This window comes from Benincasa hispida, chromosome 11 (assembly GCF_027475165.1).
Source record: "Benincasa hispida cultivar pf3 chromosome 11, pf3_genome.v1.1, whole genome shotgun sequence".
Lineage (NCBI taxonomy): Eukaryota > Viridiplantae > Streptophyta > Magnoliopsida > Cucurbitales > Cucurbitaceae > Benincasa > Benincasa hispida.
This window is the reverse complement of record NC_143488.1, coordinates 59908109-59980197: the sequence shown is the minus strand read 5'-3', so window position 1 is coordinate 59980197 and position 72089 is coordinate 59908109. Positions and strand designations below refer to the sequence as shown.

At 35.4% G+C, this 72089-nt stretch overlaps 1 protein-coding gene across 1 annotated transcript; it reads right to left on the bottom strand.

Moving 5' to 3' along the window:
- Positions 1 to 43893: 43893 nt before the first annotated feature.
- Positions 43894 to 47749, bottom strand: CPK13 (calcium-dependent protein kinase 13). Its single transcript, XM_039050058.2, has 7 exons — positions 46831 to 47749; positions 45849 to 45992; positions 45549 to 45701; positions 45205 to 45320; positions 44955 to 45122; positions 44426 to 44656; positions 43894 to 44334 (listed from the first exon to the last, which is right to left on the bottom strand). The coding sequence occupies exons 1-7, from the start codon at positions 47450 to 47452 to the stop codon at positions 44185 to 44187; spliced, it is 1584 nt and encodes a 527-aa protein (XP_038905986.1). The 5' UTR covers positions 47453 to 47749; the 3' UTR covers positions 43894 to 44184.
- Between the last annotated feature and the right edge of the window lie 24340 nt (positions 47750 to 72089).

Here is a 72089-nt window from a genome sequence, read left to right as displayed (position 1 = left end):
ACGCATCTTTGTCACATTGAACCCGTCAATCAACAATGAAGAGACCATTACCGCAATGACGGCACAATGCGATAGACGATCCAGAGCTGTGTGCAACCACATGCGGTAATAAAAACAACAACGCATGCAAATCCATGATCGAAAGATGCAGCTGAGCAATGCAAAAGCGGAGGATTGAGCTTGTACAACTAACGGTTGTGCAGAATTGACGGTCTGATTGCATAACAGAAGGAATAATATCCCTCCATCTTCGGAATTACCATAACCATCAGTGGGGACCACAAGGCCGGAGTCAAAGACCTGCACCTATAAATACCCCATAGATTTTAGAGAAAACTCATGCTACGGGATATAGGGTAAGTGCTGCAAAACTGTTGAGAGAAAGGCTGAGTTGAGTGCTTAAGTGAAGAAATCCGGGAAGAAGACAAGATAAGGCCGAGAGGTGAATCTCATATCTAATCTGCTAAACACCCGATTGAAAGCTCTATGCAAAGATCCCTGATACCGGTGGAGCAAGCCTGAGAGGGAAGCTCTTCCTACCATCAAATCCATCCTATCCGGCAAGCAGATCTCCATCGAATCAATGCCAAGGCATTGGCACTTGTTTGATCTGTTCTATTTCTTTCATCGTCGTATTTCACTTTCTCATTCTCTTTTCATTCACACATCATGTAACAAATGCTTAATATACATATTAATTATTTTGATAACTTTCATATATCATTCTCTGTCTATTTTCGTTCCTCCATTAATCATTTTCTCCATAATGTCTTCCTAATTCCTTGGTAAGCAATATGAATTAACCAAGTACTTAATCTGTGTTAAAGATGTAAAATGCGTTTAGCTAAGGCATGCTAGATGGCATCTTCACCTGTGAGAGCAGAAGTGAAGATGCCATTACGACCTATTGAGAGAAGGTCAGAAGAATGTGTTAACTAAAGCGAGCAGTACTTCCAGACATGGAAGAAACCTTGTGTTCATTACGTTAGTCTCTATTTCACCACAAACATGTGGGAGCACAGCCGATCACTGAAAGGTGTACGCCAAGAGAAGAGCGGAACAGCATCTGTAGCTGCAATGCAATTGAGAACTTGCGTTGTTATATTCTTTGTCTTTCTCTTTCTATTCTGTTCATAAGACTTACCGCCGCATTCTACATCTTTCTCTTTGCACAACTTTCACAGCCAGCCTTGACCCCAGCATCTTGTAACTTGAAGCCTGTATCTTGTATCATGATATGTGAATGAAAGATTAAAGAAGATGAACACAGTAGATGAAAGAAAGAATAGAAACAAATACCGAAAGAGTGTCAATGTCTTGACACGGATCCAGATCGAAGACGTTGTACTTGTCGGCGTGTGAATGAGATGGAGTGGAAATCTTCCCTCTTAGGCTTTCTGTCCCAGTAGAAATGACCTCTTGCATAGAGCTTCAGCTTTAGGAATAGGAAGAATTTCTTGCTCAGAGACTCCCCTTTCAGCCTTGTCTCGTCATTCTCCCGGATTTTCTGTGTCAAGTCTCTTCAAACCAGCTGCTCTGCAATGAATTCAAGGAAGCTATTTATAGACAAAACCTTGGCTCTTTGTATTGGTGGTCCCACTGTGTAAATTTTGATAATTCCTACGATGGTGTAGTGGAAATGTCCACTTTGCTCCACGATTAATCTGTCAGAATCGTACAATAGAAAGCTGTACACTTGTCATAATCGCCCGCGAATACGTTGCTCTTCACATCTTCGATTGATCGCCACATGCGGTGTAGTTGTTTTGATTACCGCATTCGGTGGATATACGTTGATCGCTAGAATCCATGATCGATCGTCGCATGCACCACCATTGCATTGATCTTTCTTCGTTCTTGTTCAATTGGCCCATGTTTTGTGGATGCGTTGTTCATTTTGTCCCTGAGCAATTAACGCATGTGGTGACCTATTTCCTGTAAAACAAAGATTTGCACATTCTATTTCACCATCGCAATGGGGTTAGTGCGTGTGTTCACGACACTTTTCCTTCTTTTTGCCACATAATCTAAATAAAACAGCATAAATAACTTATATTTCTACAAGTTATCACATACTGACTGCAGATTCCCTGGGCATTCTTCAATCGGATGTGTTTCTCCACAGATGACACAACTCGTGGTCGTTTGAGCAATTGCGTTGACATGCCCTTTTTGCGTTCCCATGCTATTGATTGCGATGCCTTGTATTAAACTCATTATCACGTTCATTTGGGTTTGTTGCGATGCGATGGCCCCATTATTTGCGTCACTATCTTTAATTCTTAATCTTTGATCACTTTCTCGCCAGTCCTTGTGATTTTTGAAATGTGATCAAGTATATTTTTCGCCACGTCATACGTTTTATCGAGCAGACCCTAGCTGCTACTGCGTTGGCAGCCGTCTACGATGCAGGGTTTAATCCGTGGTAGAAAATTTCCATCTGTAAGCAGTCTGGTAAGCCATTATGCGGGCAATCTCTTACCAGCTTCTTAAACCTCGCCCAGGCATCACTAAGCAATTCGTCAATGTCCTGTTCAAAATTAGTGATCAGCTTCCTCCTACTGGCATTCTCCATCGGAGGGAAGTACTTCTTCATGAACTTCTCGACTACTTGTTCCCATGATATAATCTCCCTTGGTTCGAGAGAATAAGCCCATTTTCGTGCATGATCACACAACGAAAATGGAAACAATGTTAATCGAACCTCCTCAGTGGAGATGTTTGGGAACACGAACGTGCTACAGATCTCAATGAAACTCCAGAGGTGGGTGTGCGGATCCTCGCCACGCCTCTCGCCAAACTGTCCTACAATTTGAATCATCTGCAACATAACCGGTTTCATTTCGAACCTCGATCCATCCAGAGCTGGCCTCATGATTCCTAGGGAGAAATCATATAGGTTGGGTGACCCATAGTCTCAAATGGGTCTATTGCGGTCATTCGCCAGGAGGATAGGGTTGGCCATTATATTGTTTGCATTTGCGGCCCTCTCTTCCGATTGTTCCGTCATTCTTGGAGTTCTGTCTTGTTATTGTTGGTGGTTCTTTCTCAATCTTCGTCGGAATGTTCTTTCAATCTCTGGGTCATAATTCGCTAGAGATTGAAAGCTGCAAAGAAAATCAAAAAATTACCGTTAGCACAATGTATTGTCGTAGTCCCCGGCAACGGCGCCAAAAACTTGATGCGTTATTTTTATGCGATGAAATAATGGTGTAGAATGCATTGGTGGAATATGCATTGTGCATGCATGTTTTCTCAGTAAGACCCAAGTATAAATCCTACTGAGTTGCCTGGTAATCCCAAGGGCGAACACAGGGACTAAGTGAAACAATATGCGATGGCAATTTTTGACTACTTTGCGGTAACAAATAAAGCAATGTGTTGGTTGGTAAGTTGTTTGAAGTATAAAAGCTATGCGGCGGATTTGAGAAAAGAGTTAATAATACAAAAGATGTGATGAGTATGTGGGGGAACGGGTTGAGAAGGAATTAAGCTAAGATTTCCTAGGATTGCGTTCATGTTATGCGATCATGCTACATACATACAACAGCAAATCATCTCTCAATGAAAATGCTATGGCTTCTAGTTTTAGAACGCATGCAATGTATGCAATGGTGTCTATAGGACCTACGTTTAAGCCTCTATTCTTGTCTATGCGATGACAAACGACACACACATACACAAGGCAACCTCATACTACCATAACCTATCTTTAGGGTACATGCGATGCATGTTGGCAAACAGAGCTTATCTCTAAGTCTTTATCTCTTGCTTATGCAGATCTAATCTTGATCTCTCGAGTCTAGATTCTAACCTAGCTCTCTCAAGTCTTAGGTTCTTTCTTTAGACTCTCTCTCAAGTAGCTCTAAAGGGGTGATGGATGCAACATAAAATAAGATCCTAGATCATGTTAGCTAAGTACTTCTCAATCCATTCGACAGTTTTAACTACTCATGCGTATTTTAAATAGAGTGAATAAATGTAGAAATGCAAGTTCCATTCTATATATATATATATATATATAATCGAAGTACAAAATGACAATGTGAAATAAGGATAAAGAGCCTGGTAGCAATTTCTTGCTTCCCAAGGCTTTTACACTATTCTTCTCTACTCTACTTAAAAGATATCCTTGCTCTCGCAAGAGTCGACCCTCTCTCTGTTTCCTACGCTCCCTGGCACTCTCTCGAGCTGACCAGGACGATCTTTCAGCTTCTTTTCGCCTTGCATCACAGCATACTACTTGTAGGTTTGCATTGGCACGCATAGTGTGTTGTGTTGTGTTGTCACAAGTTACCTTGCGTTAAAACCAAGTATAATTTCACTGCAAGTTTCTCGATGTGATCCGAGGTCGAACACAGGGGCTGTTTGAGGTTATTGCGTTATGCTTGTGATACATGCGACTAGGGGTTTTCAATTAATAAAAGTTGTTATGTAAAAGAATATAAACATGCGATAAAGTAAAGTAAAGCGGTAAAGATGCGATAATAAAATAAATTGCATTAAAGTAAATCTAAGCGAAGATGATACAAAATATAGGTTTCATGATACAAGATACTGAGGTCAAGGCTGACTGTGAAGATTATGCAAAGATCGTGTGTTGCGGGGACAAGTCTTATGTACAAAGCAGTAACAGAAAAGATAATTAATTCGCAAGTTTTCTAATTGAGCTAAAGGTCTAAGTACGGTTCCGCTTTTCCCTTGACGTACACCTCTCGGTGATCGGCCGTGCTCCCACATCTCTGTGGTGAAATAAGGACAAACATAATGAACGCAAGGTATCTTTCATCTCTGTATGTACTTCTTGCTTTAGTTAACGCATTCTTCTAACCTTCTCTCGACAGATCAGAATAGCATCTTCACTTCTACTCTCACAGGTGAAGATGCCATCTAGTATGCTTTAGCTAAACGTACTTATTTCTTTAGCACAAAGTAAGTTACTTTTTTAATTCATATTAATTACCAAGGGATTAAGAAGACTTTATGAAGAAAGCGATAATCGGAGGAATGGAAATAGACAGAGAAGGGGATATGAAATCGATCGAGACATTCAATATTTCTATTCAGCGTCTGATACATGATTTGTGAATGAAAAGATTAAGAAGGTGAAATATACTTGATGAAAATAGAGTTAGAAATAAATACAAATGAGCGCCAACGTCTTAATGTCGATCTGGATGGAGATTTGCTTGCCAATGTGGATGGATCGTGCGGACGGATGAGCTTCCCTCTCAAGCTTGCTCAACTAGTAGCAAAGATTTGAGTATAGAGCTTCGCGGCGGGGATCTGGCAAAATAGCACTGAGACTCACCTCTCAGCCTTGTCTCGTTTCTTCCCGGATTTCTTCCAATCAGTACTCAGTTCAGCCTCTCTCTCAGTAATTTAGCAGCAATTAGCCCTCGTATCAATTATACCCGTATCAAGTATATCTTCTGTGAATTCTATGGGGGTATTTATAGGTGAAAAGCTTTGACTCTTGGCTATGGACCCCACTTCTTGTTATGGAAATTTCGAAGATGGAGGAATAAATATTCCTTCTGTTATGCAATCAGACCGTCAAATCTGCACAACGGTTAGTTGTACACGTGTCGCAATCCTCCACCTTTCTGTTGCTCATTTGCATCTTTCGATCGGTTGCTCGCATGCGGTGTTGTTTTTATTACCCATGCGGTTGAAATTTAGCTCGGGATCGATTGTCGCATTGCGCCGTCATTGCGTTAATCGTCTCTTCATTGTTGATTGATGGGCGCAATATAACAGAGATGCGTTGTTCAGTTTCTCGTTAAGCATTGATCGTAAGCGGTGACTTGGTTTCCTGCAAAACAGAGTAAAAATATCCTCTTCTACCATCTTGACGATGTTAGTGGGTGTAATTGCTTTAATTCATAATTATTGTATTTCTGAGCTAATTTTCATACAATCAACGCATATTCCTTCTCTTTTGGCTGCAATATCTGCATAAGGCAGCATAAATATCTTGTATTTCTACAAGTTATCACACCCCCACATTTAGATATATGCTTGTCCTCAAGCATATCTTCTACTAAGACATTAAAGCTAAATTCCTCTCCTATATTTTTGCGTCGATTGGCTACTCCGAATGTTACACTTAGGCACGTTTCTGAACAACGCAATTTCCTTCTATCCCTGCTAATTCTTGATCTTATCTGCTCAGACCTTCTCCACCCGCAAATTTAAAGATAAGCAAGGTCCTCATTACGTTGTTTGGATAGACTAGACAAACACTTAGAATAAAAATTTCAAAAAGAAGGTTTGAGCAGAACTTTGAAAGATAAAAGGTAAAGTACTGCTAAACTAAGAATTAACTAAGTGTTGGTCAAAATTTACAAAATATGGGAAATGTTTCTATGTATAAACATATATTACATCATGGCAACGTAATGAATAACGCCAAAATAAAAGATCATAACATCGTAAATATTGACAAAGGATGACAAAGAAAAAGGCACAAGCAGAAAGGAGTGAATATGTACTCAATTGTATTGAATATTAATAAAGTATAAAAAGAATTAAAAATTAACGCAATACAAAAATTTCTAACTATACAAAGAATCAAAGAATTCCGTTAACTTAGAAAGAAAAATAATGAATTGAATAAAAATATAGAATTGCCGCAAAAATGTAAAACTTATTGTTGAGGAGCCGGAGGATCTAGAGGAGGATTCTGAGGTGGTGCTACAGGAGCATCTTCAAAATTCAGTTGCTGTCGGAGATGCGGAGGCATCATGGGACCATGAAGATAAGCTGTGAGAAAATTAAAGTATTCATGGTTGCACTCTGCAATCTGTCTTTGGTGGCGATGGATTTTAAAAATATTGCGCTGAGTATTGATCAACGCCTCCCTTGATGTGGCAGCACTACGCTGGATATCATCAATTTGCTCCATTACCACCTCAAATCTTTGGTTGAAAAAGTTTTGTTACTGAGCAAAAAGTTGCTGCTATTGGGAAAAGAGAGACCGCATTTCAGCTAACTCCGCATCCATGGAAGGGATGGAAGGTTATGCCTGCGATGTCTCGCCAGCATCGTTTTGGGGTTGGGCAGAGGTGCCTTCACCCAAATCATGTGGGTCATCAATATGAGGCGGTGGAATGGAAGGTTGTAGTGATGAAGCTGCAGGTGAGTAGACTGGTGGGTATGCGGTAGGAGAATTTGGAATGAGGAGAAGGTTGGTGAGATGCTCATGGAGTGGAGAAGAAGGTTGTATGGGTGAGCTCAAAGGGCTTGGAGGGCAGATAACTAAGGGTAAGGGGTCCCCTGGATCTTGCATTGTTTCTTCTTGGACTTTCCCTTTTCCCTTATCATCTCTGCGTTGTCTCTTTGGCCTGGGTTCTTGCGGTGCATTGAGGTCGATTATGGGCCTCTTTAAAGGTAACTTTGGGCAATGCGGGTAGTCTTTGAGGAGCAGCCTCAGGATTTGATATTGATGAGGCCACGGACTTCTTCCATGGGTTCCTCCTCAATGCCTACGCCCACTGACAGGCACAAACTTGAGATAATCCATGGAAAGAAATATTGTCCTCTAATGTGCCCCACAAAGCCTCGAATTTGGCTTGCGATCAACCGACCCACATTGATTGGAATGTCACGCGCAATGTAGTATGCAGCCATAACCCGATCCCTTGAAATGGTCTTGTCATGGGAAGTTGGGATCAATCGCTTCTTAACCAGATATACCCAAAGCCTTGCCTCCGGAAGTAGAGTTTTGGACGCAATGGTCTTGATGCCTTTTAAAGAAACCGACCACTTCGTGCCCGGTTGCGTTAATACTCGCAGCGCATCTTCCAACTATTGTTCTGTGGGATCATCAATGATTTTGTTACCCGGTGCATCCGGGTTATCCTTCATTTGCTATAGCTCATTGATGTCCTTTGCGCTGAAAGGCACCACTTGCCCTTTTATGGTCACCGCATCCCTTGTGCCATGTAGCCGTCCATGGTAAAAGTCACGCACTACCTTTGGAACAACAATGGCTGAGCACTGACAAAATGTATCCTAGCCATGCTCCACGACCACGCTCGTGATGAGGTCAGGTAGTGGCGTTGGCGTAGGGTAAAAGCCCATCTCCATAACCAATTCGTCATTTTCTTTCTTTCTGGATGGACGTGCCTTTCCCAATGTGAGCTTGTTACTTTCTGTGACTGCTTTGCCCTTTTCTTTGGCCAACGCAAGGTGGGATTGTTGCCTTTTTTTTCTTTCCATTCCTTGAGTTGTTCCTTCTTCTCTCGCTCGGCAAGTTCCTTGCCTTTCTTCTTCTGTAAGTGCCTTCTATTAGCTTCGCGCTTCTTCTCCTTCTCTTCTTCCAATCTCTTATTCTCTTCTTCCCTCTTCTTTTTCTCTTCCTCTTCTTCTTCTCTTTCTTCTCTCTCAAACTCCTCCACAAACTGCTCAGAGGCCAACAAAAGGCGTTGTTCCTCTTCAATCTGCCTTATTTCTTCAAGCCTTGAGAGCTCATTATTGCGGCGAACTTCCTCATCATGCAATTTTCTTCTTCTATCACCTTCTGCGGTGATGAGTTTCACCCGCTCCATTTTCTCCTACTTCTTCTCCTCTTCTTTTCTTCTTCTTTCTTTTTCTTCTAATGCGATTATTAATCTTTGAGGATCAATAGAAGACCCTTGTGGTGCATACTCCCTGCGACGCCGTATCAGGGGGGTATCTTCTCCTTCTTCGCCTTCTTCCGCCGCAATCATTTGCGTTGTTTCAGGTTGCACCGGTTCCATCAATTGCGTTGTTTCCCCCCTATCATCCCTCACGGAGGTTGATTCTCCATCCTTTTCAGGGCTTGCAGCCCTCTGCTTCTTTTCTTCTTCCTTTTTTAGGCACCTCTCTTCATGCTGGTGCATTTTTCTTTCTTCCTTCTCCTTCTTCTTCCTTTCCTTCTTCTCTTCCTCATCTTCATCATCATTCTTCTTCTCTTTCTTCTTTTTCTACTTGCGATGATGAGATGACTCAGCTTCTCCAGCTTTTCTCCCTTTTCCTTTCCTCTTCTTCTTTTCCTCTTCAGCTTCTTCTGGTTGCGTCTCCATTGCAACTTCAGGAGTCTCTACCATAACTTCAGCCTCCTTAGTCTCCTCCACCGCAATTCTGGAGGGTCTGTCATAGGTTTCTGCGTTGGCAGTTACCTCAAAAGTTTCTAAGGTTAGAGTGTCTCTTCCTGCCTCTTCTTCAATCACCACTACCTCTGCCACCACCATTTCTTCAGCCACCGCCACTTTTTCAGCCACCACTGTCGCCACCTCCTCTGTGGACAGTGGTTGGTTTACAACCCCTTCCACGGGTAGTCCTCCTCCTTGCTCCACATGACTCAGAATGTTTCCAAACACTTCCTTGTCATCACGCCTCTTCTTCTCGCTCTCAGTTGAGACGGCAGGAGTTGGAACTGGGGTATTTTCAATGTTGTGCCCCCTCTTGAACTGAGGAGACTGGACGGACAATGGGTTTCTCCTGGTTCTACCGGCGATTCTCGGGACGGTATGGGGTTGGGCAGCCAGCCGGGGACTGGCAGCAAGGAATGTTGCCTCTCGCATGGTGATCTGGTCAAAGGAAGGGGTTGAGGGTGAAGCAGAAGATTGAGAAGCTTGGTCAACCATAGGAGCTTGGTTGAAAGAGTTGGAACATCATTAGGGTTTTTGGGAAGAAAAAGGTTTTGTATTCTGGCGCTAGGGTTTTTCAAAGTGCAAATGAGATAAAAAAAACTCACAGACGGGGAAGGGTTCCTATTTATAGATTGGGCCGCAGTCGGCCCAATGCGATTTTTGCGGCGACGGGCCTCAAGAAGCTTAAAAGGCCCATCATTCGAACTTCCCTCATTTATGAATATTCAGAAAAGCGTCCTTTCGTCTGCAAAATCATCATTGCTTTGGGATACAAAACGATTGGACTTCTCAAATGCAAAAATAATTTTCTTTAATATTTTATTCGAATGAACGCAATGTAAAGATTAACGCAATGTGATCATCAACGCAAATGCATCTTCTCCAAGGACGGGCAACAACGTATACACCCCCGCAACACACCCCTTAACTAACACATTTCTGAAGGATACCTCAACAAAGTGTATTTAGCTAAGGACGGGCAAAGGACATATACAAGCGCAACACACCTCTCAGTTTCAACACATTTGAGTTGAATGAACATAAAGCGTGTCTTGCTTGGTTCAAGAGGCGTCCATTATCGCCTTGCATATTTGTTGTTAATTATATGATTTTATTATTATTATGATTATTATTATTATTATTATTATTATTTCATCAACGCAAGTTGCTATGACTTGCGGCAATAAATTTCCTTTTATTTCTCAATCATTCACTAATTAAGAACCAACACATTAATTACAGAAAAGTTCAAAGAATTAAAGACGGTATAACAAGAAATACAGAGGAAATAAATGAAGAGTTAAATTCATAAAGTCAAAATACGAATTAAATGAAGAAGTAAAGACACAATTCAAGAATTCAATAAGACAGAAATTAAAGAAAGCATTAAACATAGTTGTGAGATATGCACCGGAAGATGTGTTTCTTTGAATTAGCACAATCCACATCCTTGCAGGCGGTCTGGCTTGCCTGCCCAATGTCTTAGGGACATTGTTCCTTTCCATTGGATCCCGAGGCTTCTGAGTTGCTGAGCAACATTCCTGGTGCTCTATTTCTCAGCTCAGATGCCAACTGGCCCACTTGGATCTCCAAGTTTCGAATCGAAGACGCTTGCACTTGCATCACTGCATCATTTTTGTCCATATATTGTTTGAGCAGGGTCTACAACGAGCTTCCAGAGGTGTTCAAAGATGAGGGTTATTGGTTATGGGATTGCCTTGGTTGTCCCTAGTTCGAGTTATGGTGAAAAGGAGGATTTCCTCAACTGCCACTCTGATGGTTGATTGGCCCCCCTTGGTTTGGATTGCCACCTCAATCGAAGTTAGGAAGGCTCCTCCAGCCAGAATTGTAGGTGTTGCTGAAGGGGTTGTTCTGGATGGCGCATACTTGCTGGAGATCCGATGGGCACATTTTTGCTACATTAGCCCTTCCACAATTAACGCAACTTATTGCAGACACTTGAGCCAGTGCAGCGGGTTGTGCTGATTTTTGGGAGATGGCTCCTTGATTTATTGCCATCGATTGAAGAATCGAGGTCACATGGCCATCTGAGCAGTCAACATGGTCATTGTCTCCGCAGGGACAATGGCAGTTTCATTCTTTCTTCTTTCAGCGCCTCGGCCTCCATAGCCATCATCAATCCAGTAATTCATGTTCCGCGATATGCAGTCAAGGATGACTTTAGCCTCAGTATATGTTTTGTCCATAAAACCTCCTGCTGTGAAGGCATCAGCAATAGCCTACGTTGATCTGTTTAGGCCGTTATAAAAGGTCTCCATTAAAACGCAATCGGGTATCCCGATATGCAGGTAATTTTTCACCAATCATCGAAATCGCACCCAGGAGGTGCTCAGGGTCTCATTTTCCATCTGTTGGAAGTTTAAAACGTCCTTTCGTCACCTTGCATTGACGGCCGGTGGGAAGAACTTCTTCATGAATCACTCCACCAATTGATCCCATGATGTGATCTCGTTTGGCTCTAGTGAGTAAGCCCACCTCTTGGCTTCGTCCCTCAAGGTGTAAGGGAACAAATACAGTCTAATACTCTCCGGGTTACGCCAGGTAATGAGAAGTTTCTGCACATTTTGACAAAGCTGGTCAAGTGGGCATGCGGGTCTTCACCTTGCAAACCCCCAAATTGCCTTGCATTTTGGATCATTTGTAGCATGACTGGCTTTATTTCGAACCTTGCGTTCTTCTCAACAATAGGCCTTGAAATCCCAGGCGAAAAATCATATAGGTTGGGTGCCGCATAATTCCTCATGGGGATGTTGCGGTCAGCAGCCAGGAAAACAGGATCCTGTGCTAGCCTAACAGCCTCTTAATTTACTACGGGAACCACATTCTCGTTATTATCTGCCATACTCACTATTTTCTTTCTCCTTATCCGATTCTAACGTGCCCGTGCGCAAAAGGTACGCTCGATCTCAGGGTCAGCTTCGAATTCTGGTTCAGCACCAGTACTCATAAACTGTCAAGCTGCTCTCCGCGTTGAACAGTTAGTACAATGAGATCTATCCTGCAAATACCACAAACATACTCAAACAATAAATCGTTAACCAGTTCCTGAAAACGACACCATAAACTTGTAACACGTAATTTAGATTCCTTGTTATACATGCACTGTGATGAAATGATGATGATGCACGCAAGGTTCATGCCCATGTGATACTACTTCTAGATATACGTTAATTAACAATGTTCTTGTAGTATGAAACCAAGTATAATTTCACTGCAAGTTTCTCGATGTGATCCGAGGTCGAACATAGGGACTGTTTCAAGTTATTACGTTATGCTTATGATACATACGACCAAGGGTTTTCAATTAATAAAACTTGTTGTGTACAAGAAGATAAACATGCCATAAAGTAAAGTAAAGAGGTAAAGATGTGATAACAAAATAAATTGCATTAAAGGAAATCTAAGCTAAGATGATACAAAATACAAATTTCATGATACAAGATACTGAGGTCAAGGCTGGCTGTGAAGACTGTGCAAAGATCGTGTATTGTGGGGACAAGTCTTATGTACGAAGCAAAAACAGAAAAGAAAATTAATACAAACATCGCAAGTTTCCTAATTGCGCTAAAGGTATAAGTATGGTTCAACTTTTCCCTTGACGTACACCACTCGGTGATCGGTCGCGCTCCAACATCTCTGTGGTGAAATAGGGACAAACGTAATGAATGCAAGGTTGCTTTCATCTCTGGAAGTACTTCTTGCTTTAGTTAACGCATTCTTCTAACCTTCTCTCGACATATCAGAATGGCATCTTCATTTTTGCTCTCACAGGTGAAAATGTCGTCTAGCATGCTTTAGCTAAACGTTCTTATTTTTTTAGCACAGAGAAAGTTACTTGTTTAATTCATATTAATTACCAAGGGATTAAGAATACTTTATGAAGAAAGTGATAATTGGAGGAATGGAAATAGACAGAGAAGGGGATATGAAATCGATCGAGACATTCAATATTTCTATTCAGCGTCTGATACATGATGTGTGAATGAAGAGATTAAGAAGGTGAAATACACTTGAAGAAAATAGATTTAGAAATAAATACAAATGAGCGCCAACGTCTTAACATAGATCTGGATGGAGATTTGCTTGCCAATGTGGATGAATCATGCGGATGGATGAGCTTCCCTCTCAGGCTTGCTCAATTGGTAGCAGGGATCTGAATATAGAGCTTTGCGGCGGGGGTCTGGCAGAATAGCACTGAGACTCAACTCTCGGCCTTGTCTCGTTTCTTCCTGAATTTCTTTCGATCAGTACTCAGCTCAGCCTCTCTCTCAGTAATTTTGGGCATAATTAACATGCTATCGAGTCTGTAATTCAATGTGTTTGAGTTAGTCGAGTCATTCGTGATGAAGTTTCGAAGCATGGAGATGTAGTTTTCAGCGAAGAAGGAGATCAAAAGTTGGTCGTGTCGTGTAACCTCAAGTAAATGATCGTTTGGATTTAACTAAACGATAGCGTAGATTTTTCTATACGATCATGTAATATTTACTAAATGATTGTTTAGCTAATGCTAAACAAGGGGGTAAATTGTTTACTATATCGAGTAGCATTGGTTGCCCGATCACGTAAATGCTGGAGGTAAACGACCGTAGTGGGAGCATATGATGCCATCGTTTAAAAGAAGGCGCGCGCTAAACGATCGTGTAGTTAGCTATTGACCGCTAGAATTGATGCTAAAAAGATATGCTATGCTATGCTCGAAATGATGCGATACTACTTCTAGATATGCGTTAATTATGAATGTTTTTGTAGTCTGCCATGCGTTGTCACAAGTTTCCTTACGTTGGAACCAAATGTAATTTCACCACAAGTTTCTAGGTGTGATCCGAGGTCGAACACAGGGACTGTTTGAGGTTATTGTGGTATGTTTGTGATATATGCGATAAGATTTTTCAGTCTATAAAGAGTGTTTTGTACAAGTATATAAAAGTGCGGTAAAGTAAAGGAAAGTAGTAAAAAAAATGCAATAATAAAATAAGTACAGTAAACCTAAGCTAGATGATACAGGATACAAGCTTCATGATACAAGATGCTGGGGTCCAAGCTAGCTGTGAAGGTTATGCAAAGAACATAGAATGCAGCGGCAAGTCTTATGTACAACACAGAAAGAGAAAGATAACTAATATAAACAGCGCAAGTTTCTTAATTGCGTTGAAGCTATAAGTACGGTTCCGCTTTTCTCTTGGCGTACACCTTTCAGTGATCGGCCGCGCTCCCATATGTCTGTGGTGAACAGAGACGTATGTAATGAACGCAAGGTTGCTTCCATTCTGGAAGTACTACTCGCTGGTTAACGCATTCTTCTAACCTTATCTCGATCGATCAGAATGGCATCTTCATTTCTGCTCTCACAAGTGAAGATGTCGTTTAGCATGCCTTAGCTAAACGCATTTACCTCTTTAACACAAGTTAAGTACTCGTTTAATTCATATTAACTACCAGGGGATTAGAAAGACATCGTGGAGAAAGTGATTAATGGAGGAACGGAAGTAAACAGAAAATGGGATATGAAAGTAATCAAAACATTAAATATATCTATTAAGCGTTTGATACATGGTGTGAATGAAGAGATAAAGAAGGTGAAATACAATGATGAAAAGAGATAGAATAGATACAAACGAGCGCCAACAACTTGGCACCGATTTGGGTGGAGATCTGCTTGCCGGATTGGATGGATCAGATGGATGGATGAGCTTCCCTCTCAGGCTTGCTGAACCGGTAACAGGGTTCTCAACACATAGCTTCTCGGCGGGTATTTGGCATAATAGAACTGAGACTCACCTCTCGGCCTTGTCTCATCTTCTTCCCGGATTTCTTCAATTAAGCACTCAGTTCAACCTTTCCTATCAACACTTTAGCAGCAATTAGCCCCGTATCCAGTAGCATGTTTTTTTTTTCTGAAATCTATGGGGTATTTATAGCTGAGGATCTTTGACTCCGGCCTTGTGGTCCCCACTTGTTGTTATGGAAATTCCGAAGATGGAGGGATATTATTCCTTCTATTATGCAATCAGACCGTCAATTCTGCACAACCGTTAGTTGTACACGTGTCTCAATCCTTCGCTTTTGCGTTGCTCAGCTACATCTTTCGATTGTGAGTTCGCATGCGGTGTTGGCTTTATTACTGCATGCGGTTGAAAGTCAACTCTAGATCGACCGTCACATTGCGTCGTCATTGCGTTAATCGTCTCTTCATTGTTGATTGACGAGCGCATTGTGACAGAGATGCGTTGATCAGTTCTTCTTGAGCCTTGAGCGCAAGCGGTGACTCAGTTTCCTGCAAAACAGAGTAAAATCTCCTTTTCTTCCATCTTAAAGATGTTAGTGGGTGTAATTGTGAAATTTATAACTATTGTAATTCTGAGCTAATTTTTATACAATCGGCGCATATTCACTCTTTTGGCCGCAATATCTAGATAAGGTAGCATAAATAACTTGTATTTCTACAAGTTGTCACACCCCTAAATTTAGATATATGCTTGTCCTCAAGCATATCTTCTACTAAGGCAATCATGCTCAATTCCTATCCTATATTTTTGCGACGATTGGTTGCTCCGAATGTTATACTTAGGCCCATTACTTGACATCGCAATTTCTTTCTATCCTTGCTAATTCTTAACAAAGCCCTACTTTATTCTTCTATATAACAAAATTCTGCTCAAAGATGCTTTTCTAGTTTCCAAAATAGAATGTTTATATCTTCTTTATTAAAATCACTTGATGTATCTATATGCGGTGAGCAAAACTTTGCATCATTTATTTAGAGATTGCTGATCATGGTTACACTCTTCGTTTTGGCTTGTCCCCACGGGTGTCATGCGAACATCCAACTACGGTTGTGTGCCAATTTCAACTTTAACTCATAATATTCAGAGGAGTTGTCTCTTGCTTTCTTTTATATTTTGTTTTTTTTAAAAAAAAATGTTTTCTTTTCATACTACGTTGTTCTTGGAAACCTACCTTCATTTTTTCTTTCTCCTACAGGTGTCATACGAACATCCAACTACGAGCAAGCTCCTTTCACAACTAAACTCTTATCAGGTTGGGAATTTTTTATGTTTTCCCTTGTGCTGACATTAGAGTTTGGCATAAAGAAAGAAAAAATATTATTATTATTATTATTTTTAATAGAAAATGGATTTTTCTTATAGAAAATGGACGCATTTTCTTAAATACTGCATATTTTTTATCTCATCTGCTCAGACCTTCCCCACCCCCAAATTTAAAGATGAGCAAGGTCCTCATTGCATTGTTTGGATAGACTAGACAAACATTTAGAAAAAAATTTCAAAAAGAAGGTGTGAGCAGAACTTTGAAAGATAAAAAGTAAAGTACTGCTAAACTAAGAATTAACTAAGTGTTAGTCCAAATTTACTAAGAATTGGAAATGTTTCTAAGTACAAACATATGATACATCATAGCAACACAATGAAGAACACAAAAATAAAAGATTGAGAATATCACAATTATTGACAAAGGATGATAAAGAAAAAGGCATAGGCAAAAAGTAGAGTGAATATGTACTCAATTGTATTGAATATTAACAAAGTATATAATAATTATAAATGAACGCAATACAAAAAAAAAATTGTACAAGTCAAAGAATTTGATTAACTTATAAAGAATAAATGAATTAAATACACAATATAGAATGGCCACATAAAAAAAATATTGGAAGAAAATGTAACTATCAAGGTTGAGGAGCAGGGGGATCTAGCGTAAGATGTTGAGGTGGTGCAGCAGAAGCGTCATCAAATAATAAGTGTTGCCTAAGATGCGGAAGCACCATTGGACCATGCAAATATGCAGTGCAGAAATTGAAATATTCTTGGTTACGTTCCACAATCTGTCTTTGGTGTAGAAAGATTCTATACATGTTGCGCTGCATATTGATGAGTGCCTCCCTTGATGTCACAGCACTGCGCTAAATATCATCAATATGCTCCATTACTACCTCAAATCGCTGGTTGAAGAAGTGTTGTTGTTGAGAGAAAAGTTCTCATTTCTGCTAACTCAGCAGCCATGGAGGTGAAGGATGATAGTGCCTGCGATGTCTTGCCAGTATCGTTTTGGGGTCAGGCAGAGGTGCCTTCACCCAAATCGTGTGGGTCATCAACATGTGGCGGTGGAATGGTGGGTTGTGGTGATGAAGCTGAAGGTGAAGTAGGGGCTGCTGGGTGAACAATTGGAGAGTTGGGGACAAGAAGGAGGTTGGTAAAATGTTCGTGAAGAGGGGAAAAGGGTTGCGTTGGTGGGCTCGGAGGGCTTAGATGTCGAATAACTAAGGGAAGAGGGTCCGTAGGTACTGAATCTTGCATTGGTGACTCCTGGACCTTCTCTTTTCCCTTGTCTTCTCTTTGCTGTCTCTTAGGCCTTAGTTCTTGTGGCGCATTCAAATCGATCGCAAGCCTCTTTGCTGGCAGTTCGGGGTAATGCGGGGAGTCTTTGAGAAGCATCCTCAAGATTTTGATGTTAATGAGGCCGTGGACTTCTAGCATGGGCTCCTCATCAACGCCTACACCCATAGAAGGCATAGACTTGAAACGATCCACGGGAAGAAGTACTGCCCCCGGATATGCACCACCAATGCTCTGATTTGCCTTGCGATCAACTGCCCTACGTCGATAGGAATGCCACAAGCAATGCAGTATGCGGCCATGACCCAATCCCTTGATACAGTTCTATCGTGCGTTGTTGGGATCAACCGCTTCTTGAACAAGTAAACCCAGAGCCTTCCCTCCGGTAGCAAGGACTTAGACTCCAGAGTGCGGATGCCTTTAAGCGAGACCGACCATTTCATGTCTGGTTGCGTTAATACCCTCAATGCATCATCCATCTGTTCTTCTGTGGGATCATCAATAATCTTGTTCCCTGGTGCATCAGGGTTGTCCTTCATCTGATAAATTTCGTTGATGTCCCTTGTGCTGAAGGATACTGTTTCTCCTTTAAAGGTCACTGCATCCCTGTTTCTATGAAGATGCCCGTGGTAGAAGCTTCGCACTACCTGAGGCACGATGATGGATGGGCACTGGTAGAACTTGTCTCACACATGTTCCACAATTACGCTCGTGATAAGGTCAGGTAGTGGATTCGGTGCAGGAAAAAAGCCCATCTCGATCAACATATCATCATTCTCCTTTTTCCTTGATGAACGCTTCCTGGCCGGTGCAGGTTCGCTGCTTTCTGCGATCACCTTGTCTTTTGCCAACGCAAGGTGGCCTGCTTGTCTTTCTTTCTTTTCCCGCTCCTTGCGTTGTTCTTCTTTCTCGTGCTCTGCAAGTTCTTTTCCCTTCTTCTTGTATAAGCGTCGCTTATTGGCTTCGCGCTTTTTCCTTTTCTCTTCCTCCAATAATCTGTCCTCTTCTTCTTTATTCCTCCTCTCTTCTTCTTCTTCTTCTCTTTTTTCTCTCACAAATTCTTCTTCAAATTGCTCAGAGGCCAGTAACAGACGTTCCTCGCGCTTCCGTATCCCTTCCTCTTCTTTTCTTTTTCTCTCTTTCTATTCCAATGCCAAAATTAATCTCTGAGGGTCAATAGTGGACCCTTGCGGTGCATTCTCCCTACGATGCCGCATTAGGGGGGTTCCCTCTGCTTCTTCTCCTTCATTGGTCGCAACCAATTACGTTGTTTTGGGTTGTGCCGATTCCATCAACTGTGTCGTTTCCCCCTATCCTCCCTTACAGAGGTTGATTCTCCATCTATCTCCGGGCTCGCAACCCTCTACCTCGCTTCCTCTTCTTTTCTCAGGCGCCTCTCTTCACGCCGGCGCATTTTCTTTTCTTCTTTCTCCTTCTTCTTTCTTTCCTTCCTGGCCTCCTCATCTTACTCATTATCCTTTTTCTCTTTATTCTTCTTTTCTTTGCAATGATAGGAAGATTCAGCCTCCCCAGCCTTCTTTCCCTTGTTCTTCTTCTTCTTCTTTTTCTCTTCAGCCACCTCTGGTTGCGCCTCTATTACAACTCCCTCCAACGTATCTACAGGGGCCTTCAACACAACTTTAGCCTCCTTGGCCTCCTCCATCGCAATCTCTTCTTCTACTCTTCTTGGAGGTCCATCATAGGCTTCTACGTTGGCAATCGCCTCAGGAATCTCAGGGGCCAGAACACCTTTTCTTGTTTCTTCTTCAGTCGCAACTGCCTCCGCCACCACTATTCCATCTGCCACCACCACTGTCTCATCCACTATTCCATTTGCCACCACCACCATCATCATCATCATCAACAACGCATTAATTACATAAAAACTCAAAGAATTAAAGACGAGACAGAATTAAATGCAAAGAAGTAAATGAGGACATAAATTCATAAAGTCAAGAATGAATTAAATGCAGAATCAAAGACAAAATTCAAAATTCAAATAGACAGAAATTTAATAAAGCATTAAACATAGTATTGAGATATGGACCGAAAATTTGCATTGTCATGAGTGATTGCAATCCATATCTCTGCGGGCGATCAGACTTGCCTGCCCAATGTCCTTGACATTGCTCCTTTCCTGTAGATCCCAGGGCTTCTGAATTGCTGGGCAACGTTCCCGGTGCTCGACTTCTCAACTCAGAGGCCAGCTGGCCCACTTAGATCTCTAGATCCTTATTGAAGACGCCTGCGCTTGCATCACTACGTCATTTTTATCCATGTACAGCTTCAGTAGTGTCTCCAATGAGCTTCCCGAGGTGTTTGACGATGATGCCTGCTGGTGGTGCGGCTACCTTGGTTGCCCTTGATTGTGGTGAAAAGAAGGATTCCCTCTATTGCCCCCTTGATGGTTAACTGCCCCCCCCCCTGGTTGGGATTGCCTCCCCAACCGAAGTTAGGATGGCTCCTCCAGCCCGGATTATAGGTGTTGCTGAAGGGGTTGTTGTGGATGGCGCATACTTACTGAAGAGTCAATGAGCACATTTCAGCTCCATGAGCCCCTCCACAATTAACGTAACTAATTGCGGCCACTTGGGCCGATGCAGCAGGTTGCGCTAATTGTTGAGCAATGGCTCCTTGGTTAATTGCCATTGACTGTAGGATCGAAGTCACCGTGGCCATCTGAGCGACCAACATGATCATTGTCTCTACAAGGACAATGGTTGTTTCATTTATCCTTCTCTCGGCGCTTTGGCCTCCATATCCATCGTCGATACAGTCATCCATATTCCGCAAGATGCAGTCAAGGATGACTTTAGCCTCGGTGTATGTTTTGTCCATAAAACCTCCTGCTGCGGAGGCATCAACAACAGCCTGCGTTGCTCGGCTCAGGCCATTATAAAAAGTTTCCATCAAGACGCAATCAGGGATCCCGATATGTGGGCAGTTTTTCACCAGTCTTCTAAATCGCACCCAGGCAGTGCTTAGGGTCTCATTCTCCATCTGCTCGAAGTTCAGCACATCCTTTCTCGCCTTGCGTTAACGGCAGGTGGGAAGAACTTCTTCATGAATCGCTCAACCAGTTGATCCCATGAAGTGATCTCATTTGGCTCCAGTGAGTGAGCTCACCTCTTGGCCTCGTCCCTCAAGGTGTAAGGGAATAAATACAATCTTATACTCTCTGGGGTTACGCCAGGTAAGGAAAAATTGCCGCACATTTCGACAAAGCTGGTCAAATGGGCGTGTGGGTCTTCACCTTGCAGACCCCCGAACTGCCCGACATTTTGAATCATTTGCAGCATGACCAACTTAATCTCGAACCACGCGTTCTCCTCCATAGTAGGCCTCGAGATTCCAAGCGAAAAATTATACAAATTGGGTGCCGCATAATTCCTCATCGAGATGTTGCTATCAGTAGCCAGGAAGACAGGATCCTGTGATGGTCGAACAGCCCTTTGATTCTCAACTTGTACTGCATTATCATTGTTGTCCGCCATGCTTGCTGCCTTCTTTCACCTAATTCGGTTTTGACATGGCCTTGCGCGAAAAGTATGCTCGATCTCAGGGTCAGCTTCGAATTCTGGTTCAGCACCAGGACTCATAAACCGTCAAGCTACTCTCTGTGTTGAACAGCCAGTATAATGAGATTTGTCCTACGAAATACCAAAAACATACTCAAAAAATAAACCGTTATCCAGATCCCTGGCAATGGCGCCATAAACTTATTGGTGAACGCTAGTTAGGATTGATGCTAAAAAGATATGCTATGCTATGCTCGAAATGATGCGATACTACTTCTAGATATGCGTTAATTATGAATGTTCTTGTAGTCTGCCATGCGTTGTCACAAGTTTCCTTACGTTGGAACCAAGTGTAATTCCATTGCAAGTTTCTCAGTGTTATCCGAGGTCGAACACAGGGACTGTTTGAGGTTATTGTGGTATGCTTGTGATATATGCAACCAGGTTTTTCAATCTTTAAAGAGTGTTTTGTACAAGTATATAAAATTGTGGTAAAGTAAAGAAAAGCAATAAAAAAAAATGTGATAATAAAATAAGTATAGTAAACCTAAGCTAGATGATACAAGATACAGGCTTCATGAAACAGGATGTTAAGGTCCAAGCTGGCTGTGAAGGTTATGCGAAGAATAGAGAATGCAGAGGCAAGTCTTATGTACAACACAGAAAGAGAAAGATAACTAATATAAACAACGCAAGTTTCTTAATTGCATTGAAGCTATAAGTATGGTTCCATTTTTCTCTTGGCGTACACCTTTCAGTGATCGGTCGCGCTCCCACATGTTTGTGGTGAACTAGAGACGAACGTAATGAAAGAAGGGATGCTTCCATGTCTGGAAGTACTACTCGCTATAGTTAACGCATTCTTCTAACCTTCTCTCGATAGATCAGAATGGCATCTTCACTTCTGCTCTCACAGGTGAAGATGTTGTCTAGCATGCCTTAGCTAAACGCATTTATCTCTTTAACACAAGTTAAGTGCTCGTTTAATTCATATTAACTACCAGGGAATTAGGAAGACATCATGGAGAAAGTGATTAACGGAGGAATGGAAGTAGACAGAAAATGGGATATGAAAGTAATCAAAAAATTTAATATATCTATTAAGCGTTTGATACATGGTGTGAATGAAGAGATAAAGAATGTGAAATACAATGATGAAAAGAGATAGAACAAATACAAACAAGCGCCAACGTCTTGGCACCGATTCGAGTGGAGATCTGCTTGCCGAATTGGATGGATCAAATGGATGGATGGGCTTCCCTCTCAGGCTTGCTCAACCGGTAGAAGGGTTCTCAACACATAGCTTCTCAGTGGGTGTTTGGAAAAATAGAACTGAGACTCACCACTTGGCCTTGTCTCATCTTCTTCCCGGATTTCTCCAGTTAAGCACTCAGCTCCACCTTTCCTCTTATCAATTTAGCAGTAATTAGCCCCGTATCCAGTAGCATATTTTTTCTCTGGAATCTATAGGGTATTTATAGGTGAAGATCTTTGACTCCGGCCTTGTGGTCCCCACTTGTTGTTATGGAAATTTCGAAGATGGAGGGATATTATTCCTTCTATTATGCAATCAGACCGTCAATTCTGCACAACCGTTAGTTGTACACGTGTCTCAATCCTTCGCTTTTGCATTGCTCAGCTGCATCTTTCGATCGTGAGTTCGCATGCGGTATTTTTTTATTACCGCATGTGGTTGAAAGTCAGCTCTGGATCGTCTGTCGCATTGCACCGTCATTGCATTAATCATCTCTTCATTGTTGATTGACAGGCGCATTGTGATAGAGATGCGTTGATCAGTTCTTCTTGAGCCTTGAGCGCAAGCGGTGACTCGGTTTCCTGCAAAACAGAGTAAAATCTCTTTTTCTTCCATCTTAAAGATGTTAATAGGTGTAATTGCGATAATTTATAATTATTGTATTTCGAAGCTAATTTTCATACAATTGGCGCATATTCATTCTCTTTTGGCCGCAATATCTAGATAGGGCAGTATAAATAACTTATATTTCTACAAGTTATCAGCGCCTAGTACCTTCGTCAGAAAGTGAACTAAAGCGAAGAGACGACAAAGAGGTAATTTGGAGCATTTTGAGTAATATGGAAAGAGGGGGGGCTACCGGAAGCTGGAGTTGTAAACCAGCCCCTGCCTTCAAAGGAGGAAATGGCAGAAGCTTCGCGGAGAATGGCCCTAGCCACTGCAGATCCTAAGGAGACTGTTCCAACAGACTCCAATGAGGAACCCATCAAGGCCATTTTGGAGGTTGTAGGAGTAAAGAAGCAGCCGGGGACGGCCGAAGGGAAGAAGAAGAGAAAAAGTAAAGAAAACGAATGGAAGGAGATAAAGCTGCCCGGCCGAAGAAGGAGAAGAAAGAAAAGAAGAAGGGTGAAAAGACACAGCGCAGGCGAGAAGAGAAGCGCCTGAAGGAAGAGAAAAGGAAGAGGGCGAAAAGCCCAAATTTTGATGGAGAATCAACCACCGCAAGGGTGGAAGAGGGGATGTCAATGCAAGACAAAGCATCAACGCAACTTCAAGTTTCATCACCGCATATCAGAATGGTTGCATCTCAAGATAGAGAAGATCCTGACATCACCTCTTTTATGCGGCGTCGCAAGGAGAATGTGCCGCAAGGGTCCACAAGTGACCCATTATTCTTTCGACGCATAGTAGAAGAAGATGAGAAAAGAAAAGATGTCACGCGTGCCAAATCATCGTATCAGGCGATTTAGCTAGGAAACTGTACGATGAGGACGTGCGTCATGACAACGCAAGCGCGGCAAAAGAAGAAAGAAGAAGGCTCGAGGATGAGCAATGCATTTTGCTTGCCTCAGAGTAGTTTGAGAGAGAAATGAGAGAAGAAGAAGAAAAAGATGGAGGAGAAGGAAAAATGACACAAAGCAAATGTGCAGTGCGTCAGAGAGAGGAAGAGAAAAGAAGTGGAAGATTGGAAAAGGGAACAAGAAGACCAACGCAAGGTAAGGGAATGCAAACAAAAACAAAAATCCCGCCTTGCATCTGCTCAAGACAAGGGCAAAGCTAAAGTTGAGAGCAGCAAGCTTGCGTCGACCAGGGGGTGCCCATCAACAAAGAAAGAAAATGATGATATGATGATGGAAATGGTTTTCTTCCCTGCGTCGATGCCACTACCGGATCTGATCACAAGTGTGGTGTTGGAACATGGGTGGGAAACTTTCTGCCAATGTCCCTCCATTGTTATTCCTGCAGTAGTGAGGGCCTTTTATCACGGCCAGCTCCATGACACCAAAGATGTGGTGATCATTAAAGGGTGGGCAATGCCATTCAGCACAAAGGACATCAATGAGCTCTACAAGTTGAAGAACTTCTCGGAAGCACCGGGTAACAAGTTAATTGATGATCCTGAAGAAGTACACATGGAGGATGCGCTGAAAGTATTGACGTAACCGGGCACCCAGTGGTCGGTATCATTAACAGGCATTAAGGCCCTTGCCTCCAACAAGCTGCTCCCAAAGGCGCGACTTTGGGTTTATTTGGTGAAACGGAGACTCATCCCAACAACGCATGACAAAACAATTTCAAGGGATCGAGTCATGGTCGCATACTGTATCGTGCGAGGCATTCCAATTGATGTAGGCCAGTTGATTGCGAAGTAGATTCGAGGTTTTGTTGGCCGTGTGAGAGGCCAATACTTCTTTCGGTGGATGATTTCGAGCATGTGCCTCTCTATGGGTGTAGGCATTAACAAAGATCCCATGCCTGAAGTCCTCGGCCTCATCCACATGAAGATCCTGAGAATGCTTCTCAAGGACTCCCCACATTGCCCCGAGCTTCTAGCCAAAAGGCCTCTCATAGATCTGAATGCGCCACAACAACCCAAACCAAAGAAGCAGTGCCGCAATGATAAAGGAAAGGAAAAAGTCCAAGCACAATCACTGCAAGAGAAAACCCAACTACCCTTGGACCCTTTGCCTTTAATCATTTGCCCACCGAGCCCTCCAATAGAGCCCATTTCCCCTCTTTCAGAACACTTCACAAACCTCCTCCTTGCTCAAGATTCTAACACCACATCACCAGTAGCATCCCCCCACCATCCATCTCCACTTCACTTTTCACCACCATCGCCGCATGTTGATGACCCACACGGTTTGGGAGCAAACCCTTCCGCTCAACCTCAAACTGATGTTGATGAAACATCGACGACGCAACCCACCATCGCATCCCTTGCTGCTGACTTAGCAGAAATGCGGTCCCTCTTCTCTCAACAATCTAACTTCTTCCGCCAAGCAATATCGGAGTTGCAAGAGAGCAATGCAGAGTTGCAACGCAATAATACAATGGTGCGACAGGCGATGGTTAATATTCAATGCAATATCTTTACCATCCGCTTGAACCAAAGAAAGATGGCAGAGCGCAACCATGAGTACTTCAACTTTTTAACAACATATCTACATAGTCCCATGGTGCCTCCCCATCTACAAAACCTCTGCAGTTTCAAGATGCGCCTCAACGAGCTCTTCCGCAACATCCTCCTCAAGATCCCCCGCCTCAACTCTAAATTTGGGGGTGTGCCACCTTCTCCGCAATTTTGCTATTTTTTTCTTTGCGACCATTCATTCAATTCTTTTATATAGAAGCTATACCTTGTATTCTTTTGTACATGCTACAATTTTGTGTTGCGGTGTTTATAATTCTTTGTATACTTAGTCAAATTTTATACAACTGAGTAACTATTCTTTCCATATGCGTTAGCCTCTTTACTGTTATCATCCTTTGTCAATTATTGCGGTAATTCTTGGCATTGTCTAATTGCACTTCCATGATGAGTAGTATGCATACCCTTAGCAAAATTTATTTATACTCATTTTCTGACTAACACTTAGACAATTCATCGCAATAGCTCTACTTTACCTTCTCTATTTCAAGACTCTGCTCAAACCTTCTTTTCAAAAGTGTTTTTTCTTTTCTGTCCAAAACAACACAATGAGGACCTTGTGCATCTCTAAATTTGGGGGTGGGGAAAGTCTGATCAGATGCGATCAAGTGGATGCGGTCATATCAGGCAAATGCGTTCATTATCATAAAAAAAAAAAAACATAAAAACTCTGCTATCAGCGGAAGGGAAAATCCCAACCTGATAAGAGTTAAGTCGTGAAAGGAACCTTCTCGTAGTTGGATGTTCGTATGACACCCATGGGAGCAAGCCAAAAAGAAGGTAGGTTTCCAGGATCGATGCAATAGAAAAAAGAGAGAGAAAATAAGGATAAAAGAGACAACTCCTCTTATCAACAAAAGTAAAACTTGGCTGAGGATCAAGAGTTGAAGTTGAGATTGGTACATAACCGAAGTTAGATGCTCGCATGACACCCGTGGGAACAAGCCAAAACGAAGGGTGTAACCATGATCAACATTCTCTATACGATGACGCAAACCAGGCCACCGCATAAAGACGTACTTCGTTGTTTTTGCAAGAAGAGGTAAAACATTCTTCTCAAAACTAGAAGGGAACTTTGGGTAGAGGTTTGTTTTAGATAATAATAAAGTAGAGCATGTTGATGAATTGTTAAAGGATAGAAGGAACTTGTGGTGTTGAGTAATTTTGTAGAGGTGGAGCATTCGAAGTAGCCGATCAACGCAAAGTTAGGATGGGAGTTGAGCGGAATTGCCTTAGTTGAAGATATGCTTGAGGACAAGCACCCTCCTTAGGTTGTGCAATTATTCATGCATCATGTATTATAAGAGTTATAATATAGCATGATGAAATTACTTGAAAGCATGCACATGCATCATGAAATATAAAAGTTATATTTTGGCATACAGTGAGCATTATCATGCATCATCTTTATATTACAAGCGTTATAGTATAAGGGTGAATGGAAGCAAGTTTTGCTTGATTCGTGGCTTGCTTGTATAAGAGTAATATAAAATGGTAGCAATGAATGGACAATGCATTAAGCATGACACTTAGGCTGTTTATAAGGTTATGAATGTCTTGTATGTGTTTAGCTTTGCATTTTGGTTGGTTTTAGTTGTTTTTGTCGTAAGTATTATAATAGAAATTAGAACTAAAATCGATAAGAAAGAGTTGCATGCAGACTTAGGGTGAACTCATTATTTTAAAAAGGTTTTAAAATTGGATTGAGATAGACCTAAGTTCAAAGGTTCTAATGGGATTAGAAACCTACTTTAATCTTTTAAATCGGTTTAATAGGATTAAATTGATTGGCATAAAAGATTAAAATTGTATTAAATCTATCTATAAGGGACCTTTTGTCTAAGGCAGGTTCTGTCTAGGCTGGGGTACTTAAGCTGGCGGAAACAAAACTCCCCTACCTAGGAACCTACCTGGAAAGGTGAATTAGATAGATTTTCTGCAAGCATGTGACAGTTGGTCAAAGACTCCGTTAAAGAGTTTAATGGATGATGATAAAATGTTGTTTCAACTATCCAAGGTAAAAGTTACTCTTGGGCAAACCTAAAAAGTGACTTAGTTAAAATTCTTAGTCGTGTTTTTTCTAAGTAAACTAAACCCTAGGTTATAAAATATTCAGTGGGAGGTAGAGATGTGTCTGATATGTCAATGATTCCACTCACGTTTCTCCCTGAATGTTCATATCGTGAGATTCATGTTTGGCCTCGTGGTGTCCTAGGAGCATCCCCTTCGAATGGTGTTTGCATGAGTCAATATCAACGTGGATGGAGAGAGTGTTTATAGTAAGTGGGTGTAGGGTGTGTGTCAACACGTCCTACGGTCTCTATCATTGGTTCACACCGTGAGATCATTCTGTACTCCCTCGTGGCACGTGGAAGCATCCCCCTTCGGATGGATTTTGTGCAGTTGGTCAAGATCAACTTGAACTCCAGAAATGGATAGGGTCGCTTTAGGTTTTGCCCCAATCGGATTTTTTCCCTTCGAATTGGCTGCTTGGGGCGAATCTCTAGGGCCTAAAATGGCAGGTCACACTTAAGGAGATTGTTAAGTAAGTTAATGATCTCTTGACCAAATCAATGATGGCTAGTCGTTATAGGAGCAAGAGTTGTTCTAGTATTAATGATTGGTTGAGAATTTCTCAATTCAGAGGAGGGATAATTGACCTCCCTTCGGCGGCTTTTATCCTAAACCTTTGAAGCATCATTGTGAAACTATATGTCACACGGGTTTCATGTTTGTTTTGCTAAACCTTATTGGATGTCGTATGTTTTTTCAACGGGTATTTGCTTAAAACCTAACGTAGGTCAATGTGTTTTTGTTTTCAGCAATGCATTAGTATTTTCGTTTAATGCCTCAAATTTGACCGATTGTATACAGTGAAAAGAGTCTTGTAAAACGTATTTCGTGGTAAACGACCTCAAATTTGTCATGGTTGAGGAATGTCCTCAAGTCCCGACCCTTGATGCACCGCAAAGTGTTCCAATGCATATGAGGTGTGGATGAAGGCTAATTCATTGGGCCGACTTCACATTTTGGCTAGCATACTTGATGTTTTGGCCAAAAAGGTTGAAAACGTGAACATTGCACGCAAGATCATGGACTCGTTGCAAGAATTGTTTGATCATTAGTTCTTACTTTTCGAGCACAAAGGGATGGATGACAAAACCAGTAGTGTCAATTCCAAAGTTAAACTCCAGGAAGAGGAAGCAATTGTTGCTAGCTCTATTGGGGTTCATAGAAAAGAAGTGTTCTCTAACATGGAACTTGAAGCTTATTTAGGTTCTGATACAGATCTCACTACTCTCCAAAAGAGAAGGGTGTCTAAAGACAGTAAATCTAATTTATTGGTCTTGAAGACGTGTTTGATAGAGAATGATGATTCTGCCTGGATCCTTGATTCGGGTGCTACTAACCACGTCGGTTCCTTTTACCAAGGATTTAGTTCCTGGCAAACGTTGCCATAGGGAGAGATGACTCTTAGAGTCGGTACTGGTGAGGTTGTTTCAATTGTTGTTGTAGGCAGGCTGAAGTTATTTTTGGACAAGAAACGTTATCTGTTACGGGATAATGTTTTTGTAGTTTCTCATATTAAGAGGAACTTAATCTCAGTTTCTTGTCTTATTGAACAAGGGTATACCGTCTCTTTCTCTGAGAATAAAGTGTTTATTTTCAAGAATGGAATGGAGATTGGTTTTGGTTCAATGGAAAGTAACTTGTATGTACAAAGGTCATTAGTCATAAAAACCTTGTTTAACACTGAAATGTTCAGTACAACGACAACAGCTAAAAGACCAAAGGTTTCTCCTAAGGAAAATGTCCATCTCTGGCATCAAAGGTTAGGTCACATCAACCTCAATAGGATTGAGTAGTTGGTGAAAAGTGGACTTCTAAAGAGTTTAGAAGAAAACTCCTTGCCATTGTGTGAATCATGCCTCGAAGGCAAGATGACCAAACGACCTTTTACTGGAAAAGGTTACAGAGCCAAGCAAGCCTTGGAGTTTGTACATTCAAAACTTTGTGGTCCAATGAGTGTCAGGGCTCAAGGTGGGCATGAATATTTCATCTCTTTCATAGATGATTATTCAAGGTACGGGTATCTCTACCTAATGCAACGTAAGTCTGAAGCCCTTGACAAGTTCACGGAGTATAAGGCTGAAGTTGAAAACCTGTTAGGTAAGAAGATAAAAACACTACGATCTGATCGTGGTGGAGAGTATATGGACCTCTAATTCCAAAACTATATGATAGAACATGGGATTGCGTCCCAACTCTCAACCCCTAGTATACCTCAACAGAATGGTATATCAGAAAGGAGAAACAAAACCTTATTGGATATGGTTCGGTTATGATGAGTTATGCTCATCTTCCATACTTGTTTTGGGGTTTTGCAGTGGAGACTGCATGCTATATTCTGAACAACGTTTCCTCGAAAAGTGTTTCTGAAACACCTTTTGAGTTGTGGAGAATCTGTAAAGGTAGTTTACGCCACTTCCGGATTTAAGGGTGTCCGGCACATGTGCTTGTGGCTAACCTGAAGAAGTTGGAATCGCGTTCAAAAGTTTGCCTCTTTGTAGGCTACCTCAGGGAAACGAGGGGTGGATACTTCTATGATCCGAGTGAGAACAAAGTGTTTATTTTCATGCTATCTTCTTGGAAGAAGACTACATGAGGGATCATAAGCCACGAAGTAAGCTTGTTACGTGAGACTGAGACTACTGAGTGTTCAACAAGAGTTGTTGAACAAGGGTTGTTAAGGTCAGTGCATCTAGTCAACCAGCTCAAGAGTTGAGACTGCCTCGACGTAGTGGGAGGGTTATAAACCCACCAGATCGCTACATGGTTTTGACTGAAGCCCTAAACGACATTTCTAATGATGGGGTCGAGGGTCCGTTGTCGTTTAAGAAAGTAATGGAGGATGTTGACAAGGATGAATGGATTAAAGCCATGAACCAGGAGATGGAGTCTATGTACTTCAATAACATCTGGGAGCTTATGGATCCACCTGATGGAGTAAGACCTATTGGGTGTAGGTGGATCTATAAGTGAAAGAGAGGTGTAGATGGAAAGGTGCAAGCCTTTAAGGCTAGACTCGTGGCAAAGGGTTATACCCAGGTCGAAGGAGTTGACTATGAGGAAACTTTCTCACCTATTGTCATGCTCAAGTCTATCAAGTTACTTCTGTCCATAGCCACATTTTATGATTATAAGATATGGCAAATGGACGTCAAGACTACCTTTCTTAATGGTAATCTTGAGAAGGCCATCTACATGGCTCAACCAGAAGGGTTCGTAGTTCCAGATCAAGAGCAAAGAGTTTGCAAGCTTAATAGGTCCATTTATGGGCTGAAACAAGCATCTACATTATGGAACATTAGATTTGACATTGTGGTCAAGTTGGTTGGCTTTGATCAGAACGTTGATGAGCCTTGTGTTTACAAGAAAATCATCAACAGCTTAGTAGCTTTCCTGGTACTGTATGTGGATGATATCCTACTAATTGGGAATGATGTAAGGTATCTGACTGACATTAAAAAGTGGCTAGCTGCCTAGTTCCAAATGAAATATTTGGGTGAGGTACAGTATGTTCTAGGGATCCAAATCATTCGGGATCGTAAGAACAAGAGGTTAGCCTTGTCTCAAGCATTGTACATCGATCAAATGTTGATCTGGTACAAGATGCAGGATTCCAAGAGAGGTTTGTTACCCTTCAGGTATGGAATCGTTTTGTCTAAGAATCAATTTCCTAAGATACCTCAAAAGGTTGAGGAGATGATACTTCTAGAAAGCTTAATGTATGCAATGTTATGTACCAGACCCGACATTTGCTACACAGTAGAGATTGTCAATTGGTATCAGTCCAATCAAGGATTTGATCACTGGACGGTAGTCAAGACGATCCTCAAGTATCTTTGGAGAACGAGGGTTTACATGCTCGTGTATGGAGATAAGGATTTGATCCTTACAGGATACACAGACTCTGACTTTCAGACCGACAGATATTCTCGCAAATCGACATCGGGGTCAGCATTCACTCTGAATGGAGGGGCTTTAGTGTGGCGAAGCATCAAGCAAGGATGCATCGCCGATTCCACTATGGAAGCCAAATACGTAGCCGCTTGTGAAGCAGCTAAGGAGGTTGTTTGGCTGAGAAAATTCCTTACAGATTTGAAAGTTGTTCCAAATATGGATTTGCTGATCACTCTCTATTGTGATAACAGTGAGGCTGTGAAAAATTCAAAGGAACCTCAAGCATATAGAGTGGAAATACCAGTTGATCAGGGAGATCGTGCATCGCGATCATGTGATAGTCATGAAGATCGCGTTGGAGCACAACGTTGTTGATCCTTTTACAAAGACTCTCACGAATAAAGTGTTCGAGGGTCACCTGGAGGGTTTAGGTCTGCAGGACATGCGGCATCTTATCTAGGGCAAGTGGGAGATTATATTGGGGTATGCCCTAGTTTATTGTATATTGTACATGTATTTATCTTGTATTGTACATTAGTCTCCCGAGGCATTAGGACAAGTGGGAGATTATTTGGATTGGTGTCCTAATTCTCCAGAGTCTCATAGTTTTTAATATATACACATTGTTATGAATAAAATAAGAGTTATTTTATTCTGGCATTTACTCATATCCAATAAACAAAACTCCATGGTTATTGTGTGTAAACTTAAACATGTATATGAGATATACAAGTGGATCATGCCTTAAGTGATAACCTAAATAGGTCTGTAGTATAAGGATTAAGGAGGGATTCCTGATCCTTGTGACACTACGGATACGGCCCACTTTGTAGAGGTTTGCAAGTGTTGTGAACTACTACAGATGGTAGATCCTAACTATTCATGTGGAGACATGCGAGCGGGGGTGTCCTATACAAAGAGTATGTATAAGACTGGACCACAAGATGATTCGTCTCTGTATATAATGTCATTGATATTGGAGACTTACATCTCACCTAAGCGACCACAGGTGACATGACCTTAATCCTGAGTATTTTAGAAACTCGTGCCTTTGAGGACGGTCCTTTGATTGGTATGGGTGAGAGTGGCCAGATTGCCAACTCAACATGCCTAACTTTTTTGGGACTTGTCTGATTTGGGAGCTGGGAACTCAGTTACACAAGATGGAATTCACTCCTTCCCTGAAGCAGGGGTAAGTAGATAGATTGTTCCCTTAAGGGCTAATTTCAGGGCTTGAACATAATGGCCACAGCTTCTCTTTGGAAGAGAGGACTCGATCATAGTAAGACTATGACTTATGTTCATTAGAAAGACCAGTGGTACTTAAGGAGTTAGATGTAAATAGAGGGGCATAACGGTTATTGGTCGAGCTGTACTTACGTTCGATTTGTGATAGGTTATCGCACTATTGATTGGTTAAGATGGACACATAATATATCTATAGTAAGAAGAGTTCAATTTTCGGTCTTTAGTGGAATGCCTGGCAATTAACGGATGGTGGATCCCGTGACTAAAGAGTTTAGTCAGTTATTCATCTGCCGTTGGAGCTTCGAGCTATAGGTCCATAAGGTCCCCTTGGTAGCTCAATAGATTCAAGTTGAGGATCAGTTCTTGGTGTTGATTTGAAATGTTCAAATTGAAAAGAGGTAATACGATTATATATGATATGATCGGTGTGATGTATGAGATACATCAAGTTGAGGATTAATGTAAATGAGATTTACATTAAGTGCCATGAAATAGAAAAAGAGTTATGGTTTATATGTTTCATGAGATGAAATATTAAAACTATAGGTTATAAATATAGTATGGAGAATTAGTTATTATATATATTTATAATAATATTAATTATTGGATAATTATCTCTTTTTCTCTAATAACCAATTGAGTGGGAGGTTATTTGGAGTTTCATGGTAACCGTGAGATAAAAGAAAAAAAAAATCCTAAATTTAGTAAGATTTGAAAATTTTGTTGTTTTGAGATTTCCACTCTCGGAAATTACTCACGGTGGCTGTCAAGTGAATTAAACTTGCTAAACGACAACTTAGAGAGACTAGATGATCGTGGAGTGTTTTTATACGATAGACACTCAGCTGGCCAATTAGCTAAATGATTGTGCAGCTTTAGCTAAACGATCGCATAGCGTTTGTTAAACGATTGGGCATCGTCTATACGATAAGACATTATCATCTCCCACTTGCTCAATCGTTTATAGGATTATTCTTCCTCCGGTCTCTTCCTTTAACCAAGTCCACACAGAACCCACACTTCTGAATTCTCACACCAAGAATACCAAGGTAGCCATTGTGGTGGTATCATACTCAATTCGACATAGTCGAGGTTATTTGGAGGTCGTTCGTGGTGTTCATGTGGAATCCGTTGTGTTCGTGATCTGGGTGATCGTGGTGTTCGAGTTCTTTCTTGATCGTGCTGTGTTGCGATCGTGGTGGATGAGCATTCGTGTGTTTCAGTCTTGGAGTCTGTTCGAGCATTCGTGATCAAGGGTGTTGAAGATGAGTCTTCAAAGGTATGTTTGTTCTTCCCTTGATCTTAGTAAGGCATGCTGTAATTTCGTTATATGCATAGCCTATTGTTTCCGTTTCTTGATTGTAATTGTGAATGTTCATATACGAATGAAATTTGGAACGATCCTTCCGCTGCTCATGAAAATCCTCATGTCTGATTTCCTTCAGTTAGGATATTGGAGGTTCTCCTTCGAGCTTTTGTTTCTACCAATTTGAGGTTTGTGTTCTCTTTTTTCACTGTTGTTCTTTATTAGTTTTAAGGATGTATATATCTAAGGAACTCATAGCATGCTAGTAATGTTTAATGATTTTGATTGCATTGGAGAAATCTTAATGTTTACATGGTTCCTGAAAGCTAATTTTCTGCCATATCTCATCATTCTTGGGGTTATAAGGCTTTTGCATTACCCTGCTTTCTGGGCTCCATTAAAAGTGATTTTTTTTTGTTGTGACTTTTGGGCTCATGTGAACTGGGGGAATAGGATTTATGTTTTATGTTTTCTAAAAACAACCTTAATTAATTTGACGAAGTGTACTTAAACTTGAAGGTAATGTTTCTTTATCAAGCACTCTTATATTGTTAAGTTGTCATAACATATATTTCAATTCTGCACTTGATGTTCTAGATATTAGTTGTTATAGATAGCCATTTTGATACTATACCATTATGATTGATTTTTCAATCAAGCAAACTTATATTGTTAAGTTGGTTTTGGATATGTTATTTTCTTCTAGGTTATTCCTAATGCCGACGTGTAGTGGAATCCAATTGACCCTTGCAAGATCCAAGATCAATTTGAGAGTTGTTATTTTGTTAATTAACTTCTATATTCACTTGGTGTAGCTTACAAATTTTGTTATTTTGAACCATCATGTTGGGTTGTTCGTTTTTTGTTGTATGGAAGAATTTTAGCTTAATTGTTGATATGTGTACATTTCAGGAGTTTTATGAAGTTCTGTTTCAAGAACTGAACAACAGTACGGGGAGATTGAAAGTTTGAATGTTTGTAACAATCTAGCTGTTTATTTGGTAATACTCTCCTATTTGCCCATTATTTGAAGGAAACTAATTTTAGAATCAGCATTTCAGCTTTAACATATGCTAATTTATTGTAGAATTAGCTAATGAGTTTTGTGTATCTGCTATTTCATTGTTGCTATGTTAATGCCTTCTAGTTTTGTTGATAAGTTATTCATGGCTTTGATGGAAACTAATTTAGTTCCTAATGTTAATATTTTTGTTAATGAGTTTTGTTATGGTTTGTCGTCATATTTTTAATGGGTAGCGTGCTAGAAGAATGTAATTATATCGTCCCTACCATTCTTTATTTTCACGTGTTTACTTTCTTTTTTTGTTGGCCAGATTTTATCTCAATGGTCTCCAGTGGAAGATTTCGTAGAGTTTAGATGGAAATGCAAAGATTTGAGTTGGTATTTTCTCTTTTAGATGGAAATGTAAATTTGTGATGATGATGATACTAATATTGTTCATCTCTTACTTGCATTTAAGAATTGTAACTTAGGTTGATATTACTTGAGAGATCGAACTAGGTTGATATAATTTTTTATGGAAACCTATGACATATTGTATAATTTTTTTTTTCCTTTTGTTTCGGTGATAATGATATGCTTGAAACATATATCTTTACTTTGATTTTCGTTTAAATGCAAAGTTACTAGTTGATTATTAATTTGTTCGAAAGGCGATTATATTTTGAAATTTATAACAAGTTTATATATTAAATTGAATATTATTTTTTAACTCATAAATAATTTTAGCAACAGCTTTCTTATTTTTAAAAAAAAAAATTAGCTTAAAATTGATAGTGGCAAAAAATATAAGTTTTATTGGTGCTTATCCATGTTGCAAAAATGCTTGTAATGGCCAAAATCTATGTATAGAAACAAGGTTACATGTTGCTAAAAATACACTTTTAGAGACAAACCTACAACATCATTGTATCTAACAAAAAGTAACATGCAATGTGTTATTAAAAATAAACTTTTAATAATGTATGAGTGTCATTAAAATGTTACATTTTAGCGGCACGCATCTAAAATGTCACTAAAACTTACGACTATGCGGCTACCGCGACATTCACAACGACATGCCTCTATGCATTGTTAACACTTTTAGTGCCTTTTTTTTGCTTTTAGCAATGCGCTTTACTCGTCACTAAAAGCTATTTTATTGTAGTGCCAATAGATTAGTTTTCCAAGTTATACATTTATAGTAGTATACATACTTTGTTGTTGTTGTTTAGCGTTACATTCTTAATGGGTTTCATTTTTTTTCTCAGTTATGTCTGTTGCCTGTAATCTATCACTCAACTTGTTCTTTTAGTTGAAGTTGCCTTCTTCATATCCTACAATGTAGATTTGTCGAAGTTACATTGTTGTGGTTAAAAAAAAAGTAAAAAAAATGTAATCAATGGAGGAATAAACGACTATTCTGAGATCTTTTTTGTTTCAAATTATTCTGTCAAACAGAACCATATATATACAATTAATTTCGAGATAGATGTATGCTAATGAATTAGGATTTCGATAGAACAGATGTTGGGAGTTTTGTCTATGAAAATCCCTACCTTTGGCAACGGTTTGTGTCAAAGATTCGGGCCACAAAGGAGGTGCGAAGGATCAAATGAGTTGTTCTAGTGACAAGGTAGAGAAATATGTATTGTCGATTGCAATGTGGGATTTTTCGAAAGTTTGAATGTTGGTATTCCGACAACAAGGAATGTTGGTCCTCCGGCAACAAGGGATGAAATGGAGGTTTGTTGAAGGATTCAATGTTATGGGGGATGTAATGGAGATTTTCTAAAGGATTCGAGGGTTTTTGAAGATGGAATTATTGTTTACTTCAGTGTTGCATGGGGAAGATGAAATGAGGTATGTAAGAGAAGGCATTCTTTCTCCTTGGTATATGTAAAGGTACATGGGAAGACATATTGCAGGTATTAAATGCCGATTTGATTTTGATTATCAATTTTGATTTGATTTTTGTTTTGTGATATATCTTGTAGTTATAGCATGATTTTCAATAATACTAACAATGACTATAAAAATGAAGATATATTTTAATGCTTTCGGTTATTAGTGTAGACGTGGATATTAGAGATTTTTTTATTCAAAAGATTATGTTTTTAAACACACCAGAAATATAGGAATTTGATAGGAGGGTATACTTATCACTTTTTTAAATACGAAATTGCAATGTTGGAATATTCTGGCAATTTTTAAAAGTACAAAGTTGTTTGGCTATTTTTAAAAAAGATAATTGCTTTTTGGTCATACGTCCAAAGAACCCTATTTAGAGGCCCAACATGAATGATATATCTCCATATCCTATCTCACCTTCAGAATTTGTTTCGTATCTCACCGTTATTTTATTTTCCTTCAGTGTCTAAGTGCTTGAACATACTTGGTCTGATCAGAACTCCCAAACATCTGAACTCTCCAGACATCAGAACTTCCCACATCCTATATCATCTTAGCGTCACAAACGGCCCCTAAAAGATATAAGCTTTATCAATGATTAAGCCATTTGAAGCCCAAACTATCTTCCAAGTTACCATTCTGCCCATTACAGTATTTTGTGATTAAAATTCAAAAATTGGAAAAAATAAAAGTAAATGAGTTATATTTTCTATAGTTGTTGACTTTGTTCTCTAATGCTTTTCATCTTCCCATATATCTATCGATATAGAAAGAAAAAATTCCTAGGTTTTCTTATAATAATCAAACGACGACAATTACAAGAATTTAGGGACCCCATCGATTGCAAGATCCACGGGTAATTCTCCAACCGACTGCCGACTGCGACAACAACAAACAACAATTGTATCTCCGATTGACACCAACTGTGGTTGTGTCTCCAAGCAATATTGATGGCGACTATGTTTTTTCTCTCCAACATAATTCCTAGGACGACACTGGATTTCTTTTCATTTTCAAACCATGGTTATATTCTCTAGTGTAATCTAACAAGAATGATGACTGCAAGAACGATTATCTTCTTTGATGACTATCATGTTCATCTTTTCAAGCGACTTAGGGGAGACAATGCCAAGAGTTGAGTGTGAGGGTGAGAGAGAGAATAATGACATTAGGGTTTTGATTTCAAATTTATTTTCCCTTTTTCTTTTAGTTGTTTTCATTTTTACCCTTAATTTTACCGAAATAGGTTACATTTGTATGTTTTAGTATATTTCTTCTATACCATTTTTATATTTCATAAATTTAGGGTATATAAATTAATATAAGGTAGATATTATTGTTACATTTCATATAAAAATGTGAGGTTATACTTAATAGTATGAGCTATATAATTCAAATTGAAAAAAAAATGGTAAATATGTTTGATTAATATATATAAAAATATTATAAAAAAAATAGCAACTCAGAGAAACAATATACATAATTATACCAGATGAAAAACAACCATATATAGAAGAATTGCACAACATGGAGATGATTAAGGGAAAAACGCTCATCCATGATTTATAGTCGATACTAAAATAATATACATTCAACGAATATTAAAAAAAAAAATCAAATTTATTTATATCTTTAAAATATAAAAATTAGAAACTTAAGGGTAAACTTGGAATAAAAGATCTGAAGGATTTGAGCCATGCTAAAAACTAAAATTTTTCGTCAAATTTGACATTTGTGAGATATAATTGGGCTGACAAGAGAAACGGTAAGTTTTAAAGTTTTATTTGGAAAAATGGCAAAAAAGTTTAAAATTTGTAAAAATAGCTAAATAAATTTAAATAATAGAAAATACTAATTAGTAAAAGACCAAACTACCCTTAAGGCTAACAAAATGAGTACAAATAGACAATGCTTCAAAAAAGACTTGAAAACTACGGATACACTCTATCTAAACATTCTAGGAGCAAGAAAAAAAGACAATCTCAACCAAAAGGCCAAAATCTTAGAAAATGTTCCAAAATCCAAAAACCAGTCCTCACCTACAACCAATTGGCAGCTACTTCTTCAATGAACGACTACGATGGTGTACTTGCAATACAATGATCACAAGTGGCAGCATGTGGCTGCTTAGAACCCGTTAAAGAAGACTTTACAGTCATGTAAGCCGAAATGTAGCAAAGATAGTTATGGTGAAAGAAGAAAGAATGAAAGGTTCTAAAGGAGGAGATCCAAGATGCGACTGTGGCGAGAAGCGCGTGCTGTGTGTGCGCGCGTGCTGTGTGCGCACGTGCTGTGTGTGCGCGTGCTGTGCGTGTGCGTGTGCGTGTGTGTGTGTGCATGCGTGCGTGTGTGTTAGGTTTTTTTTTTAAATGAAACAATGGAGAATAAATCTTATTAAAATAATAAATAGGTATATAAATATGTTTTATATACCAATGATATATTGTCATATCACTAGAATACATTTTAAAAAGTATAAACTATATAAATAGTAATAATATAAAAAATATATATGAATATGCTAACAAAACGTATAAACAAATTAAAAAAAAAGAATAAAATGAAATGAAATCTGATAACAAAAGATATATTCAAATGGATATTGTTGGAAAAAAAACCAGGAAGAATCTCTAGATTAAATCAGGAAACACGAAAAATGATGACTAAGATCACATAACTTCATATTACAATTATACTGTATGTGTAAATGTAGATTACTTAATCTCATAATTTCATGTTACAATTACTTACAATTACACTATATGTGAAAATGTATATTAGTTAATTTCTAGAGCCCATTGACGACAAACTAGAAATACTTTTAACTTCATTACATTTTGAATCTGATAATAACATGTTTAAACTAAAAAGTTAAATCAATTTAAAAAGAGTTAGATAAACAAAATTTGATAATAAGGTTGTAGAGAAAGATATGTTCTGAATCATTATTCAAATATAGTGTATTTGAAAGATTCACAAACACATTAAAGAGTAATCAACCACCACATAAAAATCATAATTCCGATTCTCTAGCGTCCAACGTAACTGTGGAAGTTTCGATTTATTGTAGTGTCTAATTTTAATTTTTTCTAATGAACAAGATTTCATCTTTTTTTGGCCGAAAAACGAAGAAAATCGATTACAATAATGAAGTAAAAGAAGATTGAATCGTCATACAAGAATAGATGTAGAGAAAAATAGGAAAGTCAGATGGATCAATGAATAGAATCGTTTGGTAAAAATCAAAAGATGAGAATAAAAAAAATGGAGATTAAGAGAAAAAAATTGTAAATTCAAAAAAATATATATGATTTTTAGATAATGAAATGTAAAATAACCAAAAATGTATTTCAAAATATTAACTATGGTAATATAATAATATAATATGATATAAACTGAGATAAAAATAGTGACTAAATATAAAATATGTACGGTTGAATCTAATAACATATGAAAAAAAATTTAAACCATTAAAAATATGGAAAAACATCCAGTTAATTTATTAAGAATATGTATAAAATAATGGAAAAAATTCAAACATTTAAAAAAATGTGATTTTATAAAATGAAATTTGATAATATATGGATATTTGAAATATAAATTTATTAGAAAATTCAGGATATTTAAAATATAAATTTGTTAGAAAAATCTGAATATTTAGTTTAAGTGAAATTAATTTCTAAGGAGTCAATAATTAACTTGTGTATATAGTTTTCTTCCAATCCATTTGTTTATACGTTATCAAATAAGAATATTCGCCAACATCAATTTCATTTCTTTTCTTTTCTTGTTCTTTTCTCTTTTTTTTCTTTTTTCTTTTTTTCTTTTTTTTGTTTGTTTGTTTGACGAGGTGGTTAGAAATATAAATATGAATTGGAGTGAAAACAGACCATGAGGTATTTCATGTAAGGAATGTACTTGTTTAATCTCTAACGTTATTTAATTTAGAGAGTAAATATGAATAATTTAAGCAACCTCAAGTTGTGTAAATTATATTTGGAGTACATAGTTGTTAATTAGCTTAGATTTTGAAGTATGTATTTGAAGGTTGAAGAGAATGTTCTTTTCTGTTCGATTATTAGTCAAATATATGGTGTATTTGCAAAATTCACATATACATTAGAAAATAGTCAACCACCATATAAAAATCATAACTCCAATTTTCCGACATTCCCTGCAACCACAAAATTTTCGATTTATTGTAATGTCTAACTCTAATTCTCTTCGATGAACAAGATTTCATTTTCTTTGGCTGAAAATCAAATAAAGTTGATTATAATAATAAAACAAAAGAAGATTGAATCGTCATACAAGAACAAATGAAGAGAAAAAAAGAAAATAATAGATCGATGGAAAGAAGAAAAGAGGAAAAGAAAAGTCTAATTTGTTGTAAAGCCATAACAAAAATAATAGTTTGTGGAAAAAAAATCACGACCACAACAAAACCAACAAAACCTAAATTGATAACAAGAATGATGCTATTTTTTTACAATAGTGATGAATATTTTTTTTTCCAAATCGTTAAAATAATATAAAAATCTAATAATATAAAACAATTTAAACCTTCAAGGATATGAGAAATATCCATCTAATTTATTAAGAATATGTATAAAATTATGAAAAACAATTCAGAGATTTGAATAAATTTGAATATGTATAAAGTAATTAGAAACAATTCAAAAATTAAAATAAATTTGAAATTTGATTAGATAAAATAAAATTTCATAATATATGGAAATTTAGAATATATATTTGATAGAAAAATTTGGATATTTAATTAGAGTGAAATTAATTCGAAAAGTGGTTAAATAGAATCTAAATTAATAGTAAAATATGCCTATTATGTTAACTACATTAGGAAAATCAGGAGGATGGTTGTTATCGAGAAAAATTATCAATTGCCTTGTATACAAAATTCGACCTTGTTTATGATTCTACTTTATATAGTTTCATCAATAACAACAACTACGAATCTGACAAGGGTAAATCGGGTATTTGGAAATTTGTGGCCATATGCATGTCACGTGAGTTGCCATAAATCTTATTATGGATCGGTTTTGTCATTTTTCAGAACGAATTCCTAAATTTTGTCATACGCTCCAATTCCCCTTTGTATTTTAACAAAAGAAAAAGAAAGAAGGAAAAAGATCATCCCAGTCTAACTATGCAATGAAGCGTGGGCTGAAACAAATATATATGGCCCATATGGCGTATTTTCATCTAGGGGTGAGCACAGTTCGGTTCGATCCAATTTTGGGCCGAACCATGAACCGAACCAAACTCCACGGTTCTCAAGTAAACAGAACCGTGGAAACCGATTTCCATTGGTTTTGGTCCCTGAATTGGTTCAGGTCGATTCGGCTCGATTTATAATCGATGGTTTTTTTTAATTAGACAAAAAGATTGGGCATATGGGCTTATGGGCTTAGCTATGGACTGGGCTTATGGACTGATCAGTATTACTTAATATTATATTTAATATAATATTTAATAAATATTATTTATATTAATATATATGGTCGGGTCGGGTCATTTTTTCGATTTTTCAGGACAAAAAATCGTTGACCGAACCGAACCAATCGATTTGGCTACTTAATGAATCAATAGTTGCTTCTTTTCAAAAAAATCGAACCAAATCAGTCGGTTCGGTCTGGTTCTCTAGTTTTGGTTGGTTCCTGTATACCCCTACTTTCATATCTAAGGCAGCTACAAGAATCTAAAATGACTTCCCCCAGCCCTGTCCACCTGTCTAAAATAGTTGTAATAAGTTTAAATGAAAATTAAAACCTTCAGTTCAATTAAAGCTATTATTTTCTTTTTAAAAAAATAAAAATAAATCAATAACTTCATCTATTTAGTTTTCTCAAATGAAAAATACGTAGGTGTATCTTAGGTAGCACCTATTTTTGTGCATCCTGTTAAATTCTTATTTCTTTTTAAAATATTTTAATTCCTTTTTATGTGAATGATAAGAAATGATATATAAAGATGAATGCATCTAGTATTATCCTTCTTAAATTGTCGTTGCACCACTCACTCCTCCATACCTATCTTTCCCTCTAAAGCGTTTGGCTACCTCTCACTACATTGGCAAACTAATCTCTTCCACTCTCTACTTTAGGAATAACTCACAACTACATGAGCCTATCCTAGCAAATTGGGAAGATTCTTTTTTGTCCCACATTGAAAATTTAAGAGTCGTGAAGTGGGTATAATATAAAGCAACAAAATCCTAAAAAGAGTACTAGTTGAGTCTCCCTCTCCACGTGTGTAACTCTTCCTTTTACTCGAGGTACTGCACTGCTTTCCTCCAACAACTCTCCATCTAGCCAGCACTCTTAACAGTTATCCTTCTTAATAGGCCCAAATAAATGGAGGAACTGAATTAAATTGAATAAATACAAAAATAAACACCTCCTTTCCCGAAGAACTGGAAAGGACTTTTTGTTTGTGACTAAGAATTTTTTAATCATTATATTCAAGAAATTTGAAAATTAATTTTCAAAAATCAAAAACAAAGAATTTTTTAATCATTATATTCAAGAAATTTGAAAATTAATTTTCAAAAATCAAAAACAAAAAACGAAATAGTTATCAAATGGAGTTTAAATAATCAAGGGAAGTTAGAATTTAGTCTTCATGGTTAAATAAAACCTCATAATTAAATTCTAACTTTATCTAAACTATAAAAACTAAATTTACAATTTAATCCAAATAAAACCGATAAGTTTTTCACTAAATTGCCCATTGGTTTGGTGCAGCTTTATTTACAAACCAATGTCCACTGATTCAGTTTGTGGATTCATGCCGTTCTTTTAGTTTAACGCGGATGTCATTTTATAGGCCCCCATTAAATGAAGAGCACCAATGAAGGCAAGTGGCGCAACAAACTCGATGCTATATCGGCCTAATTAGCCCCTAGACCAAAACATTAATTTCTTCGACTTTAAATGGGTGAAAAGAATGGGCCCACCAAAGCCCAATAATTGTTATTTCTTTCATTTCAGCTCTGACTGAAATCTGCAGAATTAAAAGCAAGTAAAGCATTAGAAAAGTAAGTTGTAATATCATAGAATAGAAGCTGTACTGTTGTGGTTAACTACGAGGCATCACATTTTACATAAAAACATTTTAGGTGGGGCCAATTAGACACATACTGGGCCTCCAATGACTCTGGTGGGCCATCACATACTAATCGAAGGGCCCAGGCCCAACCCAACAAATAATCACACAAGAAAAGCAACTTCAGATGTTAAAGCCCAATGTTGCACTGCCTTCTCGTATGTGAATGAAGAAACCAAATGCAAATCCTCTCCTCCAACTGATTGTTTGTTGTATTATTCACTCCCCAAGTTTAGTGATCCATCTTTCATCAGCTTGATGCTCAGACTGTTAAATCTCCCTCTTGAGTAGTGCCGAGAAGCCTTCCTCCAATCCGTTCCCGTTTTCATCATAGCCACGAATTCTTCGTAACTTATAAGCCCATCCTGTATTTTTTCAGAAACGATGTCAGTTGGATAGATACTTCAAGATTTACACAATAGTCAACACAAAAAGAGGAACCAGGTCAGTTTTCACCTTGTTTGTATCTACTTCCTGAAAGATGTCATTCGCGACATCTGTACAATCATCCACTCCATCTTCTACTAAAGCATCTCGAAGTTCGTCCGGCTCGATGTAACCATTTCCATCCTTGTCAAAGTAGGAAAATGCCTTTCTAAGGTGCTCATCATTTGCCATTCTTTGTAAATGAAGAGACACCGCAACAAATTCGCCATAGTCCAAGGTGCCTTTCCCATTAGTATCAACCTGTTGCCAAGAGAGCATTTAACCACAAACTGTGGTATTAAATAATCTATAAAGGATGTATTCTGTGACCAAGAGAATGTTCATCTATCTAATGCAATGACATATAACATGCCCATTGGGTAATCTAAGTTGTCAATCTTCAGAACCAACAATAATAATTGTATTTGAACGGTATCTTAAAATGATTTCAAAATACCTATTTTTTATGATAAATGGAGGAACTTTAGATGAGCCTAAGGGGCTTATTAAACTAGGCAACAAAAAACGGACTTCTTGCTTGATAAATAAGATTACTCACAGCTTCAATCAACATCTGAATTTCAGGCTCGGCAAGTTGAGAGCTGAAGTTGTGAACGCCAGCTTTTAGATCTTCAATATTAACAATACCATCATTATCAGTGTCAATCTTCTTGAACATTTCTTTGATATCTTCAACTTCTTCGGTGGATAAGAAATCAGCAATAACCTGTTACAGGGTCCCATTGAATTACTTCTTAAGATGTGCATTAATCAAACAACAAAACAATCTTTAGGGGCATTTAACCAACCCGTAAGGCCTTTCTTTTAAATCTGTTCATCATGGAAAACTGTTTGAGCCTTGATTTGACGACGTCTCCAAGTGGAACATTTGGAGCTTTTTTAATATTTTGAAGCCAAGGATGATCTGTACACAAAATAACCCAAAGTCTTGATTGAATTTCCAACACAAAGCACCTAACTAAATATTACACATAAAGAGTAATTATCTTAAATACTTAAACAGACATAAAAGAGAAGTTTGAGTTTACTGTTTTCTTTTAAGCATGCAAGTTTTTAACACTACAGTCCTCCAACAAGAACATTCCTATTGCCAGGCAATGCAATCAGTCAGAAGCCAGAAAATGTAAATTACCAAGAACTTGCTTTGCAGTCAAGCGAAGCTTTGGATCTGGCTCCAACATTTGTTTCACAAGACTTTTAGCACTCTCTGAGATACTGGGCCATGGATCACGTTTGAAATCTATCAGTCCACGGAGAATAGCTTGAGCCACCCCTTGTTCAGTCTCTACGAAAAAAGTACACTTAAGTCAACGAAGCATTTTGTTTCAATTAGTTATATAAATTAATCCTTGGAACATGAAAACGGAGTAATCAGAAATTATCCATCAATGATTTAGTTATATCCTACAAGGGACACTATGCAATTAATTACCAGCCCAAAAGGGAGGAACTCCACACAACAAGATGTATAAAATGACCCCTGCACTCCATATGTCTATCTCTGGTCCATAATTTCGCTTCAACACCTCTGGGGCCATGTAATATGGACTTCCAACAATTTCAGAGAACTTTTCGCCTATAATTTTGGTAAAAATTAGTCAGACCAGATCACATCTGTTGTCTCAAGAATGAGGAAAATGTCAATGGTATTGAAAGTAATAAATTGATTAAAACAATTATCTCCATATATTGATGTAATATAACACATAAGATTCAAAATACATCACAATTTAGAGTACAACAATTACGAGAATGGAGGATCAAATATTTGACCTCAAGGGAAGAAAGTCATACTAATTACCATCGAACTAAGCTTAGTTTGGCTCAAAATACATCACAATTATTCACAAATTTTTAACAATAGCTGTTTTCCCATAGCTTCCTCCTACATTGAAGTACTAACTAGCATGTACAATGTATAAGTTCATCACTCCATCTGACAGCAGGAAAACAGCCATAAAGTATTTTGACAACTTCAAGATTTCATGGTATGGAACTAGTAACACTCTTAGCCAAACATGTAAAACTTTCATAGACAATGAGGTCGAGAAGATAATGTCCTTATCTGTCAAGGATAGGCTCCAAAATTATATTCATCTATGGCCAGAAACACAATTCCGGGATTTGAGAAAGGACAGCTAGATCACATTTTTAGATCTTTTGATTTCAAGTGGGGCCAAGAAATCCAAACTTAACACATGCTAACAACTCTAAACGCTCGGGAACTGTAAATAAGCCAACGTATTTCAACTTGAAGTGATTGTTTTCTGCTCAACTCTGTACTAATTCAAACCTAAACAACGATGAGGGCAAAACAATTTGAAAATTTGCAATCACAACTATCCAGGAATTCTTATCGTACATCAAGCTTAGAAGCTACATTGCAAATGCTACATTCCAATCAAAATTCTAACCTGGCTTGAAGAATATAGATAATCCAAAATCTATTGCCTTGAGAGGGGAATTCTCCTTCTTGTTAGCAAACAAGAAATTTTCAGGCTTCAAGTCTCTGTGAATTACCCCGTGCTTATGACATAGTTGCACAACCTCAACGATAGTTCTCATGACAGCCGCAGCTGCCCGTTCGGTGTAATGTCCTCTAGCCACAATCCGATCAAAAAGCTCGCCGCCCTCGCACAATTCCATCACCAAATGCACAGCATTCTCATCCTCACAAGCTTCCTTCAAGCTCACAATACTCGAATTCTTAGGCAAATGCTTCATAATTGCAACTTCACGCCTCACATCCTCAATGTCCACAGCCGTCCTCAACTTCCGCTTCGAAATACTCTTACAAGCCAATAAATCCCTCGTTTGACGGTCTATACAAAGATAAGTAACACCAAACTCACCTCGACCAAGCTCTCGATCCACCATATACTTCTCCTCAATATTCTCCTTCGGCACACCATTCAACACCGTAACCGGCGCCTTCTTTCCCGCATTCGAGTCTCGACGGCTATGATCCTGTCCCGAAAAGCTCGATTTCACATCCTCCCTAGCAACAGCCGCCGGAGATCTACAACAATTCCCCATCACAGCACAAAAACCTCAATCTGGCCGTCGATCTCCCAAAACCCTCAGCCAAAACCAGTCCACAAAGAAGCGTTTCACACCATAATGCCGAAACCCTAACCCTAAGAACTAGAGAGAGAAAGCAGAAGTTCCCCGTGAAGCGAAATCAAAGAGTAATGTCAGGGAAATGGAACCGTAGAAGGGAAATGGGAGAGAGAAAGTCAGTGTTGTTGAAGTAGAGAGAGTGAGTAGTACGGGGTAACGGCTCAGACGCTTTCGAAGAGAAACCGTCTTTTGATACAATTTTAATATATAATTAAAACATAATTAAATGAGTTTAATTAAATTAATAATCGTCATCTTTTGGGGTCAGGGAATTTTGTCGGCTACGCCAAGAAGGTTGAACGGTCGGAACGGGGCCGTTCTGTGGGAACATGGTGATGTTGAGATGGGGCTTTTTTTGTTTTTTCCTTTTTCCCCTAAATTTTTTAATTATTTTCTCTCTCTTTTTTCTTCTCTTCAATTTTATTTTATTTTATTTTTAATCTAACTCCTCGAATACAGACAGAATGATAACTGCTAATTTATTATCTCGCTTTCCTACTTTCTCCCTCGTTTTATGGATTTGATTCATTTTGTTTCCCATCAAATTATTCCTAAGCTCTTTCTTTAAATTCCTTTTTTTTTTTTTTATCATTTCACTTCTTATTCTTCCTAACCCTTTTTTTCTAATAAATAAATCAAATTTTTAATCAAAGATGGATTTTCTTGATCTTCAACCTCCACATTACTTAAATTATATATCAAAATTTTACAATTTTACTAAATTGGTCATTATTTTTTTCTAGTCTTGTTCAACTTAGAGTAAAAGTTTTTTACTCCTAGCTCTTTATTAATGAGATTTACTAATTCAACTATGTACATTATATATGTTTGTTAATTTTTTTATTTATAGGAAAGTCATTATTGTTCTTTATAATTGTGGATGTTCAACATAATTTGGATAAGATGCTAAAAATAGGTATGTTGTTGTACTAAAAAAAATAGACATATTGTTGTTTATCTAAATGCACATTAAATATGAATGAAAGAGAAAGATGTTTAGTTTTCAAAGTATATTTGTTTAGATAGCTTTACATTTTGCATTTAATAATATTTTTTCCAAATGATAAGTTGAAGCGGTTGGTCAGGGTATGTGATCTAAGGATTTTCTTTATTGTTCTCCGTGGCATCTATTGAGGAGATTCAAGAAGGTTCACCTCTTTGAAAAAAAATTTCGAGTTGTGTATGCCTTTTCTTTATTTTTAGTCTTTTATTTTTTTGTTCTTGTTCTTCTTCAAATTTCTTTGGATGTATCTGCATTTTGATTGTTTGTTGATCTCGGGCTGTGAAGTCCTCTTTTTTTTTTTTTTTTTTTACTGAAATTCAATACCTTTGAAAAAAAATGTTTGGGCATATCCTAGAAAGCTCAAGGAAGACATATTTCAAAAACATCATATTTTTCTCCTAAGTCTTTTTTTATGTATTTTTAGAATCAATGTGCAATATAAAACATAAAACATCAATATGAGTATACTTCAACTAGTTAATGCATATAGCATCAATTAAAATGATTATCTTTTAAAAAAAAAAATTGAGTATATATATGATTAGTGAGATTAACAAAACATATAGATTAGAACGAAGTTAAAAAAATAATAAAATTAGATTTAACAAACCAACCTTACCCAGAAATACTAAAAGCATAAGTCTAAAAAAAATCTTAAAAATCTTAAAATCTTAAGAGTGAAAAAGAGGAGGCAATAACATGTGGAATTAAGGGCATAAATGGTGAGAGGAATAAGGGGAAAGAAACCCCAAAACATGAAAAGACAAGTTAAGCCAAAGGGATTAAGAGAAGAAAAAGAAAGGGAATAGTAGGGTTTGTTTTTGTTTAATGGCTTTGGAATAAAAAAGGAGTGGACCTATTTGTCTATTTTCTTTGTGTTTTATTTGCATCAAAGACTAATTAGGGCTTTTGTGGGTCTTGTTTGGCACTCCAACCACCAGCTTCCCCCCTTTTTATGTTTGCTTAAATTGCATTTTTTAGACTCAGCTTCATTAGAAAGCTTTTTGCATGATTATTTTCATATGTCTTTTATTGCATCCCTTTACCCCCAACTAAAAAATAAAATAATAAATAAATATTAAATTACAAATTTGGCCCAAAGTTAGAATTTGATCTTCTTGACTTTAAAAGTTAGACTTTAATCTTTATAATTTGATAAAACCTCATAAATAGTGTCTATGGTATGATAAAATTTCGGTTTTTCATGGCCTTTCAAACAAGCCCTTATGTGTTGAAAGCTACCAAAAATTTTAGAGAATTTGTGGTAGATGGCCAAAAAGTAGGTATGGTTTTGAAAGATGAGCATTTTTTGAATTTATTGAAATATGGTCAGATTAAGATTTTGTTTCAATCTCGACGGAAATTTTCTCCTCACTTTATCCTTGCTGGATTCCCTTAATCTCATTTTATGAAAAATACAACTGAAACTTTTTCACAATCTCTCACTTCCCGAGTTAGGTTTTTAAAAAAGTTCTTTAGTTTAGATTTTTTCACATTATCTCTTTTAATACTTGAAATTCAATTTAAAATTATCATTGGTAATTATTTTCAAATGTTTAGAGATTTACATGTATTTAACTCTTGGATTCTCCCCAAACTATATCTATCTTTCTTTTTTTATTCAACACTTAATAAAACTATGAATAATAGTACATCATTTTCTGATAATGATAGTTTAAATAGTTCAAAATACTATCTATCTATTGATTTTGTAATTTTTGCTCCAAAAAAACATTCTACTACATAAATATCGAGTTATTAACATTATTTTTTGCATCGCCAATTTAAAATTTTTTTTTTCATATTCACTTTTATAAAGTACGTGTCTGTATTAAATGTTATGAACAAAAATCTTTTTAAAAAAATGTTATAATCAATAAACATCAGTTACTAAGTACTTGTTATATTTATTAAATATTCTTGATCATAACATATAAAAATACAAAGTATTTACGACAATGTCAAACACATCAAATATTGATGGCTTGTTATAATTATTGTATATTATGAAAAGTATTAACAGTATTCTCAAACCCTTTCTATTGCCAATGTTTATAAGATAATTAGTTTGTTGAATGCATAATTTAGGATAAGTAATACACCATGATTGTGTTAAAATATAGTAAATAAATACACTATATAAGATATGAATGGACATTTAATTTTTTCTATCATTCTTCTAGTTTTAACTCTATCATCTTATTCTCTCCCTAGATATCCTAAGATAGTGCAAAGGAATCTTTTCAAAAACCTTGAATCAAATTTCATATAATAAAAAGTCAAAATTTAAACATTAACGATATTCAAACCAAAAGTCTCATAATTTGTGGGTCCTAGGTATTCCTAAATTAATGCATGAAATCTTAAGATTAAAACACCTCCTCAATATTAAATTGTTGGACGATACTATTAGCATAATAATCTTGAGATCTCCCCTACTCCTACATTTCACTATCTTAATATTCTTGGAAAATAGAGAATGTAGTTTAATTAAAAAAAAAAAAAAAAAGGTTCAGATGAAAGTTTTAGAAAAACAAATTAATAGGAGTGGAAAAGATACGTACGTCCAAGAAAAAGGAAAGCTAGCAAGATTCAAATGAATGTTTGCAAGGGTTTCAAACAAAGGTGAAGGAAATATTTATAATTATATGGTGAATAATTATTAATCCCTTATTCAAAATTAATTTCACCGACATGATTCGATGTTTAAGGAAAGTGTATTGCAAGTTTTCAAATGTGATTTTTTCTGAAAATATTTACAGACAAGAGGGATTGTTTTAAATATGATGGAATTGGCGATGTATGAAATTAGGGCTTCATTTTTTTTTTTTTTTTTGCTTGAATATAATGTATTTTCTCCAAACTACCTCATACATTTGAATTTGATTTATGATTTCTCTAATTTTTTATTCAACTTTGTATAATTTTTCTAATTTTAAATTTTCATATTTAAGTTTTGTCGTTAAACTTATTTTTTTTCATCTGATAGTATCTCTTGCATTATTTTGAATTTATTATATTCATGAAGATATCTTTTCTTTGAAAATTTCCTTTATTTTAGTTACTATTTTCTAAATTTCAAATAATGGGTGTTTTAGTTCATTGCTTCCTAACTGATTTTCCATAGATTTAGTAGTTGGCCATTTATCAAAAATAAAAAAATTAAAAATTAAAATCATGTTCAGCCCTTGTTCAAAACTATTAATTAAATATGGCATTTGGACAAAATGCCCCAAAAGGAAAAAAGGAGACATCCTAGTGCTTAATTTGGGCTATGGTTTGGACCACACCAAAAGGAAAAAGAGAAATTGTACCAAATATCTAAAAATGGAGAAGAGATTTAAAAAATGTCTATTTATTTTTTCTTTTAGAAAATGTTAAAATCTAAATGAAGCGAGTAATTTCCACTGTCGTAGTATTAAAAATTTTGGAATTGTATATAGTTTTCTTTCAATCCATTTGTTTGTACATTATCAAATACGAATATTTGCCTACGTCAATTTCATTTCTTTTCTTTTTTTTTTAGGAGGTAATTAGAAATATAAATATGAATTGATGGAGTGAAAACCTAGAAGGTATTTCATGTAAAGAATGTACTTGTTTAATCTCTAATGCTATTTAATTTAGAGAGAAATATGGATAATTTAAGCAACCTCAAGTTGTGTACCTAGATTATATTTGGAGTACATAGTTGTTAATTAGTTTAGAGTTTTGAAGTGTTTATTTTTTTTTTTAATAACATGTGGGGTAGGGAATCGAACCTCTAACTTTGAAGTTGATAGTACAAATTTATTTCAATTGAACTATACTCGTATCGATGTTTGAACCGTATAATTACTTAGTTTAAAGTTGTAAAGTATATGTGTTCGGGTACAAATTGTTTAGTCAAAAGTAGTGTGGTTTAGATTTTTTAGGCTAGTTTTTTGACATCGTTTTATTGTATTGTACAACAATTAGGGTTAGATTTTAATATTTTTTTTTCCAAATTTTTAAATAAAGATTTACTTCTATCAATTCTTTACTAAAGATAATTTTCCTTGACCTAATCTAAAGATTTTACTAAAGTTTTGACCAAATTAGTTACATTTTGATTGAACTTGAAACAACTAATTGCTTGTTGATTTAATTTTTAATTTAAATAAAATTTAAAGATTAATGTAGAATTTTCTACCAGACTCACAAGTGGATAATAAAGGTTTTATGGAGATCACACAACTTGGAAAGCAGATCTCCAATATTTAAAAAATAAATAAATAATGAGTGGGAGATTCAAACTAAAGAGACTTATTAATTTTTAATATATATACTATTCTTATGTCGGTTGAACTAAGTTTAATGCAGCTTTTATCTTCCAACATTAAATTATTGCTTTATTAATTGATCTTGAATTAGTAATTTTGCTTGACTATTTGATATTTTATGCCTAACAATCTAACTTTTAACCATAATTTCATTGGTTGCATATCAGGTATTTAGAAAACAGTCCATAGAATTAAAATAGTTGGTGGAAGTGGAACATAATCCTTTTCTTTTTCCCCTTTTAACATCATTTTATTTTAATTGTTTATGCTATATATCTCACTTTTGAAATTCTTCATTTTTGCTTCATAGTCTTCCTCCATATAGAATATTTATAATAATATATATCAAATCAAGATATGTTTAGAATAAAATAATGTCCATCTTAATTTTGTTTTCTTCCTCTTTGAGTCAATTCAAGATACCCTCCTAACAATCATATATATTTATTATTTTAGCTTTTTGTAGATCAAATTGTCTCATTAAATCATATGTGAGTATGATAATTAAATTTGAATTAGACCCATTAAAGAGACAAAGAGAATCAATTATTTTTCAACACTTGGAAAGCTTTATTTGGGTGTAAAGATCAAGGAACTTGATGTGATTCTTGCCCTATCTTTTTATTAAAATAAATGTTGCATTATCCTATCAAATGCCTTCCATTCCCAATTGATGGTTTTTGCCCTAATGCACTTGATTTTGCAAGGAAACATCTTTGACCAAATAGGGTTTTGGAAAGAGCTTTCAGTTAATGGTACCTTAAAAAAAATTAATTAACTGAAATTATTAACGGAAAAAAACTTCAAAGAGAAAAACATTTTTACCAGAAGAAAAACTTTCACAAATAAAAAAAATATCAAATTATTTATCGAAATAGTAAAAATTTCTATGTTTGATAGGCACTAATAAACTTCTGTCAGCTTCTATATAAAACGTAAAATTCTGGTATTTTGTGTAAATAGTTTTTTTTTTTTTTTTTGAAAATCTCCTTTAAAACAATGTTGTTATTTCATATTTGTATGGAGTTAATTGTTCAATGGTTATGTGAATCAACATCAAACAATTTTTTTCATTTCTAATATGATTTATCATTTGAGGTAAAATTTCTAATTATATAGTGATGGTCACATTTGTTCGTATGGAAAGAAAAAGTTTCATCATTGACTTGATTATACAAATTAATTTTAAATACATCAGTCAAATTGAAGCAAAATCTTTTACATTTTATTTTCTTTGTCGAGGCTTTTCTTATAAATAAATATGTTTGACTATTGACTATCTAGCTATTAATAAAGCCTATTCTTTTACTTTTTGCCTTTTTTTTAAAAAAAAAAAAAAAAAATCACTTGGCCTCTTTATTATTCAATTTATTCTCATATTAACAAATAGCGTTGCCCTTTACTTTACCTATAAAGAAGCTATTAACCAATTACTATGCATTGTAATGATTTTTCAACATTTAATCATAATTTAAATAATGTTGAAAAATTATATTTGTACTTCCAAAATTTGACCACGTATATCTATTAAACACAATAAAAAATTAAATTAAAATTTATAACTAATAGATCAATAATCTTTTTACTATTTTTGAATTTATCAAAAATTTATTAGATATAATATTGAAAATTCAAGAACTTATTAAATATTTTTGAAGTTTTATTGTTCAAGAATTAAATTTGTAATTTAAAATTTATTTTCATTTTATCTAACAGGGTATTTTCGTAATATTATTAGAATGGAACACGGAAAATAGTTTTTGAATATGAAAAGAGAGAAACAGAGGGGAGTGGTTAAATTCTAAAGCTAATTCATAATTAGTCTCTTTGGATTACGATCTCTCAACAATTTTTAAAATAAAAGCTTTTAGTAAATCAGGCTTGGTTTGAACTATTTTATGATAATAGGAATTAGAAATAATATAAATCGATAATTGTAAAAAAAAAAAAAAAAAAAAAAGTAGTAATATGAATTAACTTTTTAGCCGAAGTAATGACAATTTAATTAGTTTAATAAGCTAGTTGAACTAAACTTTTAAGTTGACATTTAGACTCATAATCAAATATGTGTATTTGACTCAGGGATCCATCCCGAACAAAGTGGAGAATTTTCGATTAGATGAAAAATAAGAAAAGGATGGGATGACTTTTTTCCCTGATGACTAAACGGGAATGAGGACAGAAATTATATTCTCCATCCCGACCTGCACCACCTTAGTATATATATACCTTTCTTTAGAAAGAAATTATTTTGCATATATATATATACACAAGTTTACTGGGTGTGTTTTTATAATTATATATACTTTTCTGTGGAAAAAAACTTTTATATATATATATATATACTTTAAGTTGAAGATTTGAATATGTTGTTGTAATACATATTTTTAAAATTTTGAGAAATTATGGAAACTAAACTTTTTAATTATATATTTTTTTTTATACAGTGAGTATTAAATATATATTATTATTTTTAGCAAGAAATTTCCTAAAAAAATAACTCATTTAATATGAAAAATTTGGAACTTTTATTTAGTTGAGAGTAATTAAAACAAATGGTTAAAAGAGAACAAACTAAAAAAAAACAACATACAATAATCTTTTTCAGGTTCTCGCATATTCTTCATGAGTAATCTCCGTCCCAAACTCCATGGAGAATTATGCAGGGATGGAGATTAAAATATGGGGCAGAGATGGGGACGGAGAAATCTTTCTCGTTCGTGCCCCTATGGACATCTCTACCCATAACTTATTTGGAAATTTTTTTTTTATAATAAAAATCACATTTTAATTTTCAGCTAATACATTATTGTTTTTTAATTACCAATAATGAATATGCATATTGTATTTAATAGCTCTAGCATAAGATCACATGTACTAGAATATTATTATTAAAAAAAATGGATGTTGCATTGTATGACAAATACATTTTAAGAAACTAAAATCATGAGTTCAACCTTTTTGTAATTACAATGTGACAATCATCAAATTTTCATGTAAAAGTTTTTTTATCATGTTTGCAAAAAAACAAAATCTAGAGACACGTGTCCAATTTTCAATTTATTTTTTTATTAAAGTTGCAATTGTCTATTAAAAAAATTCTAAAAGAAAATTAATTTAAAAATCTTCAGTTATGATTATATACCCAACATTATGATGGTACCTATTGCTCTTCCTGTAAAAGAAAATATACATTTTGTTTCTTTCTTTCCTTTCTTATTATCTTTTTTTGTCATTCAAGCGTGCTAGTCTCAATATATATATATCCAATTTTTTAAGTAATTTTATTTTAAGGGAAAAAACAATATTTTTACCTAATTATAAATTTCAAACTTAATGGAGTGAACCAATTCAATTCATAATTTTACTCCATTCAACGTTATTAAATAAGTGATGACACTCATACTTTTAAATTCTTATTTTTTGAAAAAAAAAAAAGTTTTCAAATATTTTAGTTGTGATTTGTGAAAGTTCATGATAGGATATAGTGCTTACTTTTATAGGTAAAATTTCTTTTAGGAAAAATTGTAACTATTTAATTGAGAATGCATGTTTTAACAAGCTATACATCTACCATTTTTTAATTCAAAATTTTAATTCTCCATCCACATCTGTTATACTTAAAAAACAAAAATTACATTACTTCAAATTCTAAAAATTAGTTTGTCTTGGCTAAGCAAAATTACTTTGCTTTTATTATTATTATTATTATTATTTATTATTTTTTCTTTTTAAGTGCAATATTAGATGAGGTTTAGACATTTTGGATCCTTGTGATAATTTTCATGTTTTTTTGTTTCAAATTATTGTTTCTTATTTTTTTAAAAAAATATACGTATTTGATAATTCATTTATTTTTTATTTCTAAAATTTGAGAAACGTTTATAAAATATGAGCCAATTTATCGGAATTATGGAGAGTAGTTTCTTGCGTTTCTATTTTCATATTATATAAAATTGTCAATTTAATTTTAATACAATCTTGTTGGGTTGGTTATCCGACGTTGGAATATGCTCTTCTACGAGTTAATGATGATTGTTAACGGTTCGAATCCCAAATTCGACATCATCTATTATTTCTTATTTCTTTTATTTTTCTATGTTTCTTAATTGTCCGATAGGTATATTTATGTATTAGTTACGTTTTAAGTGTTTAAATTTCTAATATTTAGAACTTATATATTTAAAAACTTTTTAATTTTTAATTTTCTATATGTATATTTATTTCTTTTTTTAATTTTAAATTTTTGAATTTTGTAATATGTATATTTATATATTATTTTAATTTCAAAATTTTGGATTTTGAATTTTGAATTTCTTGAGTACATGTGAAATCAATTAGGATTTTACAATATAATTTTTTTGTTACTAAAATATTCATTAAACTTCCCTCTTAGTATTTTACAATTACGATATTTATATAATAATATAATTCATTGGAATTTGAGTCAACATCATTTAAGGTGAATGAATCGAGTGAAAAATGATATTACATATCAAACTTGAGCAATATTTGAAAGATGGGAACAATTTTATTGTTATTGTTAATTTTGCATCGGGATTATTTGCATTTCATGATGTAAATTTTTTATAATTATTTTTTAATATTTTAATGTAAGTTATATATTGTTTATTTCATATAATTAAATTATATTCTAATTATAAAACAAGAAAAAAATACAAGAAACAAAAAATAGTAGCAAACAAGTTTCTATTTATACCCCTTTTTACAAGAAATAATAAACATATTATTATTTTTAATTTTTAAAAAATAAAAAACAAAAAACAAAAAATAGAAAACGAGAAACGAGAACTTTATGAAACGAGACTGCCTTAATTTTTTTTTCCTCTCTTCCTTTTCCTCTAATTTAAAATTTGTTAAAAAATAATCTAAAAGAAAAAAATATAAAAGAAAAATAAAGAATGGACTTTGTATGATTGATGTCACACACTGACGTGGAATGTGGTGACGTTTCGAATTTACATAAATCATCGAAGTGTTTATTTTTTATCTTTTTTCAAAAAAAAGTAATATTGGAATTCCAGTCTCCCTTATGCTTATGCACGCATTTTTCCAACTTCTCTCCAATTTTTCCTTCGTTCTTTTTTTCTTTTTTCTTTATTAGGAAAAAAATTCTCCTTATTATAATGTGGTATTTTAATTGTTCACATTAGTGGGAAAAATTATCGATTGAAATATTAGGCGATGTTTGATTTGAAATTTAAAACTATATGATTAAATAATATGAGAATTAGAATTTAAAATGTATATATTTACTTAATTAATATTTTATGAAACAAATAATAATTTCAAGAAAAAAAAACCTATTCAAACATTCTTTTGTTATAAAAAATATATTTTAGACAAAAAAAAAAAAAAGAAAAAAGAATGTATTTATAAAACATTCTTCAAAGCTCATAAGACCTCTCTCATGGGCCATGACAAGTCCTTAGGCCTTTCCCTTACTTGTGGCTCACTTCATCTTAATCTCCAAGCTCTATCACAAAATTCAAGTCATTGCTTTCCTTGTCATATTGTAAATTCATTGATGCTTTCCCGTGACTTTAGCCTTTATATATATATATATATATTAAAATTTAGGTCGATATTACGTTCCTTGGAAGTTTACTTAATTTAAAAGATAATTATTAGACCTGAAAGCACGGTGCATGGGATTAAAATACATATTTTCAATGTCAATAGATTAAATATTTGGCATACATGTCGTTAAACTAAAGAATATATATAAGTTTGATTATTACAACTCATATTTTTATATATTGTGCCTTAAGCATTATCAATTCTTATAAAATCATTTACTAAATACGTATTATAGAAATTTAGACATTTTGACTGTAATGTATTTTATATATTATGAACATATATTAACAAAATTAATATTTATGAATTATTGATTATGAAAATTCATAATCGCAATAAGCAATACAAAAGAAAGACTGAAAATGCTTAATACATTGTTATTTAAACTCTTGAGCAATACCAATACCTAATATTTTTGTTCCATGAGATACTCATTAAATTAAGCTAGATCTTAATTATGACTTAAAATGACATATTTTATATTAATTAATTATATATATATCATATTTATATCACAAAAATGACAATTTTTTATGATTTAAGACAAAAGTTTTAATTGTTGGCATTATGTGAATATTAAGATCATATACATACTACTATTAATTTATTTAATTCGAAAAAGAAAATAAGAAGAATATATCACTCCAACTTGATTTTCAAAATATATGCGTTGAGATTGAAATATAACATCCCAACTACTTGATCTGTGTCTAAATTAGTTAACATCCTCCTAAATAGTTTTAAGTTAACAATTATTAATAATAAAAAATTATATTTTTTTATTTTTAAGTTTGTGATCAAATTGGCTTAACAAATATTGAAGCTACTGCTAGTTATATATAATAATGTATTTATACCTCTTGGATTGGATCGAAGAGGTAGGATGGATTCTGCAGGTAGAGATGTCCAAATAAAATATGTGGGCTAGACTTCCGAGAGACCTGCTTCGAATGGGATGGAAAATCTCCGAATATACTGAAAATTGAGGAGGAAGTGAAGAACTTTTTTTTCCATCTACAATCTGGAAATGAGGATAGAGATTATATTTCCAGTCCCCGTCTCCCGCTCCGTGTCCTCATTCCGCCTTGACTTTTGTGTGATTGTAGAGTTTATTACGATAATAATGGATGTGTTAACTATTTAAGTTTAAGACTTTATTACTTTAGTTTCTTAGATGTTGTAATATTTAAGATATGATCAAGTTATGAATTTTAATTTTTACAAATTAAGAGAATTTAACATTTTAATTATATCTTTTCAAATTGCATGTGTATTATTTTTTTATTAGTAAAATTGATATATTTTATTTAAATAAAAATTGTATTAGAAATGTTTAAGAAATTATTAAAAAAATAAATTTAATGAAATAAAAAAATTGTTAGAAAAAATAAATGCAAGGAATTCCTACTTCCATGAGGAGACACGGAATTGAATAGGGGATGGGGAAGGCTTCCCTATCTCCACCCGACTCCATGGACATTTCTATCTGTAAGGGTATCCATGGGCTTAGGAAAGTGTTTTGTTCTTACAGCTCGATCCAAACTCAGTCATGTTCTTTGTTTATACCCATAGCATTAGAATTATCATGGTTTTGTCTCTAATTTTCAAGCTCGTGAATATACAAATATTACATACATATAAACATCAAAGATTCATCATCAGTCAATTTCAATGATCTAAAAAGCAAAAGAAGTAACTTTATATATCCTAATGAGAATAAGAATATTAAGATCACATAAATTTTCTTTTTCCTTCGTGGGTCCTATAATATATTTAAATCGATTCTTTACTTCAAAAATTATGTAAACGTTATACTCTAACATGGTTTTCAAGATAATGATTTAGCATATACATTTACCACACCTTATACCTGTTATTCTTATTAATTTTGATTTTGATTTTCTTTACCACAAAAATAATATTAGTTCTAAAACTACATGGGGTCATTTAACTTGAGAAATTTGGATTAATATTGTAGTTTCTAAAATTAATTAGAGAAATATTGTAGTTTGAAAATTATAATATGATAGTTTTTCGATTTGACCGGTACTTTTTTTTTTTTTTTTTTTTTAAATTTCTATATGTCAAGATTTCAACACTTGAAAAATAAGTTTTCAAGAAATGCACTTCGACAAAAGCCCATTTATTATTTTCCACCACTATTATCTTTGTTATTATTTTTCATTTTCATTATTTTCAACCATCATTTTCTTTGTTATTATTTTCGACCACAATTTTCTTTATTTTTATACTTCTTAACAAAAAGGATGTTGTTGTAGTACCTAATAATAAATAAAATCAAAACCTTAACTCTTAACTCTAGGAGAGATCATAGAAAATAATAAATTTTCATTCACATTTTCTTCCATAATTTAAAAATAATAAAATGTAAGTTAAAATGTTTATATTAATACAATTATTTAATGTATCTCATTCATTTAAAAATAAATTTAAAAATCAATGTGTCCCACAAGGTGGATGTCGTTGATTTCGAGTTGGTTATTGTTGTCGACTTTGAACTTGAGGTTGCTATGGTTCCTTTGATGTTGTTCTGGTATCTCTGCAAATGCTTCATAGTATAAATATTCATTATGTTCTCCATGGTTGCGCCCACGTCCATGTAGGTATGAAGACGATGGACCAACATCTGAATCATAATATCCTGAACCAAATGTTGGCATCTCATCATTAGACTAACATAATCAGTTTGACTTTGCATTTGCGTTATGGGAGACAATTCTTCCACATTGTGGGCAACCTCATCAACTCATCTTCTTCTTCTCGAATAGGTCCCCTATGTCTAGGAACTGGTGGAGGAACAATAGGTATATTGTACATATAATGTATCCCTTCCATGTAGCTCTCATTGTTACTGCATATAGCAAAAACTTGGTTTGGATCATTTGCAACATCACGGAGACTATTGTTATTCATTCTCTATGAATTATAAAACGACTATACAATATTTAAAATAAATTTAAATTAAAAATAATTAGACAATATTTATTTATGTACCAGATGACCCACAACTGCTCCCGAATGAGTAATGTAGCGCCTTGTAATATTATTGTACCAATTGATGTAATTTTGAGTAACATCACTATCAAATTACTCAACATAACCCCATTGCAATAAACCTTGCATGATAGTAACATCACACTACCAAATGTGCAATTTTTTCAGATCAATCTCCAGTTCAATCTGTAGTTCTTAGGTCGATGTCATGTGGTAGAGGTTCAATATTACAAGGCAATGAGATATCCCACTAAAAACCAAATTGTCTTGCCATTCACCAATTGAAAACATATTAGAGGATTTATCATCCGCCATATGTTTTGACCGTTTGTACAAAAATTGAACAAAGTGTCCATAACAATTTTGTAAGGCTCCCAAATAATTTCAAACATAAAATATTATATTAAAAATATTAAAGACAAATACATTAAACTTTTGTATAAAAAAATCAATTTGGTTCAGTATTAATGTACTTGATCAGGTTGAAGCAAATCAAACATGTATCTGTACTGACTAACTACATGTGTAGTTGTCCTAGTCACATAAAATTTGTCCTTCTGCCTATATTTTCTAAATTAATAATTTAGATTTTAAATCAACTAGATCAGTCATACAAAAATATTTGTTAAATTAAATTAAATCAAAATAACATATCGAGAACCGTGAGCTCGTCCAACTAATTGAGCATCATTTACATTTTGGAGCCGTGGAGCCATTGTTGGAAATCGTTTCTAAGCCCATAATTACAAAAATATCAAAGGCCCAATGATCCCACGAACTTCAAGTTTTGTTGTTTTGCATAGTTGTCTATACAACCATGCCAGACATGCTCCACCCCAAGAATATTGTCTCGCATCGTAGAGGTTAGCTAACAATGGCAAGAACATCAAGTGAATGAGATGACTTGATTTATCATAAAACAGACTTCCACCATTCATCTGTAGTAATATGCTCGCGTATATCTCATGATGGTTTCCTCATTCACATCATCAACAAGCTTGTGGAATTGTGTCTCTAACCATGTCAAACTTAGTCTTGATCCTTTAATTTTATCGGCAGGTGAGGTCACACCAAAGAACAATTGACAAGCAACCATTCATCATGCATCACTCCAGAGACTAGCTCACCGTCAACAGGTAACCCAAATGAAACATTTATGTCCTGTAGAGTGATAGTGCACTCTCCAGTGGGCACATGAAATGTATGTGTCTCAGGTCTCCATCTATCGATCAATGTTGTGATGAGATGTCAATCTAGCTGAATGAATCCTAATCTGGCAACTCCATAAAATTCAGATGTACAAAATAACGATAATATTCGAGGGTGGAGTAGGATAATGCTATGAACAACTATCTCTCGATGTCCACAGGATATTTTGCAGTGATACGATCTTCCCATACAATTGATGATCGACGAATCAATTAGTCGTATAGAACATCAGGATCAATCAGTCCTGGATTTAAAGCCATGATCTAAAAGGAAAAAAAATTATTTATTTCTCGAGTAAAATATAAATAATGTACAACTCAATATTATTTGCACAATAAAAATAGTATTTACAAGATAAAAATATTAATAATAAAATCCTTAACTGCCTAGAGCTTGTTTTCATAACGAAGGACACTTCCTTCAATTATGATCTAACTGATTACAAAACAACCATCGTAGTCGAGCATTTAGTTCTGTCCAATCTATCTCATTATGGTATTTTGGACTCTTGGTTCGGACCCGTTTAGCCTCAATATTTAAATATTTCCTCCTTTAGCATTGAGGTTGTGACGTCCGGTATTCACATGAAACACACCTTCAAATCGATCGTATGACTATACTTCATGTTTACTAGATCTTGCAGTCCATTGATTAATTTTCCGTACGCATACCTGAATATTTACTCATTTGGTATTATAAATATATATTTGAAACAAATTGTTAATTACAAATAATAATAATAATAATATTACTGGGTGTATTTCCGACACTCCAAAGCAACTCTTATTTCTTCTTTTCTTTTTTCGAAATAATTTACGCAATTGAAGAATGTTATTTGAGCAAGAGCATTTATCGGCAACATTCGAGCTCATTTGAGAATTCTATTTATGCACTTTGATGGATTTTTCGTCCTCCACCCGTATCTGAACCCCCGATCGTGTGCTTGAGTTCATTGCTCCATACTAATATTGTAAAAAAAACTCAGATAGCTTCGATTTATTTCTTTGATGTCCTCAATGGCTTTATTAAAATTTCAAATTTGGAATTGACATCCGACATGATAAACATATTCTTTGATATGTTGAATTTTTATTTTTTATTGAAGTTTATGACGATATGTCATAAATAGAATCGATGATGACATTTTGGTCCATTCAACCATTTGCTAGAATGTTCACTGCTAAGATAATGTCAGTATGTCGATCTGAAAATAAACACACCTCTTCATGTGTAACAATTTCTCTCAAATGTTTCAAGAATCATCCCCATGAGTTTGCAGACTCCTCAACTGCAATGGCGAATGCAAGGGGAAGATGATGGATGTTTGAATCAACTGATATAGCAATCAGTAACTTTCCTTGATATTTTTCATACAAGTGGGTATCGTCTATTTGAATCACCGGCCGACACCTATTAAAAGCTTCTATACAAGGACCAAATGCCTAAAATATAGAAGTAAGGATGACATGTTCTTTAGTTGGCATTTATTTCACTCCCCACTCCACACGTATTTTGGGATTGGTCTGCTTAACCATATACAGCCACCTGGGTAACAATTTGTATGACTCGTCCTAGTCACCAAACACTTTAGCCAACACCCTTCTTTTGCCCTCCCACACCCTATGGTAAGGAATATGATATCCAAATTTTATTTTTATGTCAAACTGCAGTTGTGTCACGTTGATGGATGGTTTCTTCTTACGACATCACAAAACCCTAGTGCAATCATCGATGAATCTAACTGCACATGACTTTGACTAAGCTCAGAGTTAAAACATGTATGTTGACAACATACTTAGTAATCTCAAACAAGCCATACGACTTTTTCTTTGTTGCACGAAGTCTCCATTTGCAACTTTTTTCCCACTTATTACACTGAATTGCCCAAATCGTCGATGTTGATTCCACAACCTCATCTAGTGCATGACCCTTAATAGCAAAACATTTGACCGTGTGTTGTAGCATTTCTTTGTCTTGACAAATCATCTCCTTATACAATTGGGTATTGTCAACATCCACATTGGCTACAATTGGCTTGTGTTCTCAAATGCTATCTATTACATTCATATCCAAATCGTTGAATGTATATAAAGGTAACTCATGTTCATGACCATCAAAATCCAACTCTTCAAATTCATTGTCCTTTTCTGTTCTAAAATCCCTGTATTGATTATTAGCCACCATATCTTCATCATCACGTACAACTGATTTAGAATCAGGGTCAATACATTAGGTTGGATCTTCAAACTAACTAAATGATGCATTAAAGTTTATATCCAACCCTACCCTACTCACATTAACATATAAATGCACTAAATTCGGGAGTGGCATCGCGATTAAGAACATCAAGTTCATTGCTTGTTTATTAGGAATAAGGAATGACATAAACCTTACTGATCCTGATGCTGTTAGATTAGGATGTCTATATATTATTTCTAACTAATTTGCTCTCATATCTACACCAAGTGACATCCTTACCATTTCAATGAATTGTTAAAAATCAAAGTCCACCGTTCACATTTATGCTAAAACCCCCCAAATGGTGGTTGGCCATAATCAACTCTATCAACACTATCAATCACATTACCATTTATGAACAACATAAATCCCAAATATTTGTTCGCCATTTTCTAAAAGAAAAAAGACAAACAATATATTACTAATTAAACTCACAAATTCAATAGTGGTTTTATTTTTTTTCCTTCAAAGTGACAATGTTTCCCTTTTTTTTTGTTATTTTTAATCCGACAAAAAAACTACAAATATATATATATATATATATATATATATATATATATATATAATATATATATATATATATATATATAATATAATAGAATATAACTTACTTATTTTTTAATTAAAAAATAGGAATTTAGTTGAGTGAAGTATACATTTTTTTTGAATCTTTGTTTCTCCAACAACAAAAACTATCAAAAAAAGAAATAATAATATGAGAATAGAAACAAAACTTATAATTATTTTTATAAAACTAGAGTGAATAAACAAACCATTATAATTTATGATCAGAGAAAGGTGAAGTGTGGGGAGAAAGGATTCACGTGAATGAAAAGAAGAGAGTAAGACATAGACTAATAAGAGAGTAAGACAGAGAGCAAGAAGGCAAAGAACAAGAGAGAAAAAGGTAATCTAATAAGGATAGAGTTGTTGTTTAAAAAAAACCATAGGTTGAGGGTTCAAAACTCAACCCATAGATTTAAAACGGTAGGTAGACAGGTGGAGGAGCGGCAACTTTAGTATTTGCGACTGTGATGAGACGATTCAACATGGGAATGAAGGAATGAGATATCACGCAATGGAAGACTTCAAAATCAATAAACACTTAAAATACATATAATTTGAGTTTTAAGCATGTTGTTCATATGATACTCATAAGAGAGTTTGAAACACATACTACCTTAGAAGATTTCCTCCACGAATTCAGTTGAAATCCACTGAAATAGAGCTTGAATCTTTAAGAAGACTACTACTGAGATCTTCTCCACTATGCTCAAGCCGGAATGTGTGGTGGAAACACTTAAATCAAGCTGAATTGATGATGAACAAGTGAGAGATGTGTAGGGTTTTTAAGTTTTCACTTTAGCAAGTAAAACTCATATTTCTACCTGATTCTCATGCATGGAGCTTCTATATATAGGTAGAATTCATGCAAATATACAGGGTTGCATGGTGGGCAGCTCCGGCTTGAAGATCATTACAAGAAAATATTGAATTTGGATTTTTCCCAAAAAATGGAAAAACCCATTACCTTAAAATGATTTCAAAAAATCATTTTTGTTATTTAAATTAGTTTTACGAAATTAATTCAAAAAATAATTAATTTAAATAAAACTAATTTTAATTAATTTTTAATTAAACTTTTTAATTAAATAATATTGATTTTATATCTAAATAATAAATTAATAAAATATCAATTTCACCAATAAATCAATTTTATATTTAAATCATAATTTCGGTTAATTTCAATTAAATTAAATGTTTTTAATTGTAATATACAATCAATCAAAAACCCTAAAAATGATTTTGAACATTTCAAATTCATAACCCTAATTTTGTACATCAATACTTAATTTGTATTCTAATTTAATGAGCTAGTAGAGGGACCTAATGGACCTACAAATTATGAGCTCCAACGATCTGTAATGAATTCGTTAAAACTCTTTAATCGAATTAATTACTATTTGTTAACTATCAAGACACATCACTATAGCTTGATAGTTAGACTCTCCTCATTGTAGATATATTTTTGTCTATATAAACTATAATTAGTAAGTCGATCATGTTGGGGTTTGTGCCCTAAAGTCTCATGTACTGTATTTTGTAAACAATTTTGTACGAATACTTGTGATGTATAATATATATGATATTTACTTCACTTCTTGACTTTGCATATTTAGATGTTTTTATTTACCACAACCCAATAAACTTAATATTTCTGGTTGTCTTTATGTAACTTAAGCATGTATGTAGTGACATACAAGTGGACCATGTCTTAAGTGACAACTAAAATAGTTTGTAGTATATGGATATAGGAAGGAAACCTTATCCTGGTAACAATACGGACACGGTTCGCTTTGTGGAATAGTTACAGGTGTTATGACTTGTCATAGATGGTCTGATCCTGATCATTAGTATAGGGGACATACGAGCGGGGGCGTCCTATACAAAGAGTTTGTAGAAGACCTGACCACGGATGTTAACGTCTCGTCATATAACTCCGTTCATGACAGATATTTCACTTCACTAGGATGACCATAGGTAACATGACCTCAATCCTCAGTGAGTTGGGAACTCCTGCCATTGAGGGCGGTCTTTTGATTTACATGGGTGTGAGTGGCCAGAGTGTCGACTCAAACCTACCACTTTGAGGATTTGTCTGATTTGGGAACTAGGAACTCAACTTCACAAGATGCAGTTCACTCCTTCCCCAAAGTAGGGGTAAGTAGATAAATTGCTCTCTTAAGAGCTGATCCTGAAGCTTGAACGATGTGGCGCCACACACCTTTTCATGGCTCGAGAGGTATTCACACATAGTAGGACTATGTTGTATTGTTTATTAGAGGGATCAATGGTACTTAAGGAGTGAGATGTAACTACAGGGGCAAAATAGTAAATTGGCCCAATTGTACTTACGAGCATCTGTGAAGGGTCATCATATAATGATTGGTTATATCCAATAGACATAGAAATATATCTATGGTAAGAAGAGTTCAATTGTCGATCTTTAGTGGAATGCTTGGCAGTTAACGGATGGTGGATATCGTGGGTAAAAAGTTTAGTCAGTTATTCACGTACCGTTGGAGCTTCGAGCCATAGGTCCATAAGGTCCCCTTGGTAGCTTGGATACAAGTTGAGAATCGGTTTTTGGGTCAATTTGAAATGTTCAAATTGACAAGAGAAAGTTCGATTATATATGATATAATTGAACTAGTTAATTATATATGATATAATTAACTTTATGTATGAGATACATTAATTTGGAGGAAATTGGATATAAATATGATTTATATCTAGTGGAGAAAAAATACTATGGTTAATATATGATATTAATCCATAGGTTATAAATATAATGTGCTTATATTTATTGTTTATTAATTGGACGGTTAGGGGATAATAGGTCGGTGTCTCTTCTATTTTCATAACGGATGAGTAAGTTGAGGAATCGCTTTGAGACGCTTAAATAGCTCACGGTGTGTCAAGCATTGGATGTGCGACATAGTGTTGAAGTGTGTCATCGCTTGTAAAATCAGTGCCTATACGATAGTATTGAACGATCATTTACCTATACGATAGTGCTGAGTGATCGCTTAATGCTTAACATCCGTGCGTGTTATTTACTAAATGATCGTTTACCTTTTTCTAAGCGATCGTTTACCGCCTGAAATTTACTAAACGATCATATAGACGATCGCTTACATTTTCCTACACGATCGTATACTTCACCTAAACGATCAAGCATTTTGTCTATACGATAGACGAATCTTTCTTCCACTTGCTTGATCGTTGTATACGATCTCTTTACCTCCACCCCTCTACCAAATTCGAACAAAGTCCACCATTTGGATTCTCACTCTGAGAATACTGAGGGCTCTGAGTGGTGGTGTCGTCCCCGTTTCCTTCTGTTCGTGTGGAGCCTGTTCGAGGTAGATGATTGGGATTTGTTGAACGATAGCTTGCCATTCCAGCAATAGCGAGATTTGCTGTGAAGGAAAAGTCTTCAACTGGTATGATCTCTCATTTTCTTATTTATTGTTCCTTTGAGTATGTTAGTGATTTAGTATTATGAATGCATATTAGTATGTTTGAATATATATATATGAAAATTCTGTCACAATGAATTGGAAAGATCCACTTCCGCTCGTAGGTATTCTTGAATAAGAGTTCCTTCAGATCCTTCACAGGTCGTTCGTAATTACAGCTGGGTCAAAATTACCGTTTTACCCTGTAAATACATCTTGTTCCTTTAGTTCCCACTGACCCTTCAATGAACAATTTGATTCGTAATACTACCTATGAATCATATCCTTCTCTATCATGAGAAGGCGGAGTCCCGATTGCTCAAGACCTGGAATCAGTACTTAAGAGAACAACCTATATGCTAACCCTTAAAATGGGTAGGAATGAATTCCATCTTGCAGAGCTATGTCCCTAGCTATCCATCCAGTTTTATCTCCAAAATGGAAGGCTTATTGAGTAGTGCTGTTGGACTACTCTCACCCGTGCAGATCAAAGGATAATCCTGAATAAACAGGAGTTTATAGCTACCTCAGAATTAAGATTGAGTTATCCTAGGTTACATTTAGTATGAAATAGTCAGTTTTAACAGTAAACGACCGTTATAAAGAAAAATGACTATTTCGTGGTCCAGTCTATATGCAAACTCATTGCATAGGATGTCCTCACTCACATGTCTCTCCTGAATAATATGTGGATTACATTATTTATATTACCTATACAAAATGGGTCGTATCCAATAGTGTTACCAGGATGAGATATCCAATTTCATCCATATACTTATAAACCATTTAGGCTATATACTATTAAATTGCCATGGATATGTTTATTGAATTTTCATAATAGAATACAGAATCAACAATTTTATTAAATAACATACTCAATAATATTTTATTGATAAAAATAATGTTTAACACAAAATTTACGAACTGCGAGTTCTAGGACATTCCTAGCAGGAAAGTGACGAGACGACTCGACAAGATGTCGAGGGTTGAAGATTCGACCTATGTAGGTCGAGTTTTGAACTCTCGACTTGCTTTTTAATTTTTTGTAGGTCGAAATTTCAACCCTCAACTTACTTTAGGTCGAGTTTTCAACCCTCGACTTAATTTTTTATATCTTTCCACGCCTCAAAATTCTAAAATTACCACAAATCTCTAAATAGTTTTAAAAGCACTATATTTCACTAATTACTTTTTCAAATTGCAATATTTAAGTAAAAGACCCCATTTAACTCAAATTAAAAGCAGGTAAATATGACAAAAGAGAGAGTGCTTATATGCCTATCCCTAAGAACCAAAAAAAAAAAAAAAAAAAAAAAAAAAACAGTTGAAGCAAGACATTTTTTACAAGGGCTATTTTTAAATATAGAAAAATGAATCAAAATATTTACAAAACATAGCAAAATTTTAGAACTATTAATGATAGATGTTGATAAACACTGATAGACTCAGTGACATTGTTAGACAATAGAAGTTTATCAGTGTCTATCAATGTCTATCATTCATAGTTCCAAAATTTTGCTATATTTTGTAAATGTTTTAAGTAGTACCATTTGAAATAGTTTCCTTTTTTACAAAGTCATTTAATAGTGTATTGGAATAAATGGGTTAAAATACCATTTTGACCATTGTACTTTAAAATTTGTTTAATTTTCATTTTTATATTTTCAGTAAATCTTAAATTTAGTCCCTTGAAATTAATCTTTATTAAAATTGATTAAATAATCATAACAATTTTCATGCAACGAAATAAAATATGTGAATAAGTTTTCAAAAATTTTAATGAAAATGGTAATAAAAAATTAAAAAAATAATGAAAAATCTATTAATAAATACTGAATTTAAGATTTATTGAAAGTATAAGAATTAAAAATTGAATAGAGTTCAATTTAATTAAGGTTATTTTTAAATATAGAAAAATGAACTGAAATATTTACAAAATATAGCAAAATTTTATAACTATCAATGAAAGACGTTGATAGACATTGATAGACTTCTATTAGTGTCTATCAAGGTTACTGATAGACACTGATAGAAGTGTTGAAAATAGTTTTAACAGCTTAACCATTTAAAATAATTTCTCATTTTAATTAATTAAAAAAAACCAAAATCTCCCCTTTTGCTAAAGCTCTTCCAGATCAAATCTTAAAAGACAAAAAATTACAGATTTAGCCTTTGCTGGATTGGAATTTGGAAGAAAAAGAGAATCAGGGTGCTGCACTTTGTTCAAGCAAAAACATCTGGCCAGCTCAGCAGGTGGTGGGTCCCACGGAAGCCGTAGAATTTTCATGACGACGGTCAATGTAAAAGAATTCCTTTTGACCACTTCAAGAGATTTTTTACTCGGCCCTCTATTAAAGTCGGTTAAGGACGACGTGTCGTTCAAGAAAACTGGAAAATAAAATCCTTCTGGATTATTTTTGTTCCCAAGTTGCCCCTCCACCTTCTCGATACGTGGTGGGATTCAATTCGATGAGTCGGTGAACATTGCTGACGTGGAATATGTGGTATCAAAAATGGGTGTGAGCAGTGACTTGGAATTAGTCATAGGTGTGAACCATAAGACCTGTGGGTCCGACAGGCTTTCCCTTATGATGTCTGCATGTGTGCCACGTGGACACACGTGGTAGGCTTTCCCACGTGGGACATCACAGAATACCGCGTTTCTGATTTTCTTGAAACGACGTGGATTGTCCCTTTTCAGATTTGTTTATAAATTAATTTCCTTTTTTTCATTATTTATTAAGTATAATCACGCTAATTGCTAAAATGGAAAGTTTGTAATTTACTTTTTTTTTAAAAAAAAATTATCACAACTGAAATTTAGAATCATGAAAAAAAAGATTTTAAATAAAATAATTACGAGAATGTGAGGTTAAATTTTGATTCAAGGAGAAAATAGAAGACAAATTTTAGAAAAACCGCAAATCATCTTAAACATTAAAAAATGTTATTAATTGAATTATTATAAACAGGAAAGGATTAATTTTATGTAATGATTAATCAATTCCATGTCAAATGGGTTCGGGAAATTATTAGAATATAGCAACAAAACATTTAATTTTAATTAGTTCCTAAATAAGCGCCCAACTTCCTAAAATTTAATGCCCCAATAAAACCTTAAATTTAATGGATTTTAAAAAATACTCCTTATTATTCAAATCTTT

What these genes read in the sequence shown, in the direction of transcription:
- CPK13 (XM_039050058.2), bottom strand. Translation starts at nt 47,452, where the DNA reads ATGGGGAATTGTTGTAGATCTCCGGCGGCTGTTGCTAGGGAGGATGTG. An exon ending in AGTTCCTCCCTTTTGGGCTG is followed by an intron (nt 45,702 to 45,848) that starts GTAATTAATTGC and finishes CTTTTTTCGTAG; the next exon opens with AGACTGAACAAGGGGTGGCT. An exon ending in TTAAAAGAAAGGCCTTACGG is followed by an intron (nt 45,123 to 45,204) that starts GTTGGTTAAATG and finishes ACCCTGTAACAG; the next exon opens with GTTATTGCTGATTTCTTATC.